Source organism: Panthera onca, chromosome E1 (genome assembly GCF_046562875.1).
Source record: "Panthera onca isolate mPanOnc1 chromosome E1, mPanOnc1 haplotype 2, whole genome shotgun sequence".
Lineage (NCBI taxonomy): Eukaryota > Metazoa > Chordata > Mammalia > Carnivora > Felidae > Panthera > Panthera onca.
In genome coordinates this window covers 45,620,389-45,691,780 of record NC_138352.1, presented here as the reverse complement: position 1 = coordinate 45,691,780, position 71,392 = coordinate 45,620,389, and the positions used below count along the sequence as shown (strand labels likewise).

Here is a 71,392-nt window from a genome sequence, read left to right as displayed (position 1 = left end):
TCTCGCTCGCTCTCTCTCTCTCTCTCTCTCTCTCAAGATAAATAAATAAGCTTAAGAAATATAACTTAAAAAAATCCAATGACATTAAACATTTCAAATTAAAATCACAAATTTGATAGGTTAAATTCTCTAATATGTTAGCTTTTCTAAAACATTTCAAACATCTACATCCTCTATACCTTTATAGGATGGTAAGATCTCTTATCTAAGAGAAGCCAACCGACCAGACTTATTTAAAGACTGAGGACCACAATATGGTTATAGATTGGAATTACAATAAGATATTCTGTACTGAGACATTGGTTCCTAGTTACTAATTCCACAATGATTCTACCTAAACTTCAGGTTTTCATGCTAATCTCTTCCTGTCCCAGGAATGCGGCCTTCAGACACAGGCAGGAGAGGCTCCTGCTCTAGTCTCAGCACATAGCACAAATACACATTTATTTTAAAAACACAGGCACCTTGGGGCACCTGGCTGGCTCAGTCATTAGAGCATGTGACTCTTGTTCTTGGGTTTGTGGGTTCGAGCCCCATGCTGGGTGTAGAGATTACTTTTAAAAAATCTTAGGGAGGTGCCTGGGTGACTCAATCAGTTGAGTGTGTGACTTTGGCTCAGGTCATGATCTCACAGCTTGTGAGTTCGAGCCCTATGTCGGGCTCTATGCTGACAGCCCAGAGCCTGGAGCCTGCTTCTGATTCTGTGTCTCCCTCTCTCTCTGCCCCTAACCCACTCGCATTCTGTCTCTGTCTCTCTCAAAAATAAATAAACATTAAAAAAATAATTAAAAAAAATCTTAGGGGCATCTGGAGGGCTCAGTCAGTTAAGCCTTCAACTTCGGCTCAGGTCATGATCTCACGGCTTGGGGGTTTGAGCCCCAGGTCCAGCTCTGCGCTGACGACTCAGAGCCTGGAGCCTTCTTTGGATTTTGTGTCTCCCTCTCTCTCTGCCCCTTCCCCACACGTGCTCTGTCTCTCTGTCTCTCAGAAATAAATATTTTTTTAAAACTTCGAAAAAATCTTAAACAAACAAAACCACAGGTGCCTCGATTTTGTTATGTAGATTTTACCAAGTATTAAAAAATCCCTTTTCCCCTTAGGAAAGGGGATATGCCTATTTTAGGCATAAACAGGCCTCTGAATGTGGTAACTTTCTTTCTTTCTTTCTTTTTTTTTCCACATAAGTGGTAGTACCTGCTACATATAGAAGAAGAAAAAACCAAAAAACTCCATGAGTGCCTCTGTTACTCTCGATTCTATGCTCAGTGTGGAACCAGCATGACTTCTAAATATCGACCCTCGTGTCAGATGCTCTTCAGGCCCCAGATTGGCACTTCTCCACAGCTTGTGCCCAGTGTCTGTGAAACAGAATGGGTTGTGCTGCTCTCTGTGTTGGGGACAGAATGCTGTGGATTTGAGTGGCAGAGGGTTTAGGTAAGAGAAAAGACAAACTAACTTGTTAAGTCCTTTCTCTCAGACGGCATAAATGCAATAGATTTTTACATAATGTAGCATTTCCCAGTCGTGCTAAAGATCCATTTCTCTTGCTTCATGTTCCGTTTATGGTTCACACTGGTTAGTGTGGCATTTGCCAAAGTTACACAGAGGGACTGAGAAATATGTTGAAATATTAAACAACTCCTATTACTCTTAAATGGGCATGTATGTAGGTAATATGACGTGAAGCATGATAAAGATAACTTACATTATCACTAGATGGACAATTGAATGCTAGAATTGAGAACAGTTTTATTTTTGTAAAAATATTACAGTTTGACACTCCTGGCTGGCTCAGGCAGGTAAGCCTCCGACTCCTGATTTTGGCTCAGGTCATGATCTCAGGGTCGTGAGATGGAGCCCCGCATCAGGCTCCTCGCTGGGCATGGAGCCTGCTTGGGATTCTCTCTCTTTCTCTCTCTCTCTCTCTCCCTCTCCCTCTTCACCCCTTCCCCCACTCGTGCTCTCTTTCTAAAAAAAAAGGTTTAATTAAAATTTCCAAAAAAATTAAATTAAAACATCAGTTTGAGTATTTTAATTTATTTAAAAAACATTTTTTTAATGTTTTTGAGAGAGAGAGAGTGTGAGCAGAGGAGGGGCAGAGAGAGAGGAAGACTCAGAATCCGAAGCAGGCTCCAGGCTCTGAGCTGCCAGCACAGAGCCTGATGTAGGGCTTGAACCCATGAACCATGAGATCATGATCTGAGCAGAAGTTGTATGCTCAATCAACTGAGCCACCCAGGCACCCCTAGAGTATTTTAATTTAAAGGTTGGTGTTTATTTATCATAATTTTAATTAAAAAAATTTAATGTTTATTTTTGAGAGAGAGAGAGGCAGAGAAAGAAGGAGACACAGAATCAGAAGCGGGCTCCAGGCTCTTAGCTGTCAGCACAGAGCCCAACACGGGGCTCGAACTCATGAGCTGTGAGATCATGACCTGAGCTGAAGTCGGACACTCAACCGACTGAGCCACCCAGGTCCCCAATTATAATTTGGATTTGAATTTCAATAGATAATTTTTAATTTTTAGAGGGAACTCCGAAACATGACTATAACTTTACATTTTAAATATTTGACACTTACTTTAACATTTTTGATGAAATGTATATATTTTGAATACAATTACATTTTGTTTTTTAATCTTTTAAATTGAAGGTTGGCAAGGCTTTTCTGTTTAAAGCCAGATAGTAAATATTTCAGGCCTAACGGGGCCTGTGATATCTGCTGCAACTATTCAGCTGTGCTTTTGTGGGGAAAGCTGCCATAGACAATAAATAAATGGATGACCGAGATTGTGTGACAGCAAATATTAACTTACAAAAACATACGGTGGGCTGAATTTTCCCAGTGGGCCTAATTTGCTGACCCTTGCTTTAGATCATTACTGTCAATACAATGTGAATTGTGTGAAAAATATGGATCATAATGATATAACTCATGATTTTGCTGACATAAAGGCAAGAAAAATTAGTTTTATAGAACAAAGATATAATAATGCATTAATTAACTCTGTCTCTATTTTATAATTGACCCAAAATTGCCACACATCAACAGAATGCCCAGAGAAGCAAATGATTATCTTCATGACTCTGGGTTGGTTGGGCAATGATTTCTTAGCTATGTCATCAAAAGCACAAGTGATAAAAGGGAGAAAATAATGAAATTGGACTTCATCAAAAGCCAAAACATTTGCTTCCAAAGGACAACATCAGGAAGGTGAAAAACCCTACAGAATGGGAGAATATGTTTGCGAATCATATCTCTGATAAAGGAGCCTGTATCTAGAATACATAAAGAACTCTTACAACTCAGTAAGAAAATGACGAATAACCAAAATTTTAAATTGTCAAAGGATGTGAATAAACATTTCTTCAAAGAAGATATATAAATCGCCAATAAGCACGTGAAAAGATGCTCAACTTTATTAGCATCGGGGAAAGCAATGAGATACCACTCCACACCTACTAGGATGGATATAATAAAAAGGTCAGATAACAAGTGTTGGCAAGGATGTGGAGAAATTAGGAGCCTCCTACACCGCTGGTAGGAGTGGAAAATGGTGCAGCCGCTTTAGAAAACAGTCTGGCCCTGCACCACATGGTTAAACATCGGTTATCCATACAACCCAGCTCTTCCATTCCTGTGTATGTATTCTGGGACACGGGAAAACATATGTCCACGTAAAAACTGGTACATGAATGTTTATAGCAGCGTTACTCATGGTAACCAAAATGTGGGCTAACCCAAAGGTCCATCAACCGGTGAACAGATCAACAAAATGCATATCCAGACAATGGAATATTACCTGGCAATAAAAAGAAATGAGGTAGTGGGGAGCCTGGCTGGCTTAGTCAGTGGAGCACATGACTCTTGATCTCAGGGTTGTGAATTTGAGCCCCCTATTGGGTGTGGAGCTTAAAAAAAAAAAACAACCAAAAACCCTTAAAACTTAAAAAAAACTATAAAAACAAAAGAGATGAAGCAATGAAACTTGAAAACATTATTGCTAAGTGAAAAAAGCCAGTCACAAAAGACCACATATCTTATGATTTCACTGACATGAACTGTCTAGACCAGACAAACAAGACAAAGTAGATTTGTGGTTGCCTAGGGTGGGGATTGGGCCAAAATGGTGTTGGGGGCATGACTGCCTATGGGTATGGGATTTCTTTTGTAGAGTGATGAAAATGTTCTGGAATTAGATAGTGGTGATGGTTGCACAACTCTGAATAAACGAAAAACCATTGAATTGTATATTTTATTATTTTAATTTATTTTTTAAGTTTATTTATTTTTTTAGTAATGTCTACACCAAACATGGGGCTTGAACTCATGACCTGAGATCAAGAGTTGGAGGCTCTTCCAACTGAGCCAGCCAGGCGCCTCTGAATTGTCTATTTTATCTCTGTTTCTTTTTCTTAATAAACTTTTTAAGAAGTTTATTTATTTATTTTGAGAGAGAGAGAGAGAAAGAGTATGAGGAGGGGCAGAGAGAGAGGGAGAGAGATCCCAAGCAGGCTCCGTGCTGTCAGCACAAGCCCTACTCAGGGCTCCATCTCACAAACTGAGAGGTTATGACCTGAGCAGAAATCAAGAGTCAGATGCTCAACAGAGCCACCCAGACACCCCCTGAATTGTGTATTTTACGTGGGTGAATTATATGGCATGTGAATGATATCTTATTAAAACTGCTATTTTAAAAAATGCCATCTATGGGGTGCCTGGCTAGCTCAGTAGATACAGCATGTGACTTTTTGTATCTCAAGGTTGTGAGTTCGAGCCCCACTTTAGGGATAGAGTTTACTTTAAAAAAAAAACAAAAACAAAAACAACTGTGCCTGGCCTACGGTAGAGGCTGAAATAAAAGTTTGTTTTGTTTTTTTTTTTTTCTCTTTCCTCTTCCCCAAACTTCCCTACCCAGGTTATCCCTGAAAGAATTGTTAGGTTATTTCACCTCTGACAGGACTTTTACCCACCACCGTCTAGGTGATCAGGGTTTTCTCTCTCCAGACACATGTCATACCCTTTAGACTTTGCCCTTCCTTTTTTCGATACCCGCTGGCCACCAATCAGCAAAGGAATTTCCCAGGATAGGACAGGCTTTGCTAGCACTCATTTGATTGCTAAGGAAGCAGCCACACAGACTAGCTTAAAACAGCTTTATCCCCCAGGCTCTACAGGGACTGCTTCTGTGGACCCTTCTCCCTGGGGTCACTTCACAGTTTGAGCTGGAGACTTCCATGACTCATGCCTGCCTCACCTTCACCTCTCTTTCCATTTCTCCCCCCAGCTCCCTTCCTGACTAAATGCTCTTTCTGTCTGGACATCAGGTAGGCCCACTGGTAAAAACTTACTTAAAGTTGAATACAACAACCACCACCAGTAAATATTAATTTCTTCACAACTGCCTAAAACTTGATCGGACAATGTTTCCCTGAGTCTGTAATTTACCAAGATCTCCCTGAATCAGTTCTGTTGTTGACTTGGTGTTAGACTTTGGGCTTTGCTCATCTGTAAAGAGAGGTGAGTGGAAGGTAAATGGAGTCCAGATTCTCTGAGGATCCTCTAGTTCTTAGGTTTCATCTTCACCTACTTGCAAACTTTTCTAACAGCGACTCATAACAGCTGATCATACCGCTGCCTGTATGTTACTTCCGATTTTTATAGCATTGGTGCCGGATGGGAGAGCCTTGGAACTCATGTTGAAAGCAAGGAGATGAGGGCAGGAATAAGAACCTGGGCTCTGTTCTCTCGGTGCATCTGTTGTCACCCAACCCCACTCTGGAGCGAGCACAAAGCCAGGTGACCATGAGCCCTTGGTGTGGTTATTCATGTTATTGTAATATGAACCACCAGGGCCAAGCATAGTGCTAAGAACTTCACAAGCATTATTTTATTTAATCCTCAATATAATCCTAATGTTACTTCTCATGTTATAGACAACAAACTGAGGCACAGATGGGTTAAGACCCTAGCCCAAGGGCAACCAGCTGGTAAAATAGCTGTCTAGGATTGGTACCCGGAGATGCTAAATCCTTAAGGCGAATGTTTGCATGTCTGAGGATTAATGTCCATTCTGATGATCCTATGTCCATCTGAAAAGGGCTTCTCAAATGGGTTTATGTTTGGGAAGGAGAATAGGTGTTATGACTCTTGATACTCAGAGTGGGACCCAAATAGTCACTCAGTAGCAGGCAAGCAGGCAATCCTAACATCTGTTGGCAAGATGCCTGGAATGCGGGGGTCTCCAGCCTTTCTGTATATTTTTTAATGCTTATTAATTTATTTTGAGACCAAAAGCGAGTGAGCGGGGGAGGACCAGAGAGAGAGAGAGAGAGAGGGAGGAGCAGAGAGAGAGGAGAGAGAGAATCAATCCCAAGCAGTCTCCATGCTGTCAGCACAGAGCCGGACATGGGTCTCAAACCCACAAACCTTGAGATCATAACCTGAGCCGAAATAAGAGTTGGACACTCAACTGACTAAGCCACTCAGGCGCCCCCTCCAGCCTTTCTTGAGTGATGAAATTTCAGTCTGGTTTGAGTTTTGAAAATATCATTGCAACTAAGTAACTAACATACTCTTCTTTAGAATCCTGTTCTGGTGGCCCCAAATGAACCCAGAGTCTTTTGTGTCCAGGTAAAGCTTGGAAAGCAGAAACTTTAAAATACTTGAACCATTTGAAGCAGGGCCTCAAGTTAAGTTGTTGCCATAAAAGCATAAATATTGGGACCCAGAAGATACTAAGGGAAAAAAAAAAAAAGACGAAATTTCATTTGCTGTAGAGATGCTCGTAAAAGCAAAGCCAGCCCATCTCTGGCCAGGGCCCAAGAAGATAAAAATGTACATAAAGGGTAACAGAGGAAAGGTGATGACATGTCATTAGATTTAGGTCACTCGAGCCTGGGAATTACCTGAGAGGCATAGGTTTGCGTAAAAGCCTGGTAAATGGGAGAATCACTGAACCTTGAGCTAGGGGGAGAAAAAACAAAACAATGGTTCAAAATCATTCCATTTAGTAATTTTGTGACAGAAGAAAGGAGACTCGCTCAGAGAGTGAGGTGATTTCCTGAAGGTCATGGATCTGAAGAGAGGCAGTGGCAGAGCCAGAAGTGGTGGCCAGGCCTCCTTCAGGCTCTATTGCTAGCAGCTACCCACCAGGCTGACCAGGGGAAGCCTGGGAATAAGTAAGGAGGAAAGGACAAAGCATCCTCGGGGACCAGTAAACACAGAAGAGTAGCCACAGAAGGAGAAGGGTTGTGTGGAAGCAAAGTGCCATAGGAGGTTGAAAAGGTAGGTGATTTAAAGCCCTTCTAGGCCTTGGACTGGAGCCGGAAGTTATTGGGAGGAATCTGGGAGATTCACGCTTGACGAAGGAGTGAGGTCAAAAGGGGGAGGAAAAATCTTACTCTGGTGAAACTGTGCAGGCTGCCTTTGAGGAGGGATATTTTAAGGCAGGGAGGCCAGTGAGGATACTGTGGAGGAAGGTGTGTACATGGGGCGCCTGGGTGGCTCAGTCAGTCAAGTCCTTGATTTAGGCTCAGATCACGATCTCACAGTTCGTGAGTTTGAGCCCTGAGTCCGGCCCCTCGCTGACAGTGTGGAGCCTGCTTGGGATTCTCTCTCTCTCCCTCTGTCTCTCTGCCCCTCCCCCACTTACTCCTATCTCTCTCTCAGAATAAATAAAAATAAACTAAAAGAAAAAAAAAAGAAGGCGTGTGCTAGAAGTCCTTTTACTTCTTAAATATACGAGAGAGACAGAGAGAGAGAGACGGAGAGGTCTCAGCCTCACGCTCAGCTAGAATTCAGACTTGTTGGGACATGTCTGATGAGTGGTTTGGGCTGCCTTCCAGAAGAATGACTTCTAAACCCCTTGAGGAATTTCCAGATGGTCCGTTTCCATCCTCCCCTGCCCACCTGCCTGCCTCCGGTGGAATGAGTCCACTTTACCCCAGGCACTCAAATGTACGAAGAGGTCTATTGATGGTACATTGTGAACGAGGGAACAAGTGGCAACTGCCCAGTGCCCCCTCTCGCCCAGCCCAGGGTGGGATTCCTCCCACCTGGACACTTGGAGCGGATTCTGTGCTCTTGGGCCCTCCCGCACCGAGCCTCAGCTGCATGACCCTCCGTGTCTCCTGTCCCAGGAGAGCTGGTGGAGTCTTGGGACTCAGGGCGTCCTCAGAATGGGCTGGCAGTGTTCCATCAGCTGCAGACTGTGACCAGGGCCCGACCGGGGGTACCAGTTCCCCCAGCTCCACTCTGTAGATGCAGGCCTACCCCTGACTGGATGGTTCCCGAGAACGGAGGCCTGTCTCTCATTGGCTAATCTCCCCACCAACCGCCGGCCACCAGTCTGAAGAGCAGGGTCTATTTATGAATGGCATAAGTGTTTCTAGCTTTCTTAGGGAAGCAATTTAACAAATCAGTACATTTTTTGAGCAATTGTTAGGTTAAATAAGCACAACTGATGAGATGTAATTATAAACTTGGGTTCTCTCTCTTGTTAACCGTTTAAATTCAGTGGGGCTGTAGGATTGCTGCACCTGGATAAAAATTGAGACAGTCCCCATAATTTTCTTGGTTTTTTTTTTTCCTTTATTTTTTAATGTTTACTTTTGAGCGAGAGAGAGACGGAGTGCAAGCAGGGGAGGGGCAGAAAGAGAGGGAGACACAGAATCTGAAGCAGGCTCCAGGCTCTGAGCTCTCAGCATAGAGCCCGAAGGGGGGCTCAAACCAAATTGCGAGATCATGACCTGAGCCGAAGTCGGACGCTTAACCGACTGAGCCACCCCGGCACCCCTCTTTTTTTCTTTTTTCTTTCTTTCTTTTTTTTTTTTTTTAAGATTTTTAAAATTACGTTTAAGTAATCTCTACCCCTAATTTGGGGCTCGAACTTACAACTCTGAGATCAAGAGTTGCACACTCTACTGATGGAGACAGCCAGGTCCCCCTCCTGGGGCACAAAAAATTGTAGTCTGTGTTCACCCTAAATCTGAATATAGATGCAATTCGGTGACGAAATATTTATATAATCATTAACATTCCAAATATGATGTAAAATTAAGGCTTTTCCCCTGTCCTTTAGGTCAGGTTGGACATACGTGGTCAGCAACCCTTTTGTCCCTCCTCTCCCAGCTTTCTGGCTGTGGTTTCTGATGCTTACAGTGTTGGAATGGACAGAAGCAGGAAAGTTTCCACTTGATTGGTCCTGGCATGGGGATCTGGCGTTGGTGTTCTCTGCACTTGGCAGGTGTTTTAAGCAGATACTTTTATGTGCTTTATATCCCTCTCTGTCTTAATCAGTTAGGGCCACTATAACAGAGTACCAATGGGTGAGTTATAAACAACAGAAATTTCACACAGTTCTAGAGGCGAGAAGTCTGAGATCAGGGCGCCAGCAGGGGCAGGTTCTGGTGAGAGCACTCTTCTGGGTTTCAGACTGCTGACCAGTCTCACTGTATCCTCAAGTGGCAGAAAGACAGAGAGCTAGCTCCTTGGCCTCTTCTTATGAGGACACTAATCCCATTCATGAGGGCCCCACCCTCATGACCTAACTACATCTCAGAGGCCTCACCTCCAAAATACCATCACATCCTAGGTAGAATTTCAACATAAGAATTTGGGTGGGGGGCTCCTGGGTGGCTCAGTGGGTTAAGCGTCCGACTCTTGATCTGGGCTCAGGTCATGATCTCACGGTTCATAGTTTGAGTCCCCCCTCTCCCCCACCCTGTCTTTGAGCCCCTCATCAGGCTCTGCGCTGACATCAAGGAGCCTGCTTGGAATTCTCTCTCTCTCTCTGTGTCTCTCTCTATCCCTACCCCAATCATGCTTACTCTCTCTTTCTCTCTAAATAAATAGGTGAACTTAAAATTAAAAACAAAAAAAAGAATTTGTAGGGGACACATTTCGTTCGTAACACCCCCATTGCTGGGGACCTCTCACCTCTGGTTCTCTTCCTTTGGGTGATGCATTTACCTCTGGTTCATTGCTTACTGCTTTATCCATCCTTAGAAATCCAGCCATACCTCCAGGTTCCTGCTGAAACCTCTTTGCCCTTCTCGGCTGCTCTCTTAGATAGCACCTTTGACTCTCCCAGGCCAACCATTTCTCTTACTCACAGCTCTTCTTCTGCCCCAACAACTGTGAGGATAGCTACTTCCCAAGTATAACCCCTACTGTGCCTCTTGCCATTTTGGTTTCTCAGACTTGACACCTGTGAGATGGGGGTGGAAAGGAACTCACAGCACAGCTTTCTCCAAAGAAACTCTCATCTAAAATCTTACTCTCAGCTTGTTTATACCTTAAATACTCTTTGCCACTTACTTTGTAAATCCTGGTCTAACACTTCACTTTGGAAATTGGTATTTCTTGTGCTTCGACTAAAGCTTCTATTTTAATTCATCAATTTATTTATTTATTTATTTATTTATTTATTTATTTATTTATTCATAATATAATTTGTCAAATTGGTTTCCATAAAACACCCAGTTAAAGCTCCTATTTTAACATCTGATTTTGTTTCATCTAAGACACGTCTTGAACCAAAATGCTTCTCTTATCTGAATCCTGAGCATTAATATGATATTTACTTCTACTTAAAAATTTTTTTTTCATCTTGATAAGTGTACTCTTCAATCCCCATCATCTACTTCCCCCGCCCCTCCACCCACCTCCCCTCTGGTAACCATCAGTTTTGTTCTCTACAGTGAAGAGTCTGTTTCTTGGTTTCTCTCTCTCTCTCTCTCTCTCCCTTGGCTCATGCATTTACCTCTATTTTTCAAGCACAGGATACTGTCTACCATTTGGATTTATTTATTTTTGCATGAGCAAAAAGCATTCAGAAACGTAGGGCATATATGACCTTGAGCAAGTTAATTCTCTAAGCCTTGGTTTCCACCTCTGTGGGATGAGAATAAGACTCTCTGTGTTGCTGAGAGCCAAGAGCCTATGAAGTGCATCTGAAGTTGAGAAGTGGGTCACGAGTGTCCAGAATTGGTATCGACAGTTAGACTCGATTTAGTCTCCCATCTCAGACCGTGTGGACCTTGAAAGTCAGGGCCCATGTCAAACTGTTTTCCTTCTGTCTCAATGGGAGCACAATTTACTGGATGGAATTGTGGTGCTGTTGGCCTGGATGTTTGTGGCGTGGATTTGCTCTACAGAGCCACATGTTTCTTTCCCGTGTGCTCTCCATCAGGCCGAACCTGCAGAAAGTGAGTGAAGGACCAGTAATTACCCCAGCTTCATCACATCCCAGAAAACCCACTCCAAAGCCCCTTTAATGATTGATGTGATTACTTTGTTTCCTTTTCCAAGATATTTTTTGAAATGTTGAGCCCAATTCTCTTTGCTTCTGCTTTTGCTGCAACTCAAGGTGTATTTCCCGAGTTTCTTTGCTTTTCCCCCTATTCTCTTAATAATGTTCTTTTTACCTTCACCTGCCTCTGGGTTTTTAGCGTGCCCTGTGACCTGTATTCATTTGCTCAGACAGGGGTGTGGAGAAAGCGTAGGCCAGGAAATCCCAGCAACCTCCAGCTAATGCACAGAGTCTTTAGTTTGGTGATTACTACAATTGTTGCCTCGTGGAACAGTGAGCCATTAGCTGGTTCTCACCCCCCTATTAGTATTACCCTGTAATTTAATCACAATTAGACTCCTAGAAACACAGACATAGAAAACAAGTGGGCAAAGGAGGGAGATGGCAGAAAGCAACAGCAGCCAGGGGTCCCAGTCGAAGGCACTGTTTTCAGAGGGTGCAGGGCCAGAGAAGAGGGAGGTTAGGGCTCAGAATGAGGTAACTGGGCAAATGATTAAAGGGACTTCACGTTTTACTCCTTGGTATTGGGGTTGGGGTCTACGGGGGCATTGATCTGATGGACTAGGCTGAGCTGGGCTTGTTTGACAGCAATGGGGATTGAAAGAGGTCTTAAGAAGTGACCCCACGTCCCCTTCACCTTCTCTCCTTGGAATCTGTGGGAGGAAGGTCTCAGAGAGGACCCCCAGAGGAGGTGTTTCTTTGTCTCATCTGGCTTCCTCTCTTGGGGCCCAAAGCAAGCTCTTGAATATATGTTGAAACCAACCTTCTTTCTGAGGGGCTCACAGAGATGTGGAGATACCATTCCCATTGGCTATGTGTCCTACCGGGAAGTCTGGATGTAGGCAGTGGACACAACCAGGGCTAGAAGTAGGAGGCATCGTGAGGTAGAGGAGATTTGAGGAGGGTGTCCTTAGACCTTTCCACAGTACTGCTGTCCTACTTAAGCCTCAGAAACCTGGAGTGCAGTGTAGAATGGAGGAAGCCCAGTATTGAGCCCCCAGATGACAAGGAAACTATTATATCACACTCTGACGTGGATTGATCCAGGAAGAAAAGAGCCAAGTGTGCAAGTTCAGCGCAGCCCTGTCCCCTCATTCTTAAATAATAGCAGCCGCCTTTGGCCAAAGTCAAGTTGCACAGTTGACTGAGGGCACGATGAAGATATGGCAGCGGGCAGGGGGAAGGGTGACTGGAGCAAGGCAGGGTGAGCAAGAAGCTGGGAGCCCAAACATGTGTGAGCAAAATTATAAAATGCCTCGGAGGCCTCCCAGTTCCCTTTACCCTACCTCTCCTCTTACAGTTAGGATCCAGTCTTCCTACAAATTCACTAATGTGTTTAATAACTGAATATCCTCAAGGGTATTAAGAGAAGTTTCTGGTACTCCAGAACGTTCTGGAAGTCCAAGGCTCCTTTCCCCAAATCAGGAGGCAAGACCTGGGTGCATGGGAAAGAGGACTTCTTCCTTCTGACTCTCTTGGTATCAAATTCTCCAGTTCTCATGGTAAACTTGCGATCCCAAGTTGGAGGCTCTCCAGGACAGTTCTAGTTTTAAATATTGTATCCTATTGTCCTCACAAGTACTTGTGAGGCCACATGCCCTGATTTTGTTATGGAAAAAAACTGTAAGTACGGTCCTAGCTCAGAGCATTTCCTGTCCAGCTGAGTCTACATAAATCTTGCCCTTCCCTGGCACCTAGGCGTAGTGGCGTTTGTTTAGCAGACTCGCTGGAATCCCAGCTAAGGAAACATTAGCTTGCAGGTTGGTGTAGGAACAAACCTCCCGTTTTTTGAAGCTTGATTCCGAAGCCCCCCAAAATGGATGCAAAAGCCCACCCTCATTATGGATGACGATTAAGACTTGTTTTCACCTGTAAACCTCAGATGTGGTCATGTGGCTTTCAGCTTTTCAGAATTCTCTCTCCCCCTGGCTCCCTGATACAAGTCCCTTTAATAGAGAACAGAGCCTTTTACTCTCTAACGAGAGATGAGAGTTAACTGGCCTCTTCCTTCTGGGGCACCGTTCTTCACACCAAAGGTTTCAACCCAAGGTTGGGTCATGAAATCAATTTAGTGGGTCCTGACCTTTGGCAACACTTCAAAACTCTATCTAAAAATGGATATAGGGCGCCTGGGTGGCGCAGTCGGTTAAGCGTCCGACTTCAGCCAGGTCACGATCTCGCGGTCCGTGAGTTCGAGCCCCGCGTCAGGCTCCAGGCTGATGGCTCGGAGCCTGGAGCCTGTTTCCGATTCTGTGTCTCCCTCTCTCTCTGACCCTCCCCCGTTCATGCTCTGTCTCTCTCTGTCCCAAAAATAAATAAAAAACGTTGAAAAAAAAAAATTAAAAAAAAAAAAAAATGGATATAGAGGGGCGCCTGGGTGGCTCGGTCGGTTGGGCGTCCGACTTCGGCTCAGGTCATGATCTCACAGTCTGTGGGTTCGAGCCCCGCGTCGGGCTCTGTGCTGACAGCCCAGAGCCTGGAGCCTGTTTCAGATTCTGTGTCTCCCTCTCTCTCTGACCCTCCCCTGTTCATGCTCTGTCTCTCTCTGTCTCAAAAATAAATAAACGTTAAAAAAAAAATTTAAAAAAAAAATAATAAAAATGGATATAGAGGGGCGCCTGGGTGGCTCAGTCGGTTAAGCGGCCGACTTCGGCTCAGGTCATGATCTCACAGTCTGTGAGTTCGGGCCCCGCGTCGGGCTCCGTGCTGACAGCTCAGAGCCTGGAGCCTGTTTCAGATTCTGTGTCTCCCTCTCTCTGACCCTCCCCTGTTCATGCTCTGTCTCTCCCTGTCTCAAGGATAAATAAAACGTTAAAAAAATAAATAAAAATGGATATAGATATAGCTCTACATATAGATGTGGGTGCAGAATGGAAGGGAGAAGGGAAAGGAACACATTAGTACACACACTTGATTCGGGTAAGTACGGCTTCATGAAACGTTTGTTTCTGTTTTATCTACCTGTATGCATATGTATGTGTGTCTTACATGTGGGTCACTATGTAAAATGTAGTTTTTCCCTGTGAGTCACAGTAAGAAAGTTGGAGACCACTCTCCTAGGAGAGGTCACCTTGACACTGAAACCGCTAAGGCAGACCGTCCCCGAGAGCTGGTTCCACCGGAAAGGCAGAAAGAGTAGCAAGCTGCCCAGCACCTGTGTGGGAGGAGCCTGGCCAAGGGCAGGGGGACAGAGGGTGCAGGAGGAGAGAGGAAAGGGCCTGAGCCAAAGCCCACTCCTCGTCACCTCTGCCAGAGCAGCCAGGATGCACTGAGTGCCAACAGCGCCCAGGCGCTCCGCCAAGTGGCTTAAGTGAATTATCCTTTTCAAGTCTTACCACATCCCCTAAGGGAGATGAGTACTGTCCTTACCATCCCCATTTTTTTTTCTATTTTTAGATTTTTTAAAGTTATGTCGATGCCCAAACACAGGGCTCGAACTCACAATTCAGATCAAATGCTCTACTGATTGAGCCAGCCAGGTGACCCTACCACCCCCATTTTAGAGATGAGGAAACTGAGGCTCAGGAGGCTCAATAACTTGCCTGAAGACACAAAGCTTGTGCCTAGCAGACAAAACTTGGTCTCACACCCGGGTGTGCCCAATTTTTCAGCCCACGCTCTCTTGCAATCAGAGCGGGCGGTTCTCTCTGGCCTGAGGAAGGGGTCTGGTATTGGCCCGGTATCAATGATCAAGTTCTGCCAGCCAGGGGCCTTGCCTGTGGGCGCAGGGCAGGCGGGGCCAGGGCGTGAAAGAGCTCAGGCTTGGGAGCCCCGGGGCCAGGGGCTGGTGGCTGCGAGGGTGGCGGAGCCCTCCCCCAGCCCCGCTCCTGCTGGCAGTAGGCTGCAGCTTTGCCGCCGCAGAAATCGCTGCTAATTATAACCAAACAATGAGCAATCACAGCCTGCTGGCGGTTAAGCTCTCGTTAGAGGTCTGGCAGGCTTTTCATTAGAACCTCCCGGCGGCCTGAAGGCGGCGGCAGGAACTCTGGGCTCCAGCTCCCTCCTCCCCTCCTCCCTTCCTCCCAGCCTGGGCCCCCGGTTGCAGTGGGGCTTAAGCTAGCTCCTGCCCCGTGTGGGTGCTGTGTTCAGTGCTGCAGGGCGTACCGGAGGCAGAACTTTGCTCTTGGCTTCAGTGAGTTCACCGTCCCCCCAGCAGTCTTGTGATAGGAATCAAAAAAAGCCAGGCCCACTTGAGCCTGGCAGAGAAGAGAAAGGTTTTGGAAAGTTTTGTGTCCTTGGCCGCTTCTATCTTGAGGGCCTTTCTTGGATGCTGCGAAAATTTATTTTCTGCTGTTCAATAATGTGGAGCACAAAAGTGCTTGCTCTGGGTAAAGGATGTCTAGTGGTGCTCATTTCTACAGGACGTCCCAGGGAGAGGGACTCTCAGAATTTTGGGAAGTGTAAAGTGGGGTCAATAAAAGAGACACATGGAGGCGCCCGGGTGGCTCAGTCGGTTGAGTGTCCTACTCTTGGTTTTGGCTCAGGTCAGGTCAGGTCATGATCTCATGGTACACGTGGGACTGAGCCCTGCATTGGGCTCTGCACTGAGTGCGGGGAGCCTGCTTGGGATTCTCTTTCGCCCTCTCTCTCTCTGCCCCTCCCCCGCTTGCACTCTTTCTCAAAATAAATAAACATTAAAAAAAAAAAAAGACACACATGAAGTCATTATAGGCCTTGGAACCCAGAAGAATTCCTCAGATGCCTAATTTGAGGGCTCAGGACTTTGGGAAGGGTGTGAGGGAACAGACAGCCCCAGATGGTGAAGCATCTGCTTCTGGTTGGGGGGAAATTTACGCTGTTATCCGGTCCTGGGCTGAATTGTGGACAGGTGGATCTTTGGCCAAACTTCAAAGTAGACCAGGTTTATCTTTTGCCCCTTCATCCCCCTCTTACCTTTCCTGGTATCTAACTTCCCTCAGGTGTGCACTGGGGACCATTCTCCCTGCCTCCATATTAGGGTTTCCTTGTCCGCTATCAACCAATCACGCAGGTCTCAGCTGAAAATTCATCAAGATATTCTCCCTCTGGGGAACCATCATGGATGTTCGGGATACTCGGGTCCCATTCCCCGAGGAATCTGTAATGCCTCCCTAGCAGAACACCTGCCCAGAGCTGTGTAGCATGGTACATATTTACGGGGTGAATGAAGGAACATCTGAGAGGGACATGTGAGGGCCTCTGGTCCTCATTTTGCAGGTGAAGATCTAAGGCCCAGAGCTGGGTGACCAGCTGTCTCCATTTACCTGGGACTGAAGGGATTTCAGGACATGGGATTTCCACTTTGAAAACCAAACTAGTTGGTCACCTTGTCAGCAGCGGTGATAAGTAAACCAATGTGGGCAGAGTAGGAAGCCAACAGGAATTGGCTGGATTTTGTTCATTAGAAAGATGGGAAGCACCAGAGAGAAGCCTGTGGAAAGGCAATTCTTTTTTTTTTTTTTAATGTTTATTTATTTTTGAGAGAGAGAGAGAGAGAGAACTTGAGCAGGGAAGGGGCAGAGAGAGAGGGAGACACAGAAGCAGGCTCCTGAGCTGTTAACACAGAGCCAACATGAAGCTGGAACTCATGAACCACAAGATCATGACCTAAGCCAAAGTCAAATGTTTGACTGAGCTGCTCAGGTGCCCTGGGAAGACAATTCTTAAAAGAAGAAATAGATGCAGCCAATAAACACACAAAAAAGTCTTACTGGTAATATCAAAATACAAACTAAAGCAATTTTCATCTATGTGTTAAAGATTTTAAAATATATGAACACCTTGGGAAACTGGAAGTCTCACTCATTGCTGATAGAAATATAAACTGTTTTGATTTTTTTAAAAATATTTTAAGTAATCTCTACACCCAATGTGGGGCTCAAACTCACTGCCCTGAGATCAAGAGTCACATGTTCCATGGGTGCCAGCCAGGCACCCCTAAACTGTTTTGATCTTTCTGGAGGGCAATTTGGTGTCAGGTAAAAAAAAAAAAAAAATGTCTTTAAGATAGCCATGCCCTTTGACCACATAATTCTATGTCTTAAAATCTGGTCTGAAGGAAATAGAGATATAATCAAAGTCTTGGGTACGAGGATGCTTATTTATTCACGATGGCTTCATAATAAAGTCAAGTTGGAGGCAACCTAAAATTTCCTCGTAGGAAACCAAATTATTAAAAAAAAAATTCCTCTTCATTTTTAAGCAAAGCAATTCAACTCCCCTTTTGCCTTGCCCTCAACTTCCAGCTTATGTCCAAAAGTCCGTATTTTAGACTCAGACAATTGTTTCTTAAAGAGGAATTTTGTCATCGGCCAGTACAATATTTTTTTTTAGCCACTCAGAGCTTGTACCACTCACATAGACTCTTCTGCCCCTTGGTGTAGTTACTCTGATCAGAGCATTTTTCGTTGTAAATAACAGAAACAAACTCAGACTATCTCAAGAAGAAAAAGGAGGAGGAAGGGGAGAAGGGGGAGAGAGGCAGGGGAGGGGGAGGAGAAAGAACGGTAGCAGGGAGGGTTTGCCTAAAATCCTCTGCGTAGGCTGCATTTCCAATAGGTTGTCTCTTTCTCTCATTTAACATAATTCTGAGTTTGAGTCCCTAACTCTGGCCCTTATTGGCTCTGTGCCCATAAAGTTACTTAACCTCTCTGTGCCTTAGTGGCTTCATCTGTAACAAGGGATTACTGATACCTTATACAGCATTTACTACATGGCGGGCTGTGGTATAATAAATAAGTACCTGGTTGTGGCACAGAGCTCCTAAAAACCATGGAATTTCCCGAGTGATAGGAGTGTGTTATGTTATTCCTAATGAGCCCTTTCTGACCACTTCTGAGTTTATGCTGAGATGGCTCAGGGTGGGGCCCCTAGATAGCTTCAGGATGGAGGCTGGCCACCACCAGTAAGACTAACAGGTATGATTAGAGTAAGGAACTTTCAGCTCCACCTCCCAATTTTCAGAGAGGGAGGAGGACTAGAGATTGTTCAGGATCAAAACTCTTGAACAGTAAACTTTGAAGAACTTCTTGGTTGGTGAATGCACCATGTACGGGAAGCATGGTGCACCCCAACTCCACAGGGACAGAGGCACTTGCATTGGGATCCTTCTGGATCCACTCTATGAATCTCTTCATCTGACCGTTCATTTGTATTCTTTATAATGAACCAACAAAGCATTCTCCTAAGTTCTGTGAGTCATTTTAGGAAATTACTGAACTTCAGCGGGCATTGTGGGAACTCCCAAGTTTGTAGTCATCTGGGCAGAAGTGTGGAAAGTCTGGGCACCCCATTCACCGTTGGCATTTGAAGTGGGGGCAGTCTTGTGGGACTGAGCCCTTTAACCTGTGGGATCTGATGTTAACTGCATGTTGATAGTGTAAGAATTGAATTGTTGTACACCCAGGTGCTGTTGGAGAATTGGTTTGTGTCAGAAAAAAAAACCCACACAAGCACTGTCTAAACATGAAGTGTTAGCTCAGTTAGTCCTTTTTTTTAAATGTTTATTTATTTATTTTGAGAGAGAGTGCCCATGAGCTGGGGAGGGGCAGAGAGCAGGAGGGAGAGAGAGAATCCCAAGCAAGCTCCTCAATGTCAGTGCAGAGCCTGACACAGAGCTCAATCCCGTGAACCATGAGATCATGACCTGAGCCGAAATCAAGAGTTGGATGCTTAATCAACTGAGCCACCCAGGCACCCCACTCGGTCCTTTTAACAACCCTCTGAGATATGTACTATTATCTGGTTGTTTGTGACTGTGTGTGTCTGTGCTCAAATCCTCTGTTTCTCCTCCTCTTCTGTCAAGCTTTTTCGGAACCTTGGCTGTGCACTTGGCTCCTTAGTAGCCACTTCAGTACTAACACCACAACCCTTCCCCCAGACTCTCAGACTACAACCTGAAATGTCCCTTTGAGTCCCACCTGCTGTCAAATTCTGCCCCCTGCTACTACCCTCTTCCTCATTACTCCCCATTCATTGAAGACCTTACGCCTGGTTCACTGTGTTTCTCTCCATCCCTATACTCGGTATCATCCTGGTCCCTTCAGCATCTCTTGAATGATCTTTCCAACATTCTGCCTGTCTGCTAATTAATCTTCTTGCCACCAAAGATCTTTCTTTTCCCTCTCACCTGAGTCACCTCCTTCCATCATCTCATCCTAGATCTTGTCACCAGCATCAGCTGTGCCATGTCCAAAATCTCCATTTCGAGTCACTATTTTCTGGCCAGTACCTCATATCTGTTCAGTTGCTTCCCATTCCTACATTTCCCTACCCACTCAGGGACTTCTTCCAATCAGTGATTCACAATAAACACATTTGCACATACCCTTGTCCTTTGTAATATTAAGATATGTCTTCAGGTTCTCTGACAATTGTTTAGACTTCCTCGTGCTGCCATAATGAAGTATCATAGACTGGATGGCTTCTACAACAGAAATGTATTTTCTTGCCATTCTGGAGGCTAGAAGTCTAAGGTCAAAGTTCTAGCCAGTTCAGTTTCTGGTAAAGGCTCTCTTCTTGACTTGCAGATGGTCACCTTCTTGCTATGTCCTCACATAGCTTTTCCTTCTTGTGTGCACATGGAGGAAGCAAGCAAGCAAGCTCTCTGTGTCTCTTCTTATACGGACACTAATCCTATCAGATCAGGCCCCACTTTCATGACCCCATATAACCTTAATAACTTCCTTAGAGACTTCATCTCCAAATACAGCCACACTGGGGGGTAGAGAGTCTATGTATGAATTTTGGGGAGACACAAACATTCAGTCCATAACAATACTCCTCTATTCAAAAGGTGGAGTCAAATTCTCCTCCCCTTGAACATGGATTGGTCTTGGTGACTTGCTTCTAAGGAATGGAATGTGGCAAAAGTAATGCAAAGTGACCCAAGTCAAGGTCATAAAAGGACAGCTTCTGCTTAGTCCTTCTTTGGATTGCTCGTTCTGCAGGAAGCCATATGTCGGGTTGTGAGGACACTCGAGCACCCTTTGGAGAGGAACTGAGTCTGATTGCCAACAACCACCCCATGACTCTGCTAGTCATGAGTGTACTATCTTGGTAGCAGATTCTCCAACCCAGTCAAGCTTTCAGATGACTGCAGCCCAGTTAACATCTTGGCTGCAGCCTTATTACAGATGCCAAGCCAGAACTGCTCAGCCAAGCTGCTTCCAGATTCCAAGTTGTGTCTCAAAGAAACTATGAGATAGTAAATGTCTATTGTTTTAAGCTACTAAGTGTTGGGATAATTCGTTTAACAGCAATTGATAACTGCAACCATCTTGACCTTTTTCCCTCCCAACCTAGAAGTAGCAAAACCCCGACATGGGTCAAATCTTTTACCTCTTCCACACCTGCACCCCAGCTGCTGAATGTGGTGAAAGGTATCCCTTTAAACTCATGAACTTTAACCTCAGGAGGACCACATGCTGCCCAGCAATCCTATAATCTGTCCCTGAGGAAGTCATTGTCCTTGGGATAACTGAGTCTTACTCCTCCCTTCTCAGGCCCTCACACAACTCCCCCTGCTTCTCATTTTTCAGCCCTTGATATTATCTTTTCCTCACTGAGAAAACAGAAACTGGGGTCGGGGTTGGGGGACAATCATTATCTTCCCACCACCCAAAATACCAACCTTCCTGATTCAGGCTCTCATAATCTGCCTTCCCTCCTCTTATGATGAATGGACAATCCATGTGTCTGAGGCCAGGCCCTTCCCTTGTTCACTAGATCCCTTCCCTTCTTGCTTATTAAAAGGTGTCAATCCAGTAATTCTCTGCATTCTCATCTGCATTGTTAAATTTTCTCTCTACTGGATCATTCCCATCAGCAACTAATGGGACATAATTCTCATCTTTAAAAAAAGAAATCCTTGGCTCTACCTTCCCCCTTTAGTTACTTCATCATTTTTCTGCTAACCATTCATAGCGAAACTTAAAAAAAAGTTTTTAAGGCTTGTACTGTGTTGGGGCACCTAGCTGGCTTAGTTGGAAGAACATGCAACTCTTGATCTCAGGGTCCTGAGTTCAAGCCCCACATTGGGTGTTGAGATTAGTTAAATAAAAAATGAAAACAAAACCAAAAACACTTGTGCTGTTTTTATCTCCTCCCCTCCTATTCTCCATCACACATCATCCAATCAGGCTTGTTCCCCTTACCATGACAGTGAAACCACATTTATCAAGGTTCCCAATGTGCTGACAAATTCAACAGTTGGTACTGTGTTCTTATTTGACCCATCAGCAGCAATTTCTGTCATTTGATCACTGCCCTCCTAGAAATACTTTCTTTAGGTGCTTTCAGACACCCTAGTCTACCAATTTTCCTCCTACTTTACCAGCTGTTTCTTGTCAATTTTCTTTTCTTGGTTCCCTTGTCCCCTTTCACTAGCCCTAAGATTGGAATACCCTGGGGCTTAGCTCTTAGATGTCCTCTTCCCTCTTCTCTTCCCTGCCCTTCCCCTCTCCTCTCCTTCCTTCCTTCCTTTGGGATGGCCTGATCTAGTCCCACGGCTTTAAGCACCATCTACACACAGTAAGATCCCCTCGTTATATCTCTCACCCAGAGCCTCTCTCCTGAGCCAGGATGATTAAAAGGCAAAGCGTGTCTTCAGCTTCCTCCCTTTAGAGCACATTTCTCCCCACCTCTCTGCACTTCCTCTTTCTTCTGATATCCAGTTTATTCATACTCAAGTGTAACTGATAGGATTACAATGCTAACTAGCGCTCAGCACAGTGCCTTGCACATAATGGAAATATTAATCAAATGTAACTCAATTGCTCCTTTCAGGAAACAATATTTACATCCGGCCTAAAGGCAAAGTTACGCCTCTCTACTGATGAAATTTCAGATATGGGTGGGTATGGTTTCTTCCTAATCAGGCCTGGGATGGACAAGGAGGATGCGTGTGGATTTTTGTCGATCGCTGACTCAGTCTTTCTGTAGGAGGTACTCGGTGTTTCTCTCTCTTTTATGGTCTTGCTGTGATCAGGAGAAGGTTGAGAGCAGCAAAGCCACACACTGAATTTTAGTGGTTGCTGCCTGGTTGTGGCAGTCCATCATTAGATCGCAGTAGTGACAAGCTTTGGATTCTTTTTCCACTTGGCTTTTCAGAGAGACATTGTTCTTCAACCACAGACTAAGCCCTTAACTTGGCCCAAAATGGTGGATAATCCAGTCCAAAGATGCAAGTTAGACCTTGACACTTGACTGAATCATTTTTGTAAGTTTCACATGTTAGATCCTCCATGAAAAAAAAAAAAAGTATAATCCTCTCTCCCTTCCCTCTCTACTTTACATTGATAAGATGAGACTCAGTGAGGTGACAATGCCGTGGAGGTCAGGGGCACACTTAGGTAGTGAGCAGGCTTGGATGAAAGAGCTGTTCATAGGGCTCAGGGAAGCAGCAATGGGGAGAAAGCAAGGGAAGGTGGTAATGAGTTCCAGGAACCAGAAACAATAGGGAACCATTGCCACCTCTAGGCTGAGGGGCAGTTGGGGAGTAGTGACAAGACCCCAGGGGTAGCTGCAGCTGGGAGAGGGCCTGGGACGGGAGCCTTGGCCAACCATCAGCTCACCAGGGTAGGATCTGGCAGAATAAATACCCTGACCTCCTTCTCCTTCCCATCTCTTGTCAATGCCTCTCAGTGGTCAAAGACAACCAGAAACCAGAGGACGAGAAAGCCTCTTGGTATGGATCACCAGCTCAGCCTCCTGGATCTCAGAGCAGGGTGGACACAGCTGGAGAGTGGAGAAGGAGAGGCCAGTGGAGATTATTCTGCAGACTTTTTCTGAAAAATAACTCCTGGTGTCGAAGCTATTATAAGGTAATATTCTCAAGATGGATGGTTTATGACCCCTGTCCCCACTAACAAAAACAACTAAAGCTGATGTTCTACTTCAGGATGGGGTATGTGATTGTTAATTTTATGTGTCAACTTGATTAGGCTGAGAGATGACAAGATAGCTGGTAAAACATTTCTGGGAGTGTCTGTGAGGATGTTTCTGGAAGAGCATCAGTAGACTGAGTAAAGAAGATCCACCCTCACTAATGTGGGCTTTCATCATCAAATTCTTTGAGGGGCCAAATAGAACAAAATGATGGAGGACGGGTGGATTCTCTCTCTCTCTCTCTCTCTCTCTCTCTCTCTCTCTCTCTTTTTACTTAGTAATCTCTATACCCAACATGGAGCTCAAACTCACAACCCTTAGATCAAGAGTCACATGTTCTACCAACTGAGCCAACCAGGCACCTCTCCCTCTCTCTTTTTGAGCTAGATTTTATCTATATTTTCCTGCCCTTGGACACAGGAGTTCTTGGTTCTCAGGCCTTCAGGCTTGACCTGAATTATACCACCAGCTTTCCTGCTTCTCCAGCTTGTAGATGGCAGATCATGGATTTCTTGTCCTTTATAACCATGTGAGCAATTCCTTTAATAAAAATCTTATATGTATCTGTCTATATCCTATTGATTCTGTTTCTCTGGAGAACCTTAATACACACTATGAGAATAATCTATGCATATGTGAGCCTGGAAGTCTGTTCCCCAATAATGCTTATGTGACAGGACAAGATTTATTAAAGTGTGAGTATTCTACAGAGAGTTCTGTGTTAATAACTTTGATATCCAGATCTTCTCAGATGTAGAATTGGGGTAATGGGTGTGAAGAGAGACTGGAGGAAAAGAGGAAGGAACTGACACAAGAGGCTAACTTGACTGACCTCCATAATAAAGAGCTCGGAAAGAAGGGAGACATTTGGGTGCTGGAGAGACTATGGGAGATTTTGACGTGTAAAAGGCCCTTGAGTAGCTATCTATGTGACAGAATTAAGGAGGACAAAAGGGGGCTTCAGACCAACTTCGCAAAGTGTTTATATCTTTTCAAAAGACATTAATAAATAATTAGAATTCCTTTTGAAATGACTTTCAGTTGCTGAACCATATTTCTTTATATGAGTGTCTGAGCAGAGCCAGGGCCCACACAGAGCCCGTAATTTTATTGGAGTTATACTAAAATACCTTCCGGATGGTATTGGCAAGTGAGGACTGGTCAGAAACCACTCCACACACCATGATCTCTATGCTCTGAGCAGTTGCACACAAGCCTGGAATCTTCTGAGGACCCAGCTTCCTCCAAACTGTTGCTCCTTACATATGGAAGGGATGACAGTTTGACTCTTTCTGGGGCCAAAGAGGGTAAACAGGTTGTTCATGATCACCCAAAAGCTTAAAGGAGAAAGGAGGCCCATCCCAGGCCTCTGAACCCCTGTGTGGCCTGCATTCTGCTCAGCTGACTGGCTGTAGATTGTGTTTCCTTCCCTTTCTCTAGAAAATGAAAATCCATTCCCCCTTACCTCCTTGAGAAGGACCATGCTCTTGTCAAGGGGCCAAGTGTGGGACAAGACTGGAGCCTTAGCATTTATAAAATCATTTCTTTTGAGTTATTAATCTCTCTCTGGAAAGCAGTTTGAATTGTGTAAGGGTGGGGGGCCAAGCCCAAGGACCTGAGGTCTGAGCAATGAGGCATGCCGTTTATACTATGTTCTGAATTTCCCAGCCATGCAGTCCTGCATCATGAGAGGCTCTAATCAGGATGGGATGTTTCCCAATGTAGGCTAATAGGATGTGGGAGACACTGACTGAGGGGTTCTGGAAAGAAGCTTCCATTTTCTTTCATGGGTACTGTCAAAAAAGCAGCTTGCTCTCTCTCCCAAGTAGGAATGAGGGTGCGTACAGTTTTGGTTGCTGCTGGCAAGACCACATTGCAACCTTGAAGGCTGGAAGTTTTTGGATGAGGTTGATGCCACGGAGGAGGATGGAGAGACCAAAAGCAAGCAAGCAAATGAACAAAAACAGCTCAGAGCAGATCGATCTCACCTGGATGGGCAAAAAGTCCAGCCACCTTGAAATTTTTTATTGTCATGGACCAATAGATTCCCTTTATTGGTTACGCCAGTCTGAGCTGTGTTTTCTGTCATCGTAGTAAAGACCATCCATCCTCCTGATACCTTATGGCAGCTTAGACCCTGTGCTGCAGGATCAGGAACAAGGAGGCATTGTCTGGGTCTGAGAAGATTCTGTTCAACGCAGGTGATGTGTCACTGTGTCACTGGGTTTTAACTCTTTCGTGGGGAGGGAGGGGAGGTCACTCAAGTTCATCTCACGGCTTGTGGTGAGGGGCGAGAAGTCAGACACTCAGCCAAGGCCCAGCTGAAAGGATGCCTCATGTGCTTGAATGTGACCCTCTAGAAGCTCAGAGGTCTTGGGCTGCCAGAGCCACGTGGGGCAGGGGTTGTTTACGAGGGATTCCTTGGACTCCTAGAGGGTCCATGGAAAGACATCAGGAAGTCCATGAAACCCTGAAACCGTAGGGGGAATTTTTGTGAGCACATTTTCACCAGGTTTTCAAAAGGAAATAATCACTGCTCTATGTTTAAGTAGTACAAAGCCCTCTTTATAAACCCCCTTGTTTGGGTTTCCCCTTGTCATAAAGCAGAGGAGTGACTCCTCTTCCTTCTTTCTCCCCAGAACTGATGAACATCGGAGAGATTATAGACGGTAGATAAACCCATTAGATGGAAAAATCATGTTTCAGTGATCAAGGACTGTGCCAAGCTATTAGGAGAGGTGAGCAGAGCACATGTCCTGGAGTGAGAAAGTCCATCTGGAAGTGAAGGCAGACATGAGCTAAGGTGAAGGACAGTGATGAACACCAGACCTGCCTTCTCTGTAGGGCATCCGGGGACATGGATACCCATGAATGTGTATCAGTGCATGCCATGTGCCATGTGTGTATGGGAAAACAACTAATTTTGCAATGTCAACTGGTTTTCAATGGGCATTTCTGTAACACTGCCTCATATGGGCCATGGGAACTGGGTGTTTCCCCCAGCTTCAGAGAGTGCAGGGCCCAGGGTCCCTCAATAAACGGCGATGCTGTTACTCAAATTCAGGTGTTCTGTTTTCTCTTCTGGTGCTCTATGCTTTCTGTCAGTGGTTTCTAAACCTGACTGATCAACGCGGAAACTTGGGCTCTGCTCCAGCCCTAGAAATGCCGATTCAGTATGTCCAGGGCAAGGCCTGGGCACCTGCATTTTTGGAAGTATTCCCAGGTGAATACGAACATCACTTAGGTTTTGGGAACAACTGCTGTATATAAAGAGCACTGTGTGTGTGTGTGTGTGTGTGTGCGCGCGCGCGCACACGCGCGCTTCTATATATGCACACGGTGTATCCAATAGGCAGGCCTAACAAACTGTAAAATAGGTAACATTTCTTGGATGCCTCTCATCCACTTTTTTAGGGCTCTTCTATCCTTTAGCCATTTTTCCTGATGCCTCATGGTTCTTTTGCTAACCCCTCATCAGATGGCAGCTTAGTCCTTTTAGGGGTTGGTGCATTGTCATAGTAGACTCTTAGGGATGGATAATCACCCAAGTTCAAAAGTAGTAAATCTCTAATGATAGAATTTCAGGCTTTGGAACAGGCAAATGGGTGTGAGAGATGTCTTAGGGAGGGAGGCATCTTACCGTGCTGTGTGGTGGTTGTGTATTTGCCAAGGCAGCTTTCCACCACAGAACCCCCACGTGTATTATCATATGCTTGTGTGCCTACCATACAAATATAATACCCACAAAACTCTCAGAATGAAAAGCAAACACATATAATGAGCAGGTGGATTTTTAGAGTGTGCAATCTTTTTTAAGGGGAAAAAAACATGAAAGCATTTTCAGTGTCAAGTCTCAGCACAAGGCATGCTCTTGAAGCTGGAAGAGAGGCATCCAGAAATACGAGTTTGTCATGGAAACGCTGACAGAGCTTCAGCTGAGGGATGCTCACAGGTGCAGCCTAGAATGGTGCAGCCTTTTATGGCTTATTTACATCCCAGCCCACTGAATGAATTCTCTTTTCCTGTTTCCTGGCCATGGAAAGCCAGCTGGCCCTCTGGGACCTAGGGAGTTCCTACCAGGAAATGGCTATATCTCTCCTGGTGGTAGTTTCTAGACTTTTTTTGGAGCAGGGAGTAGAGATGGTCTTAGGATTGGCTTCACATTTGGGAGATGGGGTCCTGGAAGGAGCAGAGAAAGAAATGAGGGAAGGAAGGAAGGAAGGAAGGAAGGAAGGAAGGAATGGGGGAGGGAGGAAGGGAGAAAGGAAGGAAGGTAGAAAGATAGGAAAGAAGGAAGGAAAACATACTGATTCCAAGTGCCAGGTGCACCCCTAGAAGTATAAGCATTGTCCTCGTGTCTTTGTCACCATCAGCTAGAACCCAGTGAGTTATGAAAGGTTATTGCTGTGTTACAGAGGAGGAGACAGGCTGGTAGCACATAAAGATTGGGAGCATACAACTCATCCTTGGGTAGACTAGTTGACTGGGTGGTGTGAGCATTAGGAAGTTTCCCCTGAACCTACCACTTTTGTTGATGCCAAAAGCAGGGCACAAAGGTCTTCCCTTCACGAGCAGTGACAAAGCTAAGAAGGCCATGCCTCCTGGGAGAGGCCACACGGCGACCACCCCCGGTCCTGTACTGTGAGCGGACCTTGCTTGAGGTGGAGCACTGGGCCCCTGGAAATATGGGTTCTTTCTTCTTCCTAACTGGGTCCCAGGAGTCCAGCAGGAGCTGAGAAGGGCATCGGCTGCGTTATGGAGACAACTAGGCAGGGTGTAAGAGCCTGGGGAAGAGGGTTGGGAAAAGGAAATATGGTTTCTGTCTGCGAGAAGTTTCCATTTGGGGGTAAAAGGTGGCCCCTGTGGGCCTCCCAATCCAATCTGACAAGGAGGGCAAGAGCTCTGCATGAGTCCAAGAAAGATGGAAGAAAGGAGGTACAGTCCACGCACTCCAGGGCTTCATGGCCTGTAGAGAGGAAGACCTGTTTCTTCTATCTTGGCCATAGGCTGCCCCACACCTGACCAACCATGTCAGGAATCAAGCTACCAACCCACCCTGGACTGTGGCAAGTGCCGGGGTGAGACAGAACCCCTTCCTGTGCACCTGCCCGGCCTGGCGGTCCCTTCTCTCAGAGCTGCCTGCTCCTGGGGGCTGCAGCTTTGGCCAGGCCCAGGCACTCTGCTGGAGCCTGGCTTGCAGTGGGGGCCTCTCTGCTCAGGCCCACCTTTCCTTCCCCACCAGGAGCCTTGGGAGCTTGGGAGACATTCTGGGGCTGGCTCTGACACGAATTTGCTGCTCGGTGTGCCAGGCGATCAGAACTCACTCCTCTCCCTCTTCCCTGGGAGGTGTTGATAGTAACAGCAGAGACGAGCTGCCAAGTTGGCAGGAGAACAGAGCGACTGTGCACTGCGGATTGAGGGGGGCGGGGAGCAGCCAGCCGGCAGAGGGCTGGGCCAGAGCCACAGTTTGTTTATCCCTCCCGTCTCAGCAGCCGGCATCTTGCATGAGGAGGGGAGACTGTGCGGGAAGGTGGGAGGCTCTAAGCGAGGCCCGCCCGGGGCAGTGGTGCAGAGGGAGGCCTCTGGGAGGCTCCTGGGTCTGGGTCCTGCCAGAGGCAACAGTAGATACCTTCTGCCCCAGGAGGCAGGCCTCACCGGCAGGATAGAGGTCCATCTTTGTTCCTGCTGTGGAAGCAGCCATGGAGTTTCCAAACTGGAGTGGACCTGGGTGGGAGCTGGCGAGTTCTGGAGCTGCTTCCCGAGACAGAGAGAGAGAGAGAGAGAGAGAGAGAGAGAGAGAGAGAGAGAGGATCTTAGGAGGGCACCCATGCTGTCTGTCAAACAGACCTGGGACCTTTGGCAAGCATTCGACTTCTTTGAGCTTCCGAGATTAATAGCTACTCTAGGTGAGAGTTCAACAAGGTAGTAATAGCAAAACTTAGCTCACTACATGGCAAACACTGTCCTAAGAGTTGTGAGTGAATGCACTTAATCTTCAAGTGACTTTATCAGGTAGGTACTTTAGTCCCGTTTTATTAATGAAGTAACTGAGGCACAGAGAGGTTAAGTGACTTACTCAAGGTCACAGAACTAGTGAGTAGCCAAGGTGGATTGAACCCAGTCATGAGTCACTTAGGCCGTGTTCTCAGCCCTTATACAAACTGCCTTCATAGTACAATAGAGTTCTTAGCACAGTGCCTGGCATACAGCGAGCATTTAATAAATGTTAGATCTCACCATTAGCCCAGAGCAGCCCCAAACAGGGGACCCAGGCTCCTGACGCCCCCCCCCCCCCCACCAGGGACGCCATGGGGCCCTACTGTTGTCTTCCCTGCCATCTTTGGCCCACACTACCTGGCTTATTTGAGGAGCTGGAACATTTCCTCCTTTGGAATGAGAGCCACTGGCCTTCCCATTTCCCCTCCTCCTGTCCCCTCTTCCTGTCGAGGCAGAGCAGAGCAGAGCAGAGCAGAGCAGAGCAGAGGAATTCTCAGCTTCCTCTAGTTACCCTCAGCCTGCGAAGAAAACAGAGTCTGCTGTGTCGGCTGCCAGTTCCTCTCTGGTGACAGCCACAACCCATTTGCTCAGCACCAGCCCCAACCCATGCTATGGGGAGAACGGGAAGCCTAGGGCCAGACCTGGGTGCCCTACATTAGACCCTGGGCCTGTCACTTCAGGGCTGGACCTTGGGGGCTGCTCATGGGGAGAGGGCCAGGCCAAATAATTTCTTGAAGACCCTCTTGGCTCTACGAACTGACTGAAGGCTGGTGTACTGCATTCATAGTCTCTTCCCTAGTGTAGGAAGTCCATTGCATAAATGTGTTCCTCGTATTTTGGGGCAGTTCATTCATGCAGCCTTACAAATTAGTAACCAGCTCTACGAGCCCATTACGCTGTGCTACTGGCTACCTTTGCCTCTTAGAAGGTACCAGGGAATGAGTCCTTTGCCACGTTCCGGGCAGCCAGAGCTACCTCTGTCAGCTGTGAGATAGCCACATCAGAGCCAGGAGTCTGGATTACCGACTGCTTCTGAGGCCTGAATTCCTCCCTGAGACAATGAAACCCCAATTATCAGTGCTCGGGGAAAGGAACTGCAGTGTAGATAATCTGAAAACAACACTGTTATGTTATGTGGGGCGGCGGGGCGCAGGGAGGGGGGAACATTGTGGGTATCTTAGCTACAGATTTACCCTCCTAATCATTTCCTTCAGGTCATGACTGATGGCAGGCCGGCCCAGAGGCAGGGGGATGCCCAAGATGACCTGTAAGTGTTCCTTCCCTCTGGAGGCCTCCGTAGAAATCCAGAATGAGCGAGCAGAAGTGGGTCGAGGTTCGATTTTCCTGAAGAAGCTCTGAGCTGGAGACAGGATGCGTTGACTATTTATTTATTTACGAGGCTATCGATTATAATGCAGCTTTTCCACAGGATCCTGGGCTGGAGTTGGGGGAAGAATCCTCTTATCATTTAGCTTCCTTTGCCCTGAGATGTCAGGTGCTCAGATAGGCTGCTCCTCCCTCTCCTTGTTCTTCCTCCTTTTCCCACCCCTTCTGCGGCCCTCACACCTGAGCACACTGAGGGTTGGGGGCTCCGGACAGCCTCCCTAGTTTCCTCTTTTCTCATATCTGAATGTTCTGGGTTTCTTCCAATATTTAGGATACACACCCCAAATCTTAACAGCAGGGAGTTGCTTAACTCAGGTACAGGCGTTCGATTTCTGAGCTGTGAAAGACCTCTGAGATCCTTCCAGCAAAACCCTTTTGTTTTACTGAGAAGGAACAGAGGCCAAGGGGAAGTGATTTCCCCAAAGTCACACAAAGAGAGACGCACAAGGTGGACAAGAATGGAGGTCTCCTGATACCCCCCGGGTGAGGACACTTAGCGCCTTACCACGTGGCCTCCCAATCTGGCCCCTCAACCCCGGGTTGGGGATGGCACTGAGCTAGGAATCCCTCTCTGGGAAGGTGGCCCCTTTTGCAGCCGCTCCTTAGTTTGTTTTGAGCTCAGTGAAATCTCGCTCTCAGTCTCCCCCACTCTGACCTGGGATCGAAGGGTTTGTGTATAACCCCAGAGGAAGACGGAAGCCAGTGACAATGATAATGAACCAGCTCAGCCTCTTCCGGCTGAATCCACCCTCCAGTCCTCCCTCCCTCCCCATCAGCCACCTTTCCAGAGGCCTCTCCCAGCCTCTGTGCTCCATCACTGGCCTTCAGATTGGCACAGCTACCCATGTCTGCTTGTCCTTGTGAAAGAAAACCAGGGCTCTCCCTCAGCCCTGTTTCTCGGGCTCAATTTGCCAGAGAGGCAGGAACAGGCCTCCCTCGGTGGGCAGAATCCAGGACGCAGGCCAACACTGCACCAAGCCCCAAGGGCTGGCTCCCCACTTTGGGGACCCTCCCCACTTTGGCCCAGTTGAACTTGGCTCTAAAGATGAGGACAATTGCTTGGGGCTAGGTGGGCACTCTGCCCTATGTCATTATACTTCACACGTGCGTTTTGGCATCCTGTGTTCCAAAGTTTACCCCCAACTGAATTCACCGACTTCAACTCTTTTTCTTCCCTTTTCAGAGGCTATGCTATAGCAAAAAGGAAATCCTTCCAAGCACCACACTCTCTCCCTGTGCCCCTATCATTCTAGACTGCCTTTCCCTCCTGCTCTACACATGCAGAAAAACCATATTCTATGCCACTTTCCAGCTGACATCCATAGCAGGTGGACCCCTGAAAATTCTCATTTTTCCATGGGGTTACATAGTTAGTAGGTGAGAAAGTAAGGATTTGAACCAGGTCTGTTGTTCCAGAGTCTGTACTCTCAGCCATTGCACTATATTGACCATCAAGAAACAGCCACCCTTCCCAAAATTATCTTTCTCTCATCTAGGATTTTACCTGCACTTTCCTCCCCCCGCCCCATCTTTATTTATTTTTGAGAGAGAGAGATTGCAAGCTGGAGAGGAGCAGAAAGAGAGAGTCAGAGGATATGAAGCAGCAGGCTCTGCACTGTCAGTGGAGACCCCCTACACAGGGCTTGAACTCACCAACCATGAGACCATGACCTGAGTGGAAGTTGGATGCTTAACCGACTGAGCCACCCAGGAGCCCCTTACCTGTGCTTTCCTTATCACACATCACTTTTTGATTTTTTTATTGTAACTATTTATATCATATACCTTACCTTCCTTACTAGACTATGATCTCCTCAACAGTAGGGATTGGGTCACATTTGGTGTGTCCCCAGCACCAGGCCCTGTGCTAGCACATGGCAGGGGGCCATTAAATGTGTGTTGGATGAGGGAATGAATACACGATTGAATGGATTTGAATCGTAGTGAGGTCTAGTGTTTGCCCATGGTGGAGCAGGGAGTCAGAACTCACTTTTCTGATGGGCCCAGCTTCCCGCTTCCTTGATAAAGACACCGTGGGAAGTGAAGGGGATGGAAGTGTTTCATTGATGAGTGAGGTCAGGAACACAAACCCCTGCATGTCTGTAATTACAGAGCTTCTTCACGCTGGCAGCATGCTGGGGAATGTTTTCAGTTCTCCAGGTTGGGAACTGCAGGTATTCTTGATGGCTTTGTGTGATCTCACACAGCTCTGAAAGGAAAAGAGAGAAGAGGCTGATAAAACTTGTGAGTGATCGCTTTGTCAAGTATAGGGTCTGCCCATAGAGCAAGGGCCTCCAGCATGCACCCCACCTTCAAGACCCACTTCATTAGCTCAGAGGGGTCTCCAGCAACCCTTTCTGTGCTGGCTGGCCTCTTTGGGGGATCAGGGACTCCGCATGGAGCAGCTCATGGTCTCTAGCTGGGTTAAGGGCAGGGTCAATCCACTGGGAGTCCTTCCAAGTTGAGAAGGAGTAACAGGAAGCTCTGAGGTTCAAGGCACTGGGCAGAGGACCTGGAGTGTGTGTATCATCTACAAAGGGTGTGTATTTGTGTGTGTGTGCACATATGGGTGTTTGTGTGTGCTCATGCTCACCTGAATGTGTCAGAAGCAGTGAGGGGGCCCTAAAGTGGGACTGTGCTTTCTGCAAGGCCTTGAGGATAGCTGCTGGGTGCACTTTCTTCAAGGCTCTGTTCAAGATTCAGCTTTTCGGGGCGTGTCTGGGTGGTTCAGTAGGTTGAGCCTCTGATTCTTGATCTGGAGTCAGGTCTTGATCTCACGATTGTGAGTTTGAGCCCTGCATTGGGCTCCATGCTGGGCATGAAGCTTACTTAAAAAAAAAAAAAAGAATAAAAAATAAAAGATTCAGTTTTTCTGCTCCAAGGCAAAATAGGCAGATAGGCTGATCAGACTCCTGGGAGGATCATGGCTGAAAGAATGGTTTCTGGCTTTGCCTTCTGCTCTCACTTTTGTTGAGAGAATGTAGGTTCCTAGCCAGCACTCCCAGCCTCATTCCCACAACTGTGGGAATCTCCTGCCCAAACAGAACCACAGCCTAAAAACTTTGCCTGTGCATGGTAGTTTTACTTTGATACTTGTCTTTTCAAAGCCCATTTACATCCATTATCACCTTTCATTCTTACAACAACCCCTCCAGAGGTGCAGAAAGCTGATTCTTTTTTTTGACTTTGTTTTAATGTTTATTTATTTATGTTGAGAAAGAGAGAGAGAGAGAGAGGGCGCATGCATGTGTAAGTGGGAAGGGGGCAGAGAGAGAGAGAGAGAGAATCCCAAGCAGGCTCTGCACTAACAAGCATAGAGCCCAATGTGGGGCTCGAACTCATGAACTGTGAGATCACGACCTGAGCCAAAATTAAGAGTTGGATTCTTAACCGACTGAGCCACCCAGGTGGCCCAAAAGCTGATTTTTTTTATTATAAATGTTTGTTTATTTATTTATTTATTTATTTATTTATTTATTTTGAGAGAGAGAGAAAGAGAGAGCAAGCAAAAGTGGGGGGGGGGGGGCGCAGAGAGAGAGGGAGAGAGACAGAATCCCAAGCAGGCTCGCATTGTCAGCTCAGAGCCGGACAAAGGGCTTTATCTCATAACCATGAGATCATGACCTGAACCGAAATCAAGAGCTGGATGTTTTAATGACTGAGCCACCAAGGTGCCCCTCTTTTGATTATAGATGAGGAATTAAAGCCCAGAGCAGCTATATGGGCTTGTTTTGGGGCACACAATAAATTAACAATGGAACCCCAGGCACTCCCTCTCTGGCTTCTTGACTCCAATTTCTTTCCTATCTTCAGTTCTGGGTCCCCATATCCCCATCTCCCCATCTCCTCCACCTCCTGTCTCAAAGGAAATCTTCACAGAGAGGCTCACACTTTATAAGAAACATGCACATCAATTCTCCTGGTGCTGGGTAGACAGCAACTCAAAATGGGCACCCTTCTCACCTCCTTCCCTCATTCTGACCCACCCCACTCCACCCCACCCAGGAGGAAGCTCATTTCTGGTAAGTATCCTCAATATAGCTCTTTCTGAAAATGTTGGGGGCACATGCCAGAGAGCTTCCTTGGGAGGAGAGCCAGTATTGTTTGCCCTTCTTGGGAAAGGGGAAGAGACAGTGGTGGCTTGGGTCTCTATAAATGAACATATGTGGGCCTGGAGCAGGACTGGAGACTGGCAATGTGTTGCAAATTTCCCTTTGCCTCACTTCCCAGACTGGGAACCTAATGGTCACCTGGCCATTTCTTTGAGGCTTAGAAGTCATGAGGTCTGGTGTTACCCTACCTGAAATTTTGTTTATTTGGCTTTGGGGTGAGTCATTCATTGACTTGTTCATTGGTTCAGCAAATGCTTGTTGACTACTGGCCACATGTCAGTAGTCTTTCCTCTGGATACCACAGTGAATGCAACAGGCAAGATTCTAATCAGTCTGGAAAAGGACACAGCTAGTTGGCAAAACTGTTAGTTGGGGGTGGGGTAGAGTGGGGTCAAGGTAGAGATGTAAAGGGAGCTCAGAGAAACAGGGTAGCAGGGAAAGCCTCCTGGGGAAGAGACCTCTAAGGAGGATGGAAAGATGAGTGGCACTTTAAGCACCCAAGAGTATAAAGAGTGTTCCGGACACAGAATAGCATGTGTGAAGGCCTGGAACCTAGAGACAAGAGGCAAGAGGCAGGGGGAGGAGGTAAGTAATAAAAGATGAGGCTGAAAGGTGAGGCTGGGGCTGGGTCACGAAGCCTTGAAAACCGTACTGAGTGGAATGAACTTTACCCTAAAGATAATGGCTAAGCCATGGACAGGATTTAAGAAGATCGTGACGTGTTCAGATTTGTGTTTTAGAAAGATCTATTTTGGTTTTGTGTGGAGAGGTGCTGTTCACTGGAAATGTGACAAGAGCCACAAATGTGAGCCACATGTGTAATTTAAAATTTTCTAGTCGTCACCTTAAAAATGTAAAAGGATGTAAAAAGAAATAGGTGAAATTTTTAAAAATAATAGATGCTATTTAATCCAATATATCAAAATACTATCATTTAACAGATAATCAATAGAGAAATCTTAATAAGATATTTTACTTTTTTTTCATATTAAGCCTTCAAAATCCAGTGTGTATTTGACACTGATAATGCATCTCAATTTGGACTAGCCACGTTTTGAGTGCTCAATAGCTACATATGTTTGGTGGCTACCGTGTAGATGCAGAGAGTGTGCTTGAGAGGAGCAAGAATGGCAGAGCTGTTGCAGTGGACCTGGAGGAGGATAGTGGCTTGGGGACAGAGACAAAGGGACAGATCTCAGAGAGATGACTCCCAGGCTGCCATACCAGGCCAGAACTTAATACCTATAGACTGCTTTTATCTGAAAGAGAAATAAACTTCTATCTCATTTGGGCCATTTTACTTGGGACTTCCCTGCTAGTCACATCTGGACCTAATTTTATTTTATTTATTTATATTTTAATGTTTATTTATTTATTTTGAGAAAGAGAGAGAGGCAGAGTGCACACATGCACACACGCACACACGCACAAGAACAGGGGAGGGGCAGAGAGAGAGGGAGAGAGAGAATCCCAAGCAGGTTCTGCCCCAGCATAGGGCTCAGCCTCACAACAGCGAGATCATGACCTGAGCTGATATTAAGAGTCAGACGCTCAACTGAATGAGCCACCCAGGCACCCCTGGACCTAATTTTAAAGAATATAGCACCTCAATGGAGATCTCTAATGGATAGTTAGATCTGATGGGTCTAAATAAGTAGACAGGTCTGAGAAAGCTACACATAGATTGGAATTTCCAGTCCATAGTTGGTCATGAAGCCATGGTAACATAGAAGATCTCCAAGGGAAAGTGGTCCAGTGAGAAGAGAAAAGAATCTAGAACAGGACTCTGAGGAACACCAGCACTTAGGATGGGCAGAAGAAGAAGAGCCTGCTAAGGAGACTGAGAAGGAGCAGCCAGAGAGGTAGGAAGGCATCAGGGAAGTGCTGTGCCATGGAGCTTAAGGAGGAGAGAGTCCCAAGGAGGGTGTGACCAACAGTGGTAATGGCAGCTGTCACTGCTTGCTTCTGTAGGTGTGGATGGCACCAGAGAGTCTGAGTAAACCAACTCCGGTTTCTGTTGCAGCCCGAGTTCCAACAAAGGCTGGTCACATCATCCTCCTGCTCAGTGCCCTTCAGTGGGCTCTGGGTTTCTTAAGGATAAAGTTCTAGCTCCACAGCATATCCTTTAGCCACCTCCAAAGTCTGGCCTTAACTTTTCTGTCCACCCTGTTTCCTTCTCCAGAACACTGCTCTCCTGCAAGGCCTGACTTCCTACAATTCTCTATCTTAGCCAGTGAGCTTCTCTCTAACTAAAGAAACGTACTTCCTCCCTTTTCTTTTTTTTCCTTCAAAACCTACCATGCTTCAAGACTTACCTCAAATGTCAACTCTTCTGTTCCCTGATTCTTCCAGAAAGATTGATTACCACCCAACCCTGTGTCCCCCATGAGCATTTGTTCACTCTTGATCACAGTTCTCATCATAGTCTAGCCTGGGGTCAAGTTGGTTGCGTACATGTGTGTCTCCCCAGCTAAAAGGCTGTGAGGGTGGAGAAGAAGTCTGAGGCTACTTCTGGATACTCATCCATGTCCCGTTTCCACAGAGCTTGTTACAAATGTTTAAGAAATGTTTATGGATTTAATGAAATTTTGTCCCTCACAGCCCTCAATTAATAGTGTGGTTTCTGTTTTTTTTTTTTTTTTTTTTTTTTTCATATCACTTCAGGGATTGGGGGGGCAAGGGAGACACTAAAATAGAGAGAACTCTGATTTAGAGGAAAATAGACAAGGAACCGAGTTTAAATCCAGCTGCTCAAAGAAATAGTTCCAGTCTGAGTTTCTCCTGACCCAGGAGCTTTTATCATCTGAGTGCTGGAGAACCACCTTATTCATAGGAAAGCAAGAGAAAAATTAATGCAATAAAAGTTGGTACCTTGAAGAGGTGAACAAAGGTGACAAATCTCTAGCTAGACCAAGAGAAAAGAGAAGACTCAGTTACTAAAGTCAGGAATGAAAGAAGGGACATTTCTACAGATCTTAAAGAAATAAAAAAGATTATAAAGTAACACTATGAACAACTATATGCTATCAAATTAGGTGACCCTAGATAAAATGGACAAATTCTTGAAAGACACAAACTACTGAAACTACTTCATGAAATAGATAATATGAATAGACCTAAAAGAAGTAGATTGCTTTGGTATTTTTAAAACTTCCCACAAAGAAAATTCCAAGCCTAAATGGCTTTACTGAATTCTACCAAATGTTTAAAGAATAATATCCATCCTCCACACTCTTCCAAAAAAAAAAAAAAGAAAAGAAAAAGAAAGAAAGAATAGTAGGGAACACTTTCCAATGCAGTCCAGTATTATCCAGATGCCCAAACAAGACAAAGACATCACAAGAAAACTATACATCAATATTGCTTATGTATATAGATACAAAAATCCTCTGTCAGCACAGAGCCTGATATGGGGCTAGATCAGTACCTGAGCCAAAGTCGGCGCTTAACCAATTAAGCCACCCAGGCACCCCATAATAACATTAAAAAAAAAGAATGAGGGGCACCTGGGTGGCTCAGTTGGTTAAACATCTGGTTCTTGATTTTGGCTCAGGTCATGATCTCATGGTTTGTGAGTTCAGGCCCCGCATCAGGCTCTGCACTGATGGTGGGGAGCCTGCTTAGGATTCTGTCTCTCTCCCTCTCTCTGCCCGTCCTCCACTCATACTTTCTCTCTCTCTCAAAATAAATAAATAAAATAAAACATTTAATAAAATACAATAAAGAATGAAATACTTAGGAATATATTTACCAAAAAAGTGAAAATTATAACAAATTATAACACAACTGAAAATTATAACACATTATTAAAAGAAATTAAAGAAGACCTAAATAAATGGAAAGAAATCCCATGTTCATGGATCAGAACATGTTAATATTATCTTAATTATCTTAATATTGTTAAGATAGCAATACTCCCCAACTTGATCTATGACTTAACATAATCTCTATTGAAAGTCCAGCTGGCTTTTTTACAGAAATTGGTAAGCTGGTCCTTAAGGTAATATGGAAATGCCAGGGATCCAAATTAGACAAAGAATCTTGAAAAAGAAGAGCAAATTTGGAGGACATTTCCAGATTTCATAACTTACTAAGCTATAGTAAGAATACAGTATCATACTGGCATAAGGATAGGTAGATCAATGGAATACAATTGGCAGTCTAAAAAAGAAACACATTTATGGTCAATTGATCTTTGATAAGGGTGTCAAGACAATTTAGTAGTGAAAGGATAGTCTTTTCAACTAAAGATGTGGCACAATTGGATATCCACAAGCAAAACAATGAAGTTAAACCCCATCTCACACCATACAAAAATTAACTCAAATAGGTTCATTTAGAAAGAGCTAAAACTCTTAAAAGAAAATGTAGAAGTAGATCTTTGTGATCTTGGATTAGGCAATGATTTCTTGGAATGACATCAAAAGCACAAGGGACAAAAAATTTGACAAATTTGTCTTCATCAAAATTCACAACTTTTGTGCTTCAAAGGTCACCATCAAGAAAATGAAAATACAACCGAGGGAAAAAAAAGAAAATCAAAATACAATCCACAGAATGGGAGAAAATATTTGTAAATCATATCTCTGGTGAGGGTCTAGTATCTAGAATGTATAAAGAACTCTTACAATTCAATAATATAAAGACAATATAAACCTAATATAAAATATAAAAATGGGCAAAGTATCTGAACATATTTTTCCAAAGAAATATACACACTGCCAATTACATGAAAAGATGCTCAAGATCATTAAACACCAAGGAAATGTGAATGAAAACTACAGTTGGCTTCATACCCTCTAGGATGGCTATACTATAGAAGACAATAATAGGTGTGGGGTGAGAATGTGGAGAAATTGCAACTCTCATACACTGCTGGGAGGAATGTAAAATGAAGCAATTGCTTTGGAAAATAGTCTGACCATTCCTCAAAAGGTTAAGCATAGAATTGCTATGAAACCCAGCAATTCTACACCGGGGTGTATAGTCAAGAGAATTGAAGTCATAAATCCACCCCAAAACTTGTGTAAGAATGCTTATAGAGGCATTGCCCATAACAGCTAAAAAGTGGAAACAACCCAAATGTCCATCAACTAATGAAGGGATAAACAAAATACGGTATGTTTATATGATGGAATATTAACCAGTCATAAAAAGGAATGAAGTACAGATTCATGCTATAACATGGATGAACCTAGACAACATTATACTAAGTGAACTAAGACAGTCCTAAAAGACCAGGTATTTTATTATTTAAAAAAATTTTTTTAAATATTTATTTTTGAGAGAGAGAGATAGAATGCAAGCAGGTGAGGGGCAGAGAGAGGAGATACAGAATCTGAAGCAGGCTCCAGGCTCTGAGCTGTCAGCACAGAGCCCAATGCAGGGCTCGAACCCACGAGACATGAGATCATGACCTGAGTTGAAGTCAGATGCTTAACTGACTAAGCCACTCAGGCGACCCAAGACCATGTATTTTATGATTCAATTTGTAGGAAATGTCCACATTAGGCAAATCTATAGAGACAGAAAGTACATTAATGGGAACTGGGGACAAATGGAGGAGTGACTGCCAATGAGTATAGGGTTTCTTTTTTGGGTGGTGAAAATGTTCTAAAGTTAGGTAGTGGTGATGGTTGCACAGCTCTGTGAATACTAAAAACCATTGAATCGTGCACTAAAGCTGCTATATATGTAAAAACAGAATTAGCTTATTACGTTGAAATGTAAGGTGGGCCTCCATATCCTAGTGAGAAGATTTTTTTAAAAAGTTTTTGCCAACTGGAATATACTTCAATATGCCTAGTAAGGCAAAGTTTTTCTTCAAAATTGTTCTCAGAGAGGAAGGCAAAGTTGTACAGACCTCATTTTTTAGGATTCCACTCACCATTCCCCACCTCACTCTATGGGACTGAGGGTGTGAGAGCTTAGTGTTTGTTTTTATGACAGTGGGAACAAGGTTCTCCCTCATAAATAATCTTGCCTCCCACTCTGGAGGCTCTCCAAGAGTAGACATCTGTGTTTCTGCCTGCCCAGCACCCACTCTCTTGCTTCTTGCAACTTCATGTGGATTTTCCTTCTGTCAGATATTCCCCCCTCGATCTCAGAAGGTCTTTCAGGCTGCCTTCACTTCCAGGGCCAAAAAGTGGACCTGTGAGCCAATCTGTCCAATGCGATGCCCTTCTTTGGGAATTGAATCGACAGTTGGTCTGACTCAAGGAAAATGCCAGTGATTTGCCCCACTGAGATGCCCTGGGAAACTATTCCATGGTTCCTACTCCCTAGAGTCAGGGGTCTACTCTGGTCCTGCTTTTTTCTTCAGATGTTTCGTGCACTCAAGAACCCTAACTTGATCTTTTGCACAAGGACTGACAAATTCCATATTACTCTTTTGGTTCTCCCATGGCAGGGGCAGGGTTCCTCAGGATTGTGCAGACAATGACGGAGGAAGACTCCTAAATTATGAGGAGTTGTGATCTAGAAACCACTACTTGCATTGGAACATCTTTTTTCTGGTTCTTTCTTGATGACCACTTGCTTTAATATTTTAATTGAAGCTCAAACATTAATTGAACTTTAACTATGTCAAGGCACTTTGTTAGTTGAGAGAATACAAAGATGAACAGAATGATATCCCAACTCTGTTGGGTGGTGGGAGTATAGAGGAATGCTCTCTGAATTCTAAGAGGATCAGAGAGATCAGAAAAGAGGGTATTTAAGCTTGGCTACAGGTAGAGAAATTTCTCTAACCCACAGGGCAAGTATCCTTTATGATGGGGTATTGAAATCAGAGAATCATAGACCTGTGAAATCTGGGGGCTGACAGGGACCTTATAGATTATCCAGTCCTACATTTTCTAGATGAAGAAATCCATATTCTGAGGAATAAAATGATTTGACTGAGCCAATTTGGGCTTAGGACTTCTCCTCTGACTCCTATTCTAGTCTCATCTCACTAGTCCTTGGGCGCATGGTTGACCTTGGCTGGCTCCTCCAGGTTTTGGGGGACTTGGGGAGGAGGAAAGGCAATATTTAGGACTTGGTAAATGGTTGCCTAGGGAAACATGTTTTCCAAGGCCACTCAAGAAATCAGTGGGGAATTGGGGCAGATTCCAGTCGTTCTTGTCACATTGCTTTCTTCCTTAGGTTCCCCCCCCCCAAAATGGGGACTTGGCAGAGGGAACTGGCACCAGGGTCTGCACTGTACTGAGTTTGAGGGTGTATGTTCCCACCCTTCTCCATCCTCCTGAAATCCTTGAAGCAAGTCAACAACTCAAGGGCTTGGTGAAACGACTTTTGTCATTGCCATGCTCTATTTCTTCTCAGTGACCTGGTCAGCTGGGGTGGAAGAACCTTTGGTTATTTTACCTATAAGTGTCAGGATATCAGCCAAATACCCAACAGGGAGTATGAGGAAGAAATCAATTCAGACATCAGGCCTGGGTGTTCCCCAGTGCTGACAATGGTTTACCTTAGCCAGCAACTTGTTCTGGGCAGGAAGGGCCCCAGTGTAAATAGCATGCTTTGCTAGTTCTAGGGAAAGAGAAAATCCAAATACAGTTCTTTGGGTGGAGGAAGGGATGGAGTGTCCTTCTAATCCATATTTTTCAGCCATGGAGTAGTTTCATCCACATTCATGGTTTTTATCATGATGTGGGCCCTGATGGCCCCCTAAGTCCTGACCTCTCCACTGTGGGAGTCCCGCAGGCCCTACCCTAATAGAAATGATCAATGTAAACAATACTTCTAGAGAACTTCCCACGTAACAAGAACTGTGCTAGATTCTACAGCCCATACATAAATAAGATGTAATCCCTGTCTGCAAAGAACTACAGACAAATTTAAGCCTCACAAGTTTAATAGAATATGGTCAGTGATAAGCCCTGGATGTTGTCAAAGCATCTGGGATTCAGGAAGGCTTCATAGAGGACACTCATACGGATGAGTTAGCCAGCAATGAAAGCCACAAACCTCACAGGCAAGGGAACCACATGAAAAAAGGTGTGGAATCTGGGTGTGAGGAAAACCACAGGCAGTAGACAGTGTTAGTAGAGCACGAAGAGGGAGATGGAAAGTGTGGGGAGATAAGGTAGGGGTGTGAGATGGGGGAGGTAAGTTATGGGAAAGAGCAGTCTTTTTTTCTGAGCAGGGAAGCAGGATGTGCCTAGGAGATTTGCATTTTAGACAGAACACTTCAGTGTGGATTTGGGGAGGAGGAGCCAGGATTGAGGGCAGGGAACCAACTAGAAGAGATGATGAGTGCCCCATGCAGGGTATTCATGATGAGAGGGGGCACGGACTGGAGAAAGAGCCAAGAGGTGGGTGATGACAGACCTATGGTGGGTTCTAGGGAAAGAGAAGATCCTGAACACAGTTCTTTGGGTGGAGGAAGGGATGGAGTGTCTTTCTAATCCATATTTCTCAGCCATGGAGTAGTTTCATCCACATTCATGGTTCGCAGGTTTCTGACTTGGTGCCTGGGTAGATAATAGGGCCGTGAACTGAGGTAAGAAATACAGGGAAGGGAAACAAGTCTGGAAAAGAAATGTGGATGATGGTTAACATTTATTAATCACTTATATGGACCAGGCATCATGCCAAGAGTTTTTCCAGTATTTTCTCCTAACTATGAAGTAGATACTGTTCTTGATTTACAGAGGAGGAAAATGAAAATCTGAGATGATGAATAGTTTGACTAGATCTGCACAGCTGGTAGACTGGTGGAAAGAATTTCAAATCCAGGCATTCTGGCACCAGGGCCAATGCTTCTAATGACCAGGCTTTGTATGTGTGTATGTGAAGAGTCTGAGGAGCCCGTGGGACACCCACAGTGGGGAGATCTGAGATTTGGGGGGGGGGACCATCAGGGCCCTAGGGGACCCTTAGGTTAAAGAAGGGAGTAGGGGATAGGGGGCCCACAGATAAGGCAAGAATGAAAGTCCCCTGTGATTTTTACATTTGAAGACACGGTTATGTCATCCGGGCAACAGATAACTGGGCAATCACGAATGTGTAGTGGCATCAAATAAAAAGATCCACCAAGTTAAGCTGACGTATTAATTACAGCAGTTCCTGTGTTGCATAGTAATTACCCTAAACAGTACGCATTTCACATAAATAGCAGTAATTAGTATAGCACAAGTTTCCCAAACTGTGTCCTGTGGAATAGTAGTTCCTGGAGACGTTAATAAACGTTTGGATGAAAAAGGGCTTAGGAGTAAGGCAAGTTTACGAAATGCTGGTATAATTCAGATAGAAAACCAAACCCTTGGTTTACAGTTTTTTCTTTTCTCGGTTAGGAGGCAGGATAGCGGAAGGCTAAGAGTATAGGCCCTGGGAACAGACAGCCTGGGGCTGAATCCTGCACTGACAAAAGCTGGGTAACCTTGGGCAAGTTACTGAACTTCTCTAAGGGGTAGTTTCTGCGTCTGTGCAGAAAGATGGTAATACATATTCACTGTAATTGTTTCAGATTTAAATGCAACAACACATTTAAAACACTTAGAATAGAGCCTGGCGCAGAGTGAGGGCTCTATAAATATTAATTATTGTCTATAAACCATACTATTATTAGCAAGTCTCCATGATATCCCACAGAGTCAGTCTTTCTCACACGTATTTCACACACACACTGACATTCATATTTCTTAACAGCTAAGCACTGGTTCTAACTCTGTGCCCTTACCTCCACCCCACCACAGCCCAGGACCGGGAATGACCAAATGCTTGCCTACTCTACTCTAAGCATTGAGGCCAGGGAGAGGGAGGATTTATATATACATCAGCAGTATGGCCTTGGCAGGGCCACCACTAGTTCAGTTTCCTCTGTGCCCACTTGAAAAAAAAGTACGCATCTTTTGGGTGAACATTGTCCTGTACCAGGGCACGCAGTTTAGCAAGTGAAGTGTAGGCTATATTTTAGCTCTCACTTGCCTTTTAGCCTGAATGTCATTGTACAATGAACAACCTGCACAACCATACATGGCTGTTCTGATCTTTAGACCATAGAAGGGGCTGGAAGCTAATGACCATTGGAGAAGGAGGGTAAGAGTTCTCCTCCTAGTAATCCATGAGATTAGCTCTCCACAAACCTTGAGGTGATAAAGCATCCTTCTTCATCTCCTCCCTCTCTGCCCACATGTGCCCCGCCCCCCATTCATTCACACAGAGGCTGACATCAGAATACCCTGGGTGTGAGGGGATACAGCAGGCCTCGTCTATTTCTCTGAAATACCCAGAGTTTGGGAGATGATAGAACTGTGGCCAGCAGAATGGGAGGGCATGATTTCTAGGTTTTCCCTAACACATAATGAACATTAAATTATGATGATCCTCACCAGAGAAGACCAGGGCCAGAGCAAGTCTGACTTCCTGACCATGGTTTGGGACAGTGAAGGGAAAATGGGAATGGGAGCTTCTTAATCCTCACTGTGTGGCCCAAATGCATAGCTCCCTATACAGATTCTCACCACCCCTTTAGGTAGATACTTCCTTTGTGAAACAGAAGGGAAGAAAAATGCAGACATTTCCTGTTCTCTGGAGGTGGGTGGGGTAGAGTGGAAGGCAGGCACCCTCCCAATGGGCACATGCATTAAGGCTCACTCCCACAAATAGCCCCTTCAGCCACCAGAGGGGCTGCTGCCTAGAAGCTAAGACCAGGCCTGACTTGCCAGTGATCTGGTGAGGGCTTTGGTTCTCTCCTCTGTAAGGTGAGAAATATGGATGGCCTGAATTTTAAGCTCCTCACATCTCTGCCATACTTTGGTTCGCACGTCTAGGGGGTTCTATTCACTCCCCCTCCAGTCTAGACTGACTAGAAATGGCTTATTCTCACCTCTATCCCAGGAGCCTGCATGCCAAACACCAACCTCCCTTCTCACAACTGTGCTTAGGGTCGGCCTCCATTGCTCTTGGTGATAAAGAGCAGCTGGAGCTCCAGCTGGGAGTTTAGGTCCTGTGGCCTTGAGACTTGGGAACAAAGGCTGAGCTGCGTGGGGAAGGGACTTTTCCTGAATGTAAGGGGAGGGGGAGCCCTTGGGGCTGTTTGTGCCTATACCTCTCTGTGGAGCAGGCTGTTCCTCTTCTTCCTACAGATCTGGGGGGAGGAAAGGGGTCCTGTCTTTTCCTCTGAGGCTGATGACTTCACCTCCTTCCCTGCTTCTTCCTCAGGTTAGGATCTCTACCCCTTCCCCAGCTGCTCCCCGGGTCTGAATCTCCTTCCCTCTCTCTTCCTTTATTCTTCTTGGGATTGGGGTCTTTATACCCCTCCCTCTGTCTAAGCCTTGCCTCTTTATTCCTTTTTAGGCCTGGCCTCCTAGCCCTGGTAGAAGGGTCTGCATTCTTCTCCTTCTTTCTCTTCTTAAGGCCACATTCCCTCCCCCAACCCTTTCCAGCTCCCCCTCCCTCCGCCCCGAGGCATTGTGGGAGGAAACAAGATGTGGGGCGAGAGAGGCGCGGGGAGAAGCCCGCAGTGCGGGGCCGGGCGGGCGCAGCCAATGGGGAGGGCGGACGGCGGCGCGCGCGGCGGGGGGGCGGGGGCGGGGCGCTATTTCAGTGGGGGCCGCGCGTCGGCCGCGCTCAGCGGCAGAGCGGAGCGGAGCTGTGAGGCGCCAGCGCGGAGCAGGCAGGCGGGTCGGCGGGCGAGAGGCGGAGCGCGGGCGGCCGGGGAAGCTCGAAGGGCCGACGGCGACGGCGAGCGCTCGGCCCGGGGCTGCGGGAACCGGAGACCGCGGCGGCGGCGGCTGCTGCCGGAGGAGCCGAGGGGACACCGCCCCTGCCCGCGCCCAGCCTCAGGCCATCGCTGCTCTCCCGGGGCCCCGCGCAGACTAGCCTCCGTGAAGGTGAGCGGTGGGTGGGGGCGTCCCCGGGGCGGCGGCCCGCACCTGTCGCGTGTAGGCCCACGCGCCGGGCCCAGCCCCGACGCCCGGAGCAGGGCTGGCCTCGGCGTGACGCCCCCGGCGCCCCTCCTTCCCGGGGCTGCGCCACCCCGTGTCCTGGCGACCCCTGGGCGCGGCTGGAGGCCCTGGGCTGCGGAGGTGCGGCTCCCCGCCTCCTCCCCGCCCCCCACCCCTACAGTCTCTGCGCTGCGTGGAGGCCCCTGGTGTTTGGGGCCGAGGGAGAGGGGGTGGAGAGGGCTCGGGCGTGACGCGGCGCCTCCTGCCGCCGCCGCCGCCACCCTCTGGGGCGTCCTTCCTGCAGCGAGGACGCCCAGTCACTCCGGCGCTGCTCCAGGCCGGGCGGGGGAGGGCGGCTGACCGGCCGGGGCGGAGGTGGGGGGAGGATGCTTTCTCCTTCCCCAGGTGCTGGCCTTTGGGGACCGCCGCTCTCTGGAGGATGGCACGGTGGAGGGATAAGCCCCCTTGGAGATCTCAAGGGAGGAAATACAAGCGTTTGTGTGTGTTGGGGGCTGGGGAGGGTAGGGTGGTCCGTTTTTCGGAGGCTTAGCCTTTTCTGTTGCAAAACCGGGGTTAGAGGATGGGGAGCTGTCCTGGAGTGCCCTCTTCGCTTTTCACAGGATCCCCTGGCTCTTGACTGAGGCAGCTGGCCTGGGGCCTTCTGGTCATTCTTCTGTCTGAAGGCCCAAGTCCCCCTTTTTTTTTCTCAGGAGGGAGGGGTTAGGCAGGGCACCTCCCTGTCCTTTTCTCATTGGCACCTTGGACAGGGCAGGTTGGGGCTAGGCCTCCCCTCTCAGACGCCTGGGGGGCCAGGGGTGAAGAATCGTAGCATTGTAGTCACAAGACCCAACGTTATGTAACTGCAGGCTCTCTCCTACTAGAGAGTAAGGTGGCTTTTAATTATTGTGACAAAGTTGTTCCTTTGGACTTTGGTGGTGAGGCACTGGAGCAGGTGAGTTTGCTGGGAAAACCGGTGCCAATTTCATGCTTTAACTTCGCAGTCTCTAACCAGGCCCCACCCCCACCCTAGCGTTTGTAAACAGTGCCCCCTTCTGAGTGGTAACCTGGCATAGGGTACCAGGTGATACTAGTTTTCTTCAAATATAAAGAGCCTTATAGTATCAGAACATTCTTCCTCTGCTGCTGTTGTATATCTGCTCAAACTCCTTGAAGTTGCCCCATATCATATTTCAACCATTGGTTTTTAAAATGAAGATGTTGTTTTGCCCAAGGTCATGTAGCTCGTCAGGCCTCGAACAGGGTTCTTCGGACCTTTCCTCAGCACCAGGTGGTGCACACAGACTCCTTGAGGCTCTTTTTCTTTCGGGTGTGGGGCAGAGGATGCTGGTCCACTAACCCTTTGCTCTGCCAGTCTCTGCTGAAGTGGAACCAGCCCTGCTTAGTTTGAAAGTGCCAGACAGAGGTGGCCTTGGGTGCGGTCAAGGGCCGTGTGGCTGGCAGCTGGCATGTATACTTTCTTTGCATCTGGTGCAGGCTGAAGGAGTAATCATGAGTTCTGCTTTCCCTTTCAGTTCACCCAGCTCACAGGCTAGTGTGGACTCAGAGATCAGGGTGGCCTGATACCATATCAGGGTATCATTCCCATATCAAGGTATCATTCCCAGGGGTCTCTCTTTGAGTGGGCAGCTCCCCCTACCCCCGCCTTAATATCAGACAGGGCTGGAATGACGACATCTTTTGTCCACTGGGTTGGATGACAAAATTCCTCTTTGGGGGGGGGGGGGGGGTCAGTGTGATGGGACTGTGGTCAAGGACAAGATTGGATTTTGCAGCTCATCTCTGTTCTTGCATCTCACCTCACATGCTATAGACTGCCAGGTGGATCCTAACTAGTTTTATCGGGGTTCCTGTCATTCTAGGAATGGACCATGCAAGGTGTATCCCAGAACTCTGGTTGCTGTAGGATGAATGCCATGGCTTAGATAGCAGAGATATGAAAAAAGACTGTTAATAATTTCTTGCCTTTTGTTAGCTCTATCACTATCACTGGGCATTGACAACCTTTTTCTGTGAAAGACCAGATAGCAAATATTTTAGGCTTTATAGGCCATGCATTCTCTTTGCAACTAACTACTCCATTCTGCCATTGTAGCCTGTTTCTGTAAAACTTTATTTACAGAAACAGATGGTGGGCTGAATCTGGCCGACCCCAGTGTAGACTGTCCTTGTTTGCAGATGTTCTCATATTAACCTTAATTAATCCTTATAGAGGATAGAGAGCTATCCTCATTGCTAAAATGGAAGTAATGAATGCAGTAAGGCTAAGTGACTTGCCCTTAGACTACAAGACTTCATAGTCAGGACCAGAAGTCAGGCCTACTGATTCCTAGTCCCATCTTGTTTCCACTATGATACCAATGATGCAATAATGGTCATTAAATTAAGGATTTATTGTGTTCAGGTGTTAATGCCACCTAGTTTACCCTTGATAACCCTGAGTCTCCATTTTAAGATGATGGTATGAAAGCACAGAGGTTAAGTAACTTGCCCAAGGACACAACTAGTAGGTTATAGATACGTTGTAATGTCTTGGCAATTGATGCTTTTGAAAATATCAGAAATAAATAAGTTAGAAACACCTCATTTTACAAATGATTAAAAACTGATGGCTAATTATGTCTTTTTTACTATCTACCTTGTATTTCCCAGGCTTGGGAACCATGTCTTTGCTTAAAGCTTAGGACCTCCTCCTAATTAATACCTCATGTCTTTGTTTTCTGTTGCCCTCACTCTCTGTACTCAGCTCTCCCACTGAGGCTCCACATTCAGCTGCTAATGCTCATTGCTTAGCGCATGGGGCTGTCAGCTTCACCTCTCTGCTTCTTCTGCAGTGTCACGATGTCTGACCGGAAGGCAGTGATCAAGAATGCAGACATGTCTGAGGACATGCAACAGGATGCCGTTGACTGCGCCACGCAGGCTATGGAGAAGTACAACATAGAGAAGGACATTGCTGCCTATATCAAGAAGGTGCGCCCAGAGAGCTGTGCCTTTTAGCCAGGGATGGGGATGGGCAGCTGAGCTGGGACTTAGGAAAGCAGGTATAACCCATGTAAACAAAACCCAGGAGATTGCAAAGCAGACAAATTAGGGAATGATTCTTACCAAAGCCTTCACCTTAGGAATTCTTAACAGGAACTCTGCCAAAGTGTGCGTGTGTGTGTGTGTGTGTGTGTAGATAGTTATGTGATAATAGATAATTTATAGATAATTATTGCAAGGCATTGGGGAGAGAAACTTGGGATCAAATATGACCACATTAATTCAGAAGTATTCAAAATGTAGATAAGGATATTTGAACAGATAATATAAGATCATACACAAATTTTCAGGGAACTGCATCATTTAAAGTGAGCTATCCCTATAATAATCCCTATCATGTGGTGGTTTCTTTTTCTTTTAAAAAGGACACAGGTACTATATCATCTCTTTCTCCTCACCTTCTTAAGAAAAGGGTGGGCTTGAATATATAATATTGGATGAGCAATATGGGCAATAGGTTTAGTCCCTGAAAAATTCCTGAGTGAATGAGTGAATGGATATGGTTAACATGGTGAAGAAGCAGCTGAGCCAGAGGTGAGAAGTGGTACCCAGGGTCTCTGATTTTGTTTCGAATCTATGTCCATTGGTGACGTAATCCAGTCTTTGATATTTTCAACTCTTATATCCCAAAAAGGATGTCTAAGTACAGTGGTATTCTGGTCCATAGAGGTGGTAGGGTATCCTTAAGTTTTCCAGAGTTTTGCTTCTCTATGCAGGTAAAGAGGAAACTCTGGAGTCCTGAGAGACTTTCTGTGTAAGGAGCCAATGGGTGCAGACCCAGCAAGGCTGCTGGGGGTGCTAGCTCCTTGCTGAGTGATGGCCTTATCTGTCCTGTACAGGGAATCTGGAATTATGGACTTTGAGGGTCAGGAGAATCCTTAGATTATATCTGTCCCAGGTTCCTTGTTTTGCTGACTGAGAAAATAAGACCCAGGGAAGTGACTATGGCTCTCCTATCTTACACAGAGTAAGAGTCAGCATTAAGTCTAGATTTGGTGATCCATGCCCTTTCTACTGTTCCCTAATACCTCTTGGAGTCCTGTGGTATAGGGGCTGTGAGGAGTCCAAACAAGTTGAATGTTGAGCACCTAGGGGACAGTCCCAGGGTTGGCAGCTTTGCTAGGCCCATGGTGGAGGGCTGCTGCATGGCAGGGTGCATCTACTCAGCCATCTGTTTCCTGCTGCATGCATGGAGTGACTGGGAATTGCCTGTCTGATTAGGTCATAAGGATTTCCTAGGTTGCTTTGGTGCTGAACTTGTGCCCTTGAGAGAAGTGAAGGAAATTGCCTTGATCTCCTGGCCAATGTCCTTGTTCTGCATCTTACAGCCCACATGGTGTCTGGCACATAGGAATGGGTTTAATGTTGACTTACAAAGAACTGCTTCCTGGTACTCCTGACTTTGGCTGTAGGGTCTTGCTTCTTGGCATTTGGAAATGCTGGTTTAATAATGTGGGAGGCAATGGGTGTCCAGTCAGGGAGGCTCTTCTGTTTTCCACATGCTGCGTGACTCTGGAGTGGTCGTTTATGCCTCTGGCTTCCCTGACTCCTTTGCTAAAGAATCACAGGGTGGGCTATGGAGTAGGGTAGCTAGGAGGAGGGGAGATGATCGGGGTGTAAAGTGCTAGAGAGAAATAACAGAGCCTTTGCGGTGTTCCATTATTAATGAAGGAAGGAGTGTCCTAGCCAGCCTTAACCTGAGCTCCTGAGGTTTGGGGAGCTGAGGCCATGGGCTAGGGGTAGGTGGGGGATGATAACTAAATTAATCAGATTCCTATTCTGATTTCTCATCTTCCAGCTGTCCTAATCACCTTTCTTCTCTCCCTTTTATTCTTCTTTTAGGAATTTGACAAGAAATATAACCCTACCTGGCATTGTATCGTGGGCCGAAATTTTGGCAGCTATGTTACACACGAGACAAAGCACTTCATCTATTTTTACTTGGGTCAAGTTGCAATCCTCCTCTTCAAGTCAGGCTAGGTGGCCACAGTGAAGGTGTCAGTGGCGGCGGCAGCGATGGCAAGCAGGCGGCGTTGCTGGGACTGTTTTGCACTGGGGCCAGCATCAGGATGTCCTCTCCAATGGCTGTGCTACTGCATGGACTGTATACTCGATTTCATGTGTATGTCGCAGTAAACAAAACCAAACTTCTTTCTGTTTAGTTGCCTGGGGAAGAAGGCTGCTTTATGTTTATTTTTCAAGACTTAAAATTTTTTTCTTTGGTTGTATTGCACTAGAAAGTCTCTCCCACTCCTCCCTCTTCTCTTTCTCTCCCTATATAAAATAAAAAGCCCTCCACAAAGTCTGTAAGCCTAGGAGGGCTGGGGAAGGAAATTGGTTTCTGGAGGTGGAAGTAAATGTAGCAGCCTCCTCCTGGCAGCGGATGCTGCTTTGGGAGGGCCAGGGGGGCTGCAGGGGGTGTGGCATTAAGATTGGCAGGGAGAGAGGGATAGGAAGGAGGTAGGGGGATTGATCTAGTACCAGGGAGAATATTCCACTGAACTGTGATTTCACGGCTTGGGGCAAAGGGTGGGGTGGGGGGTGGATTCTTTAAGGGGCCCTGAGACGTGTTTGTCTGTGGTGTGTGGGAGTGGGGAGCAGACTTGTCTTGCTGTCTTTGTCAGAAGAGTTTCTAAGTAAGGGCTGTGTCTTTGTGGATTACCTTCTTTTATTCTTCCTGCTGGAGCTCCTGCTAGGAGGATGTTGGAGGTAGGATTAGCTTGATTTTTTTTCCGATTCATTCTTCTCTCCTTCTGTCTGCTCCCTGCTTAGCCCTTGGTTTTCTCATTCCTCTGGAGTTCTCTTAGAGCAGCCCCTGTTAGTTGGCTGGCAAGGGAATTTCTGGTGACTGTAGTACCTTAGTTAAGTCTTAGCAATCAAACCAAATCAATGTCTCCCTTGATTCTCCTCTGTGTATATGTATGTATGTGTGTGTGTGTCTTGGTTTGGGGTAGAGGGGAGGGAGGGGCAGGACAGTGTGGAATCTCTAGGGTGTATGGGTAGATAGGCTGCACAGTTAGTTCTAATTGGGCCTTTATGTTAAAAAATCTCTGGGGCTGAAGATAGTTGTCAACTCCCCAGGCCATCTGGCACAGACACTGCTTGCTCTATGGCTATCTGCTCCCCAGAAGGCTTTGGGAGGATTATCCATGAGGAGATGGCTATGATGCCATCTGCCCTGGAACTGGTTCTCCATGGAGAGGGAAAGTGACGTTGTGGGTGGTTGCAGCCTCTTGTGGGAGGTAGGGATAGAAGTGATAAAGGGCTGTGAGGACCTTTGGGGGAACTTTGGAGGGGATTAGTCTTGCAGTGGTGAAGCTGGGTATCAGGCGATGGAGCAGGGCCGCTAGTGGCAGGAGATTCCAAGGAGAGTGTGGGGGGAAATCTTGTCTGTTGATCAAACAGGGATGGTGGAGGGAGGGCAGTCATTGCTGACTGAGCTGCTGATTCTTGTAAATCGCATTTAAAACTCTCATGTGTAGGGTTGACACTATGGGAGGGGGGTGGTTGGGATCCAGCTCATTCTTTTTTCTTTGTTTTTCTAAGTCCATCCTTGGGGCTGGTGGGGAGGCAGGAGAATGCCCCCTCCCTAAGCCTTTAGTGTGTGCCGAGTTTTCTTTTTGATGCTGACAGGGGAGGGTGGGTACGGGGATGGTGAGTGAGTTCCCTATATCAAACCCTTCGGTGGGCACAAGATTGAGTGCTTGGTTTTAGGTTTTGTTTTTTTATGATTGTCCAGATCTGTGTTTCCCCCTGCCTTCCCAGACTTGTGTGGCCAGTTGGAAATGTCTGGTTTGTGTTCATCTCTCCCTCATTTCTGGAGCAGGGGCTGAGACCCCACCACATCTTCTATGCTCTGCATCCATGCCTCTTTTGGACATTAAAGGTCGATTGATGCACTTCTGAGCTGTTTGGGTTTTTTTTTGGGGGGGGGGGATGGTGGGTAAAAGGGTTGCCCTGGTGGCAGTGATGCCACATGGGTGGGGGTAGAGGGTATCTAGGGTGGAATAGAATTGGGGCTGAAGAGTTAAGACCAGGCAGAGAGACTGATTGGCCCGAATTAGGTCTTAGTTGTAGGGTCTAGTCTGTGGCCCCTTAATGGCATGGGGCGGGGCGGGGAGAGGACTAACCAGTAGTACTCACCCACAGGGCTTTCTAGGTATCTTGGTGGAGATGGCCAGATGAGCCACTTTTTGGGTCTTTGGTGTAGTAGATGTTGCCTCCCCAGTTTCCAGCCCCAGGTCCAGATGGCGGTTTCCAGCTGCTGTCTTAGACCTGAGGAGCTTCTTAGCTTCTTAGAACTTTTGGCCAAAGCTCATAGCCCTACTCCTTATTCTATGCTTCCCTGAGACCTGGACACTGTCTGTTAGCTAAATGCTGCTTTAGCCACTTAGAAATGGAAAAGTAGGGGATCTTTAGAAAAGTGGAAACACTTTTGGGGGAACGTGAGTGATTCCCTAACTCCTAGGTTGTCCTGGTTGTTCCACATGGGGTCTCCTGCTCCCACACACCTGAAGAAATCAATACTTCTGAAAGGATCTGCCCACCCCAAATGCCAAGCAATTATTAACAATCCTCATGGAAGTATCAGGGAACAGAAGTGCTTCGTACTCTTTTCCGTTGCTTCTTACTCAAAAACATGCCCTGAGTTTTTGTGTATGTGCGCCTAGGATGCTGTCACACAGAACAACACAAGTTCTGTGTTTCCAAGGCGTACAACCTTCTAATCAAAGCAGGTCTACACATTGAAAAGCTTTTTCCAATGCTGATAAATGTACAATCAAGGAAATAAACTGGGTAATGAGCTATTAATTATTAGAGATAGGTAGATTGAATTCCCTCAGCTAGGAAGTTGGTGGGCTGGATCTTGGACAAGGCTCGGTCTCTGGGGGCAGTGAGGTCCTAAGGGGCTGTCAAACCCCAAATTCTGTTCTGGCCTTTGGTGTGATGAATAATTTGACAGCTGGAGCACTGAGGGATGAGCGAGGCCGTGGTCCACATTTTGTCTGTGATGGGTGTCTCTAGGGCCCAAACCCCACCCCCTTCCTGCCCTGGTGGGAGAGGCAGTCCAGCTGGCATCTGTGGACAACACATCCCTGCACAGGTAGGTACACTGTGCATCTGGAAGGCTAATCCTGCAACGCTTTGTGGTGAGGATGACCCTGTGGGGCACAGGAAGGGCAGGATGGGAGGATGGGTTACAGAGGGAACTGTGGAAGGCAGATGGACATTGTGGCGTAGAGGAAAGCAGCCACTGTCAGAACTGGGGCCAGGCAAAGAGTGAGATTGTCCATCTTCTTCTACCTCTTTTATCCTGTGCAATCTCTGGGGCCTTTGGCTGGACCTAACTGAAAGGCAGATGGCAAGGCTGAGCAATCTGTAAGGGTCAGCCCCCTCTCAGGGAACAGAATGGAGAATAAATCGAAGGGGGACAAACCAAACCAACATCGTAGGGAGCTGTCTCTGTTGCCATGGATATGTGTGTCTGTCTCTAGAACTCTAGTGTCCACAGGCCTAGGCCTAAGAGGTGGCTGTCCCCTTAACTCTCCCCTCACTTCCTTCATGTCTTTACTCAGACATCCTGTTACCCATCAGAAGGGCCTTCTGACATCCTATATGAAATTGCATTCTCCACCCCCCCACCCCCCACTTCACTACTAACCTTATTACCCAGTTTAATTCAGCACAGAACCTGCCAATGCTTGACACGCATGCTGTTTACTTGTTGGTCTCCCACAACTAGAATATAAACTCTGACAGCAGAGCCATTTTCCCTTTTCTTCACTGCCTTCTTCGAGCACACACAACAGCACTTGTCCTGGAGTAAATGCTTGATAAATGGTGGTGGTTCACATGAAAAATGAAGAGTGTAAGCGAGCCTTAGGGCAGCTCCCCTGCCCTAGGACAGCCCGGCCTTTCCTGAAGAGACTTCTGTCTGGCTTCGTGCCCTCTTGCTGCCCAACCTGTGCATCGTCCTGCTGCCTGGAGAGGAGTGAGTGTGTCCCTCCCCAAGTGTGCTCAAGCTTCAGCCCTTTGTTTCTGCCAGCTATGGAAGAATGAAAGCATGTGTTCACTACCCTCCCTTCTCGCTCCTCCCATATACTAAAGATTGAGGAGCTGCCCCTCCCTCCTTGAGGTCTCACCTAGTAAGTCTTCTGGACTTAGGAGAAAAAACAGAATCCCAGAGTCCTGACCTCTTAGGCCTCCCCTGAACTAAAGGTACAGCTTCCCTACCATCCTGGTAACAAAGAGTGACCCATATCACCTGTTGCAGAGGTCAAGTGTACCTGTATGAATATCTTTGTGATGTAATGGGCCTGGTGTCTAGATCCATGTATAGGCATAGTCCTATGCATAGACAGCTGCTGTGCCAATATAGACAGGTTCATAAGGAAAGATCAAAACCCCAGGTCCCTGTGCCTCTCCTTCCTTGCTTTGTCTAAACAAAGGTGTGCAGTGCTTGTGGTGAGGCTGCTAGACGTTGTTCTCTTGAGTTTCCAGAGAGAGGCCAAACATGCAAAAACAGTGTGGTAGTGTGGGTTGAACCCAGTTCTAGAATCAGAAGATCTAGGGTTGAGTCCCAGCTCAAGTCCACTCTGAGGCTCAATTTCTTCATCTGAAAATGGGGATGATACCTATCTACCCTAAAGTATATGACATGTATGCAAAAGTGCTTTGAGAGTGGAAAGCAATGATGAGGAGGACACTGATTATTAGGCTCTGTGACAATAAAGCTTGGGGAAAGAATAAAGGATTCTGGGAAGTCAGGGCCTTCAGATAACCCCTCACACCTTGTACCAGCCTTCCCCTTCATGTCCAAATATACCTGTATTATAGAGAAGGAAATTAGGACCAGATAAGGAAAGAAACTGACCTAACATCACATGGATGTTTGGGACAATTGGGATGCCGACTCCCAGGCCAGTTCTGATGTAAACATTCATGTATATGTTTTTTAATTCTCTTGGGGCATATTTGATTATTTACTTATTTAAAATGTCTTATTGAGAGACAGAGCTTGAGCGGGGGAGGAGCAGAGAGAGACGGAGACAGAGGATCCAAAGCAGGCTCTGTGCTGACAGCAGAGAGCCCGATGTGGGACTGGAACCCATGAACTGCAAGACCATAACCTGAGCCAAAGTTGGACACTTAACCGACTGAACCACCCAGGAGCCCCTTGAAGCATCTTTTATTTTTTTTAATGTCAGTTTACTTTGCTATTTTTTAAAAATCTGTATTGAAATTGCCAATTTTTTTCTGTAAGGGTCAGATAGTAAATATTTGAGGCTTCATGGGCCATATGACATTGTATACGTAGTTGTCGCAACTGCTGAACTCTGCCATTGTAGCATGGAAGTGGCTGTGGGCAATATGTAAACAAACGAGCATGGATGTCTTCCAATAAAACCAAACAGGCAGCGGGCCAGATTTGACCTGTAGACCATAGTTTGCCCAACCCTGATTTATTTTTTCTAATGTTTATTTATTTATTGAGAGAGAAAGAGAGCATGAGCAGATGAGGGTCAGAGAGGGAGAGAGAGAATCCCAAGCAGGCTCTATGCTGTCAGCACAGAGCCCGACATGGGGTCTGAACTCACAAACCACAAGATCATGACCTGAGCCAAAGTCAGACGCTTAAGGACTGATCCACCCAGGCACCCCTGCTAACCCCTAATTTAGATAGATTAACATGATTCAGTATTCCAAAGTAGAAAAAGTGGAAATTCTCCCTCCCACTTCTGTCCCCGAGCATTGACTGGGTTTCTCTCCTTAGAAAAAATTAACGTTATGAGATTTGTGTTTCCTTTCAGATACAGTTGATAAAAAGTGTATTTTTAAGTGGCTGTACAATATTCCAATGTGTTGCATGTAGTTTAATAAGCATCAAAGGACTAGGACTCCTGAAGACATGTCCTGAAAGACAGAACACTCTTCTAGGTGTATTGTCCTGACTTGCCCAATGGACTCCTTCATCAGGATAATCTTTTGAACAACTAGGATTTGCCTGGGAGTTTTGGGGATCATGCCTGATGAATATGCTGGGCGATCCCTTTTGGGTCAAAAACAACTCTGACTCTTGGGAGTGCAATATTTTTTTAGGTGGTTTGTGTACCAGTTTCACCAGTAAAATATAACTGGTAGGAAGGATATCTATTTGTTCTATCTATCTATCTATCTATCTATCTATCTATCTAATCTATCTATCTAGTTTCTTACTAGGAATTGGTTTACTTACTTGTGGGGGACAGGTAGACCAGTCTGGAAAATAGTTCAGGCTGTAAGGAAGGTCAGACTGGAAGCTCAGGCAGGAGGTAACACTGAAGTCCACAGATAGAATTCTTTAGGGAAACTTCAGGCCTTTCAGCTGATTGGAAGTTGGTCCACCCAGATTATCCAGGATAATCTCCTTTACATAAAGTTAACTGATTGTAGACATTAATCACACCTACAAAATAATTTTACAGTAATATCTAGATTAGTATTTGGTTGAATATCTAGGTGCTAGAGCCTAGCCAAGTTAACACATGAAACTGATAATCTCAGTCCACATCTGATCAACTCAGCACCATATGCCTCTCCTCAAACTATACTTAATCTCTAGGGCCACCTGGGTGGCTCAGTTGGTTAAGTGTCTGACCCTTGATTTGGGCTCAGGTCATGTCATCACTGTTCATGAGATCGAGCCCTGCATAGGGCTCTGTGCTGACAGTGAGGAGACTGCTTGGGATTTCTCTCTCCCTCTCTCTTTGTGCGCCGAAGAGATAAATAAACATTAAAAAAAAAACTATACTTAATCTCTAAATAAAAACAATAACAAGTCATATTTCCACATAACATTATACAATTATCCTGTGTACAAAATAAAATGTGCTAACCCTTTCCCCAGAAGAGGATGCAAAGTCTTTGGGTGATGTTCATTCTTCTTCTTGATAATCCTGTAACTTCAATAATTTAATGTAAAGTTAGCTATTATTAATATGTTTTATGTAAAAATATGAGAGGGATAAGAAGAAACACACAAAAATAAATACATGTATTTTTAAATAAAATAAGGAATAAATAGTCATAATATTTATAGTCCCCATTTCTGCAATTGGTCAGGTGGTTGTAGCCCCAAAACCTTCATTCTTGAAGGGTCTGTGCCATTAGAAGTTTTGCCTAAAATTGGGTCGTTATAGTTTCCCATAGGTTTTAATCACGGGACCTGGGAGTACTAAGAGATGCCTTAAGGGCTATGTTATATCCAGACATACTTTTCTTTACCTCCATTGTATGGTAAATGCCCAATTTCCCCTCAGGGGTCAGAATCAATCACCCCAGCTAGTACAGTAACTCCCTATTTGGTCTGTTAATTCAGAGGAATGAGGAGCCCAAAGTGGCAGTTCTAATTCAATGGAACCATTGTGTCTTCTGGTGAAAGTGTTCTTCCATTTGGAATAAAGCATATCTTTATAGATAGAGCATAAGGTTGCAAGGATGGGAAGCAAAAATTTTGCTAGTGGATCACTGGGGGTACAGTGAGTGATAACATTCTATTTCCAATCCTTAATTCCTGGAATCATGAGTCCTTCCTAGCTGTGGGAGAGACCGCCATACCTGGATTGCTGATTTCGAACATATGCGGTCTCTGAAGTACATTGCTACAGTCCTGCAAAGCATTGTCACCTAGCTGGTGCTGTAACTAGATCTTCAAAAGGCTATTCAACCTTCCTATCAAGCCAGCTATTTCAGGGTGATGGGGTAACATAGTGAGACCAGTAAATTCCATGGACATAGACCCACTGCTGCACTTCATTTCCTGTGAAGTGAATTCTTTGATTAGAAGCAATGCTGTGTGGAATACCATGACGGTGGATAAGGCATTCTGGAAGTCCACAGATGGTAGTTTTGGCAGAAGTGTTATATACAAGGAAAGCAAATCCATATCCAGATTAAGTGTCTGTTCCAGTAAGAGCAAAGCACTATCCCTTCCATGATGGAAGCAATCCAATGTAATCAACCTGCCATGAGGTAGCTGGCTGATCACCCCAGGGAATGGTGCCGGCTCTCAGTATTGGTCTCTACTACTGGCAGGTTAGGCACTCAGCATTGGCTGCAGCCAGGTTGGCCGTAGTGGGTGGAAGTCCATGTTAGCCCATGCATAACCTCCAACCCTGCCACCTGGCTCTTATGTTCATAAACCATATGAGTATACATATCATATATCAATATATCAATATAGATATCTATATATAGATATCTATATCTATATATCTGTAGATATATCTATCTACCTATATATATATCTATATATCTATAGATATCTATAGATATGAGATAGATATAGTATCTATATATCTATAGATATCTATAGATATGAGATAGATATAGATATGACATAGATATAGATATCTATATATCTATATATCTCATATCTATATCTATCTCATATATAGATATAGATATCTATATCTGTATCTGTCTCATATATAGATATACATATCTATATCTGTATCTCCTATACAGAACCATTATCATATATATGATACATACAGATATATAATTATTGATAATATAGGATCAATAGGACAATAATATATGATCCTAATAGACATATTGGATATATATACTATAAAAATATAAAATGTATTATATATTATAAAAAATATACATACAAAGAGATTTTATTGCAAGCACTTGGCTTATGTGATTGTGAGGGTCGAGTAGGCAAGTTTGAGGTCAAGTAGACTGGCAGACTGGGGCTCTGGCAGGACCTGAAGCTACAGTCCACGGACAGAATTTCTTCTTCCTCAGGAAAACTTCAGTTCTGTTCTTAAGGCTTTTCAGCTGATTGCATCAGGCCCTCCGTATTAGCCAGGATAATCTCCTTCCATAAAATCAACTAATTGTAGATGTTAATCTTATCTCCGAAACACCTTTCCTGCAATACTGGGATTAGTGCTTGATTGAATAATTAACTATATGGCCTACCTAAATTGACACATAGAACACCATCACAGTTTGCAAACTATATGTGAAAGTTATACCTTCTCATAGAGGAATCCAAACGTACAAAGAGGCAAATCATTCTTTTAAATGTTTATTTGTTTATTTTGAGAGAGAGACAGAGCACACAAGCAGGGGAGGGGCAGAGAGAGAGAGAGAGAGAGAGAGAGAGAGAGAGAATCCCAAGCAGACGCCACAATCAGCACTGGAGCCCGACGTGAGGCTCGATCTCATGACTGTGAGATCATGAGCCCAAGATCATGATCTAGCTGATATCAAGTCAGACAATTAATTGACTGGGCCATCCATGTGCCCTAGAGGCAAGTCATTTTTAAAAGCAGCTTTATTGAAGTGTTATTGATATACACTAAATTGCACATATTTAAAGTGTACAATTTGAAAAGTTTTGACATATGTATACGCCATTAAAACTATCACCACAATCAAGATATCAAACATTCCTATGAAACCCAAAAGTCTTCTCATGACGCTCTGGAACCCTCTCTCTCCCTTCCTTGCCTCCTTCCAGCCCCAGGAAACCACTGATCTACTTTTCATCAACGTAGATGAGTTTGCACTTTCCGGAGCTTTTTAAAAATGGAATCATATGGTATGTATTCTTTTTTTTTTTTTTTTTTTTTTGGTTTAGTTTCTTCCACTCAACATAATTATTTTGAGATTTATCCATGCTGTTCTTCTGTGTAGCATAGTTTATTCTTTTTTTATTGTTGAGTAGTCCTACTATATAGATATACCAAAGTGTATTTATCCATCCTCCAAATCAGGGACATTTAAAATTCCATTTTGGCAATTATGAATAGAGCCTCATAAACATTTGTATACAGGTTTTTGTGTTAATGTAGGTTTTTATTTTATTTGGGTAAGTAACTAGGAGTAGGATTGCTGGATTTTATGGTAAGCATATGTTTAACCTTAAAAGAAACTGCTGAACTATTTTCCAAAGGGACCACGCCATTTTACATTCCTACCAGCAGTGTGTGAGATTTTCAGTTGCTCCCTATCCTGTTAACACTTGCTATTGTCATTTTTTCTTTTTATATTTAACTTTTCAAAAGGTATGTAGCAGTATCTCATTGTAGTTTTAACTTACATTTCCCTAATGATGTTGAGCACCTTCTCACATGATTGTTACATATATATCTTTGCTCATCTTTTTATTGGGTTGTTTGTTTTTCTCATTGTTGAGTTTTAAGAATTCCTTCTATGTTCTGGATATGAGTCTGTTATCAAATATATGATTTTCAAGTATGGTCTTTCAGTCTGTGCCTTGGCTTTTCATTCTCTTAATTGTCTTTTACAAAGTAAACATGAAGTCTAATTTATTTCTTTTTTGCATTGTGCTTTTGGTGAATCTAAGAACACTTTGATAACCCAAGGTAACAAAGGTTTCTTCCTCCTTTTTCCTAAAAGTTTTAAAGTTTTACATTTTAAATTTAGATGCATCATACATTTGGAGTTAATTTTTGTGTATGATGTGAGGTATGGATCATGGTTTGCTTCTTCTCTCTTCTCTCCCCTCACTTCCCCTTTGCATATTGTCGTGTCTTCCAATTGTTTCCACATCATTTTTGAAAAGATTCTCCATCTCCTGTTCAGTTGCCTTTGTACCTTTGTAAAAATTCATTTGGCCATATTTGTGTGTTTCTGGACTTTCTATTCTGTTCCATCAATCTGTGTGTCTATTTTCCGATACCATACCATAGCTTTATAGTAAGTCTTGAATTTGGGTAATGAGAATCCTCCAAGTTTATTCTTTTTTTTTTCAAAATTATTTTGTCTATTCTAGTGTCTTTGCCTTTGCATATAAATGTAAGAATTGTTTTATTAATATTTACAAAATATCTTTCTGATATTTTGGATTGGATTGCTTTGAATTTATAAATCAATTTGGAGACAATTGACAGCTTAACATAATTGAGTTTACTGAGTCATGATCATAGTCTTTCTCTCTTTTTTTGTCTTTTTGATTTTTTCTATGACTGTTCTGCACATATTTTGTTTCCTTTTTCTGTGTTATTGTAATAGTATTTCCTTTTTCTGTGCTATTGTAATAGTATTGTTTTTAAACATTTATGTTTCCAATTGTTCAATGTTGTTATATAGAAATGTGATTGACTTTGTATCCTGTGACTTTGCTAAACTCATTTTTAAGTTCTAGGACCTTCTTTGTGTATTCCATGGCATTTTCTATTATCTGTGAATGGAAACAGTTTTATTTTTTCCTTTCCTTTCTGTATGCTTTTTTTCCCTCTTTTCTGCAGTATATATTGAGGACTTCTAGTATATATTGAGTAGGAACACTAAGAGTGAACATCTGGGCTCCTTCTGGATCTAGAAAGCATTCAATATTCAATCTTTTACTGTAAAGTATGATATTAACTATAGGATTATTTTGTTTTGTTTTGTTTTTACAGATGACCTTTATCAGGTTAAGGATTTTCCCTTTTATTCCTAGTTTCTGAGAGTTTTTGTAGACATAGACATAAATAAATTTCTATTTATTTATTTTGAGAGAGAGAGAGAGAGAGAGAGAGCAAGCAAGTGAGGGGCAGAGAGAGAGAGAGAGAGAGAGAGAGAGAGAGAGAGAGAGAGAGAATCCCAAGCAGGCACCATGCCTTTGGCACAGAGTCTGACACAGGCCTTGATCTCAGGTCATGAGATCATGACCTGAGCAGAAATCCACAGTCAGCTGCTTAACCCACTGAGCCAGCCAGGCACCCCTCTGAGAGTTTTTACATTGAATAAATGTTGAAATCTGCCAAATGCTTTTTCCACACCTGTTGAGATGATCCTGTGGTTTTTCTTTTTTACTCTATTAGTATAAGGGATTACATTGATTGATTTTTGAGTTTTAAACCAAACTTGCATTACTAGGTAGAATAAATGCTGCTTGGACATGATGATTATCTTTTTTTTATACATTGTTGAATTTTATATGCTAAAATTTTGTTAAGAAGTTCTGCACTTATGGGGTGTCTGGCTGGCCTAGTCAGAAGAACATGCAACCCTTGATCTCGGGGTTGTGAATTCAAGCCCCATGTTTGGTGTAGAGATAATGTAAAAAAAAAATCTCAAAAAAAAAGTTTTGTGCGTATTTTCAGGAGGGGTATTGGCCTGTAGTTTTCTTTCCTTGAAATGTCTTCACTTGGTTTTGTCATCAGAATCATGTTAGCTTCATAAAATGGGTTAGGAACTATTTCCTCCTCTTTAATTTTCTGCAAGTGTGAAGAATAGTTATTTTTTTCTTAAATGTTTGATAGAAATCATCAGTGAATCCATCAGTGTCTGGAATTTTCTTGTACATAGGTTTTTAACTGCAAATTCAATTTCTTTCTTTTAAGTTTATGTATTTATTTTGAGAGAGAGAGAGAGAGAGAGAGAGAGAGAGAGAGAGAGAATGAACAGGGGAGGGGCAGAGAGAGAGAATCTGAAGCAGGCTCCACACTGTCAGCACAGAGCCCAGTGTGGGACTTGAACCCACTAACCATGAGTTCATGACCTGAGCCAAAATCAAGAGTCAGTCGCTTATCTGACTGAGCCACCCAGGCACCCCTATCATTTTATTTTCATAGAATCTATATAGCAATGTCATTTGTCACCCCTACTATTGGTAATTTTTGTTTTCTCTCTTTTTATCCTGATTAGTTTGGCTGGAAGTTTATCAACATTATTGATATTATCAAGAAACCAGATTTTGGGGGCACCTGGGTGGCTCTGTTAAGTGTCTGACTCTTGATTTTGGCTCAGGTCATGATCTCACAGTTCAGGAGATTGAGCCCTGCATCAGGTTCCATGCTGACAGCAAGGAGCCTGCTTGGGATTCTTCTCTCCCTCTTTCTGCCCCTCCCCTGCTCATATTCTCTCTCTCTCTCTCTCTCAAAATAAATAAATAAACTTAAAAAAAAGAAAGAAAAAGAAAAATCAGATTTTGTTTGCATTTATTTTTCTCAAGTTTTATGTTTTCTATTTTATTTATTTCTGCTTCAATCTTTCTTATTTTCTTTTTCTGCTTACTTTGTGATCAATTTACCATTCTTATTTTTGTGGAAACTGAGGTTATTGTTTGAAATCTTTCTCTTTTTCTCATATAGGCACTTAGTGCTATACATTTTCCTCTAAGCTTTAGCTACATCCACAAATTTTGATAGGTTGTATTTTGATTTTCATTCAGTGAAAATTACTTTCTAATTTCTTTTTTATTTTTCTTTGACCTATGTATTATTTAAAGTAAATTAGGGGCACCTGGGTGGCTCAGTCAGGTAAGCTTCTGACTCTTGATTTTGACTCAGGTCATGATCTCGAGGTTTGTGAGTTCAAGTCCCGCTCTTGTGATTCTCTCTCTCCCCCTCTCTCTCTGCCCTGCCCCGTTCTCTTAGTCTCTCTCTCTCTCTCAAAATAAATAAATGATCATTTAATAAACAAAAAAATAAACAAACATATAAACAAAATTACTTAGTTTCCAAATATTTGGGGATTTTCAGGTTATCTTTATGTTATCGACTTGTTAATTCTATTGTAGTTAGATAATATATTTTTATGATTTGAATCCTTTAAACTTTATTTAGATTTGTTTTATGGCCCAGACTATGGTCTACCATGATAAATTTTCAATATGCATTGAAAAATAATGCATATTGTACTGTTACTGGGCACTGGGCCAATTTGATCCATACAGTCTTCTCTATCCTTACTGGTCTCTGTCCACTTGTTCTCTAAATTATTGATAGAGGAGTTTTGAAAATTCCAACTATAATTATGGACTTTTCTATTTTTCCTTAAATTTCTAGCATTTTTTGTTTCATATATTTTGAAGCTCTTCTTAAATGTTTAAGATTATTATATCCTTTTGATGAACTGATTTATTTATCATTATGAAATGATTCTCTTTATCCCTGGTAATATTCTTTGCTTTGAAATCTATTGTGTCTTCAGCTTTGTTTTGATTAGAATTAGCATGGTATATCTTTTCCCCACCCTTTTTATTTTAACCTATCTGTGTTTTTATATTTAAGTGGATTTCTTGTAAGCAGCATATAGTTGGGGCTTACTTTCCTTTTTTTTTCCAATTGAGGTATAATTTATATGTAACATTGTATAAGTTTAAAGTATACAATATGTTGATTTGAAACATTTATATATTGCAACATGCTTACCACCATCGCTTAGCTCTAACACCTCTATTATTTCATATAATTATTTTTTTTTGTGGTGAGAACAATTAAGATCTAGTCTCTTAGAAACTTTGAAGTTTGTAATACAGTAATAATCACTCTGCTCTGCATTAGACCTCCAAAACTTATTTATCTTCTATTTGCATTCATATTTTTATTTGCTAAATGTGGCAACCCTCAATGGAGAGGAGCTGAGGTCCCCTGCCAACAGCTAGCACTGACTCTTCATGTATGTGAATGAGACATTTGGGAAGCCCCACTCACACCTTCAGATGACTACAGTCCTTGCCAGTATCTTGACTGCAACCTCATGAGAGAATCTGAATCAGAACCAACTAGCTAAATCACTCCAGAGTTCCTGATTCTTAGACACTGTGTGAAATAGTAAACATTTATTATTGTTTTAAGTCACTAGATTTTGGAGTAATTTATTTCACAGTGATAGATAAGTAATACGGATACATATATATTTGTGCAGAGAAAAGTTTGGATAAACTTTAATCCTCTAGGGAGGGAATTGGCTTGGCTGGAGTGTAAGGCAATTTTAATCTTATCTATAATTTTTTAATGTTTTATTTATTTTTGAGAGAGAGAAGGAGAGAGAGCATGAGCGGGAGAGGGGCAGAAGAGGGGGGGACAGAAGATCCGAAGTGGGCTCTGCACTGACAGCAGAGAGACAGATGCAGGGCTCGAACTCACACACCAGGAAAGCACGACCTGAGCTGAAGTCGGATGTTCAACCGACTGAGCCACCCAGGTGCCCCTTATCTATAATTTTTAAGAAGGAGAATGTAGAGGGGCACCTGGGTGGCTCAGTTGGTTAAGCGGTCGACTTCGGCTCAGGTCATGATCTCGCAGTCCGTGAGTTCGAGCCCGGCGTCGGGCTCTGTGCTGACGGCTCAGAGCCTGGAGCCTGTTTCAGATTCTGTGTCTCCCTCTCTCTGACCCTCCCCTGTTCATGCTCTGTCTCTCCCTGTCTCAAAAATAAATAAAACGTTAAAAAAATTAAAAAAAAAAGGAGAATGTAGGATGGAAAAATATGTGCTTTGTAAATATTAATTAAAAGAATCTCTATTAAGCAGTAACAAGTGTTGGTGAGGATGTGGGGAAAAAGGAACGCTTGTGGACTGTTGGTGGAAATGTAAATTGGTACAGCCACTGTGGAAAACAATATGGAGATTCCTCAAAGAATTAAAATTAGAAATATTACATGATCCAGTAATTCTCCTACTGAGCATACCCAAAGAAAAGGAAAACACTAATTCAAAAGTATATATGCATCTCTATGTTTATCGCAACATTATTTACAATAGTCAAGGTATGGTAGCAATACATTGTCCATTGGGTAAGGTTAATGGATAAGGAAGATTAAATATATATATACATATATATATGAATATATATACATATACACATATATGAATATATATACATATATATGTGTGTGTGTATATATATATATATATATATATATATATATATGTAATATTGTGCAGCCATGAAAAGGATGAGATCTTGCCATATGTGACAACATGGATAGACTTGGGGTATTAGGTTAACTGAAATAAGTCATTGAGAAAGACAAATGCCATATGATTTCACTTGTATGTACAACCTAAAAAACAAAACACGAATAAACAAACAGAAAGCAGAACCAGACCTATAAATTGATGGTTGCCAGAGGGAAAGGGTAGGGGGTGGGCAAAATGGGTGAAGGGGAATGGAAGATGCAGCATTCCAGTTATGGAATGAATAGGTCATTATTCATAAGGTACAGAATAGGGAATATAGTCAATGTTGTAACAGCATTGTATGGTGACAGATGGGAGCTACACTTGTGGTGGGCACAGCTTAATGTGTAGGGAAGTCGAATCACTATCGTGTACACCTGAAGCTAATGTAACACTGTGTGTCAACTATACTGAAATTTAAAAATTTGTAAAAATAAAAGAACGTCCATTGCCTGATGTATAGATAAAGAAAAGTGTTGTATTCATCCAATGGAACATTTTTTGGCCATAAAAAGGAACGGAGTACTGACTCATGCTTATAATATGGATAAACCCTGTGAACGTTATGCTACGTGAAAGAGACCAGACACAAAAGGTCAAATAAAACCTTTCATAATACTAGTAAGATAATAAATGCTTATTGTTTTGGGCCACTAAGGCCTGGAGGAATCTGTTACATTAGCAATAGATCGCTAATGCAGTGGTTTTGTAAGAATTAATATGAATAAGGGGATGTATGTGAAATGTCTAACACATAGAAGGCCACCATAACAAATGGTGGCTAGTATTACTGGGAAAAATGTCCTCCAGCTCCAGAGATTATCTCTTGTAGGCAACCAGGGGTGAGAAGAAGAGTGGGGCCAGGGCCTCAGCCCTTGCCCCAGCTGGGCATAGCCCCCTCTGGTCACTCTCTGCCTGCCCTCATCCTTTATCTATATCCACCTCCTGTTTAGGGTACTATCACTTTGTCTGTTGAACAGAGTTTTATAAACACAGTTATACAATATGTAGCTAGTATTAATTGTTATCCATATAACTAATATATATTCGTTACATAAATACTCCTTAGTATTTATATGGCTGGAGGGCAAAGCCTTGTCTTGTTTACTTCTGCACATCCAACACAGTGCCCTGCACACAGCAATGAACATTTGTGAAAAGAACAAATGAAGAATAACTTGGGAAGTAGTTACTGAACTGAAAAAGAATGACCCACATGTATTGACCTAGCTCACTCCTGGGAATCTATCAGAAAGTGGGTGTAGGGAGAAAGCCATATATCCGAAGATGATTATTGCAACATTGCTTGTAATGGTCAAGAAGGAAACCTTGGAAACAACCAGACTGTCCATCTTTAGAGGAGTGGGTGAATATGTTGTGTTACATCCATACTTTGGGATGTTATGCAGCAATTCAGAAAGGATGAGTTGAGGGTCTGTCCACTGACTTGATGTCAGGTGACATGAGCAAGTGGCAGAGACGTGCTTATGGCATGGTCTTATGTTGTCACACAAACAAGGCCAAAGTACCCTCTAAACAGGGTATGTGTGTCTGGACACAGCTATGTGGGTGTGGAGTTGAGAATAGAGGGCCATGTCCAAACTGCTAGTATTGAGCAAAGTTGGGAAGAGATTAATTACTTTTTTAAGTATGTGGTTGTCTCACTAGATGTAATAAACATGAGTAATTTTTGTCATTTTTTAAGGAAAAATTCTGAAGGAAACCAATGGAAAACTTGGGCCTAATTGTCCACCTCTCAGTTGCCCGGATCAGTGAGTTAGGTGAGGGGAATGTGGACTCACTTCACCCTCAATTTTGAGGCCACCACACTCTTGCCTTTGTGATTAAACCAGGGAGAGTTTCCCATCTCTCACAGGAAACCCCTTTTTAGCCTCAAAGCCAACATCTTCTGGCAAAGAAAGACTCAGAGAGATGGGACTGCCTTTCTCCCACCTGACATCGGGCCTGGGAGTGAACTCTTCCTGTTCTCTAGGGAGAGGTCTCCTTCCTACCCAGAGGAAGAATGTCTGTGGCTACAGCCCCCTTCGTAAGGGAAGGGAGAACGGCCAGTGTTTCTCCAACCTGATTTTGTGCACAGTCCTTTTAAAGGGGAAAAAAAAAAATTCCCAACACTCCCAGTGTTGACTAATTTTGTTATAATATTACTTAATATGTATAAGCATAAAACCAGGTATAAATGTATGCTTATAGCTCTTATGTGACCATGAAACTAAAAGCAAATGGGTAAATTAAATACCAAAAAATTGCAAAAACCTATAAAACTCAAGTGAACGACATTAATGGCAATTTGTTTTCTTTCTGTGTCTAAGTCACACTTGCTGCCAGGAACATGTGTCTGCCAGCCACAGCTCGGGGTCTTTTAACTAGCATGCTGTTCTGGGGTGGGCCAGGAGGATCCCTCGTCTCTTCCTCCACTTGGTTTGACGTGAACCCTTACAAATCCTCCCTAACAGTGCTTCTTGGGGTCATTTGACTTTCCCGTGGTATGAGTGCATTTTCCTCTCATTGGCTCTGAATAATTACAGTAGCCACAGCTACCAGAGGCATTAAAATGGGGAGGCAGCTCTTAGTTTTACTCTCTGTCTCAAAAATAAACAAACATTGAAAAAAAAGGGAGGGGGCACCTGGGTGGCTCAGTCGGTTAAGCGTCCGACTTCAGCTCAGGTCATGATCTCACCGTCCGTGAGTCTGAGCCCCGTGTCGGGCTCTATGCTGACAGCTCAGGGCCTGGAGCCTGCTTCTGAATCTGTGTATCCCTCTCTCTCTCTGTCTCTCCCCCGCTCATGCTCCATCTCTGTCTCAAAAAGAAATAAACATTAGAAAAAAATTTTTTAAGCGGACACTCAGCGTTCATTAAAAAAAAGGAAGTTATCATTGACACAATATGGATGGGCCTTGAGGGGATTGTTCTATGCGAAATAAGTCAAACAGAGAAACACAAATACTACCTCATTTACATGTGGAATTTAAAAGCGTCAAAGTCATAGGATGGAGTAGAAGGGTGGTGGCCAGGGGCTGGGGTGTGGGGGAAATAGAAGATGTTAATCAGAGGCTACAAACTGTGGGTTATAAGATAAGAAAGTTCCAGGGATCTGATGTGCAGCATGGTGACTACAGGTGACAATACTATATACTTGGAAGTTGCTATGGGAGTAGAGCTTTAATGTTGCCACCATAACAGCAACAGATGGTAATTGTGCTAGGTGAAGAGTGTATTAACTAAGCTCATGGTGGGAAACATTTCACATTAAATACGTGAAACAAATTATCCCATGTTACATTGTCACAAAGTTACTTATACAATGTTATATGTTAAACCTATACGATGTTTTGTCAAGTGTATCTCAGTAAAGCTGGGGAAAAAAAAAAAAGATCAAATGAAAACATAAAGGAAAAAAATTATTCTAGTGAATTCTTGTAACCCCAAGGGCACTTGAGCTAAACTGATTTAGGGGAAGAGGGGCAGACTCAGAGGCTGTGGACCCCAACTTCCGATCCGCTCCTCAGTAGTCATGTGTACTTGGGCAATCTTGCTGAGTCTCAGTTTCTTCATCTGCAAAATAGAGCTAATAATGCTTACTCCTCAGGGTTCCTATGAGGATGTAAATGAGTGTATATGAAAGTGCTTGACGAATTAGCAAGAACAGTAGAAATATCAACTATTATTCTAAGTTGCGGGCCACACTGTGCTTTGGAGTTACCTGGTGATTTGGCCAGATCCCTTATGGTTGCTTCAGTTCTCTCACCTGTAAAGTGGGGATTAAAAACTACCACCTTGCCGCATAAGTAATGAGATAGGCAAAGGCACTTTATCTATTAATTCAGATGTTTGGGGAGAATCTGCTTTGTGCCAGGCACATTGTTCTTCTTCCCATCTCTCTCTGGGCCTCATTTTGCATCTAGAGGACTGAATGCTCTTTTTTTTTTAATTATTATTTTTAAATTTTTATTATTTTTTTGAGAGAGGGCGCAAGTGAGAGAGGGAGAGAAAGAGAGAAAGCGCGCGAGAGTCCTATGAGGGGCAGAGAGAGACACGGAGAGAAGAGGGGC

The 71,392-nt window shown here is 44.5% G+C and overlaps 1 protein-coding gene and 2 long non-coding RNA genes across 15 annotated transcripts; 1 reads left to right on the top strand and 2 right to left on the bottom strand.

Moving 5' to 3' along the window:
• Positions 1-25,162: 25,162 nt before the first annotated feature.
• LOC132687903 (uncharacterized) lies at positions 25,163-46,076 on the bottom strand. 12 transcript variants are annotated; one of them, XR_009614331.3, is made up of 9 exons: positions 44,767-44,825; positions 33,157-33,391; positions 32,554-32,772; positions 30,371-30,615; positions 30,090-30,228; positions 29,535-29,695; positions 28,836-28,931; positions 27,704-28,146; positions 25,163-25,650 (listed from the first exon to the last, which is right to left on the bottom strand). It is a non-coding gene; the product is annotated as an uncharacterized LOC132687903 (long non-coding RNA). The 12 variants fall into 12 exon arrangements; XR_009614329.3 differs by lacking the exon at positions 25,163-25,650 and adding an exon at positions 25,721-25,955; XR_009614330.3 differs by lacking the exon at positions 25,163-25,650 and adding an exon at positions 26,939-27,359.
• DYNLL2 (dynein light chain LC8-type 2) lies at positions 36,464-53,531 on the top strand. Of its 2 annotated transcripts, none has more exons than XM_060646517.2 (3): positions 36,464-36,537; positions 49,422-49,560; positions 51,475-53,531. In XM_060646517.2, exons 2-3 carry the CDS (start codon positions 49,429-49,431, stop codon positions 51,610-51,612), a joined length of 270 nt encoding a protein of 89 aa, XP_060502500.1. In that variant the 5' UTR covers positions 36,464-36,537; positions 49,422-49,428; the 3' UTR covers positions 51,613-53,531. The 2 variants fall into 2 exon arrangements, with proteins under 2 accessions (XP_060502500.1, XP_060502499.1); XM_060646516.3 differs by lacking the exon at positions 36,464-36,537 and adding an exon at positions 46,238-46,515.
• A 1,800-nt stretch (positions 53,532-55,331) lies between these two features.
• Positions 55,332-56,292, bottom strand: LOC132687905 (uncharacterized). Its single transcript, XR_009614333.2, has 2 exons — positions 55,776-56,292; positions 55,332-55,678 (listed from the first exon to the last, which is right to left on the bottom strand). It is a non-coding gene; the product is annotated as an uncharacterized LOC132687905 (long non-coding RNA).
• Positions 56,293-71,392: the final 15,100 nt, after the last annotated feature.

Excerpts from the sequence above, each read along its gene's own strand:
- DYNLL2 (XM_060646517.2), top strand. The coding sequence starts at position 49,429 with ATGTCTGACCGGAAGGCAGTGATCAAGAATGCAGACATGTCTGAGGAC. Across the intron at positions 49,561-51,474 it reads TTGCTGCCTATATCAAGAAG|GAATTTGACAAGAAATATAA; the intron begins GTGCGCCCAGAG and ends TTCTTCTTTTAG.